Below are 72,089 nucleotides of genomic sequence, written 5' to 3'. Positions count from 1 at the left end.
GCTGTAACCTATTACAGTTGTCCGGTAAACTTATATTGTTGCATTCTCCTTTAGTGATCATCACCAAGAGTGTGTTCGTATCATCATACTCTTGTCTTGTATCCCTATCTTCATCTTCTTGATGTTATTTCTTGTTGGCATACACTCTCTTGCAAAATAACCAATTTTTTTTGTATAAATATAGCATGCGCGCTGCTTTTGTCAACTATTTTTTTCCTCCTCTTCCTCTAGCATTGTCAACTCTAGAGTTTTATGATCCACTAGCCCTGCCAATATTTTCACCCTTTTGGATATTGAATTTTTGGAATTTTGGGATTCTCTTCCACCAAAATTTGAAATCTCCCTCTATCTTTGTTCATGGATCACTTTCCCTTCGTTTTCTTGTCTCTGTATTTGAAACAGAAGCGATCTCCGCCTATGCCTTATCAAGATTCATTTCCTACATTCTATGCTCATGAGCTTTAAGAGAGCTTTGTAGCTCCTCCTTGCTCACTGTTACGAGGTCGTTCCATTCCTCAATCGCAACTACTACATTGTCAAATCTTAATGTTAAAGAACACAAGATTTTCGCGACAACATACTGCTATGTAATTGTTTCTTCACATGCATTTACTTGGTTCACCAATCTTGCAATTTCCGTTGTAAATTCACTAATGGTTTCGTTCTCCTTCATTTAAATTAATTCCAACTTTCTTTTATGAGTTTGTAACCTCACCAACTTTGCCTTATCAGCTCCTGCATAACTTTTCTCTAAGATTTTCCAAGCTTGCTTTGAGGTTATGCCATCACAAATATTCTCAAAATTATTCACACCAACACATTGATGAATCAAATACAACTCCTTGTAATCTTTCATCATTTCCTATTTATGTGTAGTCGTTTCACCTTCTATAAGTGAAATAACACCGTTCTTGATCACTTCAAGAACATCGTGATAACCAAACAACACTTTTATCTTTTTGCACCACTTATTGTAATTCTTCACATCATGAATTAGGAGATTTGAAGGGATTCGTTCATTGGAAATGAAAATTATTTTCGCACACTAAGTGTTTGATGGATGGAACGAAGCTCTTTATGTCAAATGTTGAAACAAGAGAACTATAAGAGTAGTGATTTCTAATGAGAGAGTGGGAGAGTGAGAGAATGAGGGATATAGACTATTGAGGGTGAAAATGATGGACCATTCATTAATAAGATACTCAAAGGGTATATTTACAAATACATTGAGTGAGGTACAAGTAACAAACAAAAAACATAAATAACTACTATTGAATTGATTACGTCCCTCTAGTAATTAATTATTGAACACTATTGTTTCTACTGTAACCAGTTATAACCAGAGCATAACGGATTACTTTAAATCTGTAATCGATTATACGCTGCTTCTATTTGATATTGTCAAAGGGGTCAAACCGAGTACAACTCCGCATCAATCGATTATATGCATCCGGCTTTTTCTACTCAAGATCTATAATGTACCATTAGTAATGAAATAATTAGTGCGATGAGAGAAATTTTAGAATAGAGATAGATAGAAAAATTAGAGTCACATTTATGTTCTGTTAAAACTCTTTCGAATTTAAATTTTTCTGATAAAGGTTGTGAAACACCCTTCATCAAATGCACTATCAATACAATAGTAAGTTACAATAATAAGACTGTCACTATAGCCCTAAAGTATAAAAAGATAATTCATTATAATTATTATTATTTAAATATTTTCTTTAAATTTGCAAGTCAAGAAAAAATAATTTGTGACAAAAAAAAGAAGATAAACATCATTTTAGTGACATAACAATTCAAGTATGCATGACTATGAGAAACAACAAATCGACACGTTTGCTTATACATAATTATTATATCTTTGCATTTGTATCATAAAGTATAAAGTTTGGAAAATAAAAATGGATAAACATTAAAACTGTCCCAAACACACCACAAAAGTTTCTATTTTCTATGAATTCCAATTCACTCTTTATTCATTGAAACAACCTACAAGAACATTACAAGTAAATGCTATGATCATTGTTAAATATAATAATATTATAATCAAAACAATCCATAGGCCCATGATTCTGAATCCATGACCACTCTTGGATACTGATTTTGAGGAGCATCAAATACTTGCTTTCTGTCACCATTATCATCATCATTAATCACAAAATCCCAATTACTAATAAAGTCATCATCCCATAATGCCATATTAATATCACTATTATAATTATCACTATTTTCAATATTATTATTATTATCATGTGACCAATCAAAATCAGGTAGTAGCAAGTCTTCAAGAAAGTTAGATGAATTTGAAGAAGAAGATGATGATGTTGTAGTAGTTATAGTTGTAGTTGAAGAAGATGAAGGGACACATGGAACTATAATTTCATCTGGTTTTACTATTGGAACATCTTCTGTTAAGAACTCGTTTATTAGTTCCAATGAGTCAAAAAGTGGTGTCATAATTTGGTCTTGTTCTTCAGTAATGGTTGATGAATCAAATGAAGTTTCTGGCTTTTGTGGTTCTTTGTTTTTGTCATTCTCGGATTCAACAACGTTTGTGTCATGTTCTTCAATAGGGGAAGATTCTTTTTGATGTTGTTGAGGTTGTTCTTCAATAGTGAATAATACCTTGTGTGTAACGGGATCAATTCCCATTTTCTTAAGCTTTTTCTTAATGTGTGTATTCCAATGATTCTTAATCTCATTATCAGTTCTTCCAGGTAAATGAGAAGCAATTTTTGACCATCTGCATAAGAAAAAAATATCTATCTTAGTTATAATCACATTATTAATAATCTACCGTTCTCTGATACAGACACCAGACACAACACTGACACATTTCAGACTAAATATTAAAATCTATTAGTCGGTAATGAATCTTCTGACACAGATATCAAACACAACATTGACACATTTCAGACTCAATACTGAAGTATCTAAATTATTAGTCGATTGACACATTTCAGACTCAATACTGAAGTATATAAATTATTTAGTCAATAATCAATGATTATCAATAAAATGATTATATTTAAAAAATATTAAATGATGAGTTCATGGTGATTAAGAAAGTTACTATCTTTTTCAAATGTCATAGAAGTTAAGAAAGAAGAAACATTAAACTATAAGACAAACATGGCTAACATTTCTTATTCAACATTACGTTTCCCATTTGGAGTCAACTTTATAAAACAGCAATCATGGATATTTTCTTTTCTTTTACTTTAAAAATAATTAAGATAACATAAAGATAAAAAATATATACTTGGTCTACAATTTTTTATATTATATATTATGGGACCATGCTTTCTTTTTGTGATGAATAAACAAAGTGCAATATGAAGAGCGTGTATTATAGAAATGATTAAATTTGATTAAGTTATTGTATTTGGCATGATTAAAAAATGTTTAAATGATTATCTTAGATAAAGATAGTCAAATATTTTAAAAGATTACTGTGTTGTCGTTTAGTTAATAAGTTAATTAAGGTTTTAAGATTTAATTACAAAGCATGCAAAACAGAAAAAGAAAAAAAACAGAGGAAACAGAGTAATAATGTATAGTGTGAAAGAAAAGAACCTGTTGCCAAGTTGAGCATGAAGATCAATGACCATTTTCTCCTCATATTCTGATAAAAGTCCTCTTTTTAGGTCAGGCCTTAAGTAATTTGTCCATCTAAGTCTGCAACTTTTTCCACACCTTAATAACCCTGCATGAATTTCATCATAAATTTTTTTAGCCAAGGTCAAAAATATTGAAAAAAATTTAAAAATGTAAATGAACTTGAAACTCATAAATCACATACTAAAAGAAATATTCAAGTCATGTTTAATATCTTGATCACATTAGTCATAAAGTTATTTTTTACTGTGACTGTGATTCGACTGTAACTGCAATTTAAAACTACGATTTTATAGAGAGGAGACCTGCTAACTTAGGGACAGCTCTCCAACAACATTGGCCATTAGTGAGGATGAAATTGATGAGCTTTTTATCTTCTTCAGCTGTCCAAGGACCTTTTTTCAAACCAACTTTGTCACAACAAGGTTGTCTTCCCATTTTTTGTTTTACCAAATGTTGAAAATGCCTATAGAGTCTACCTTAAAAATGGAGGAATCAAATTGATATTGAGAGAGAAAGAGATAGAGAGAGAGAAAGATGAAGAAACTTGAGATAGAGCAATACCACCTACTTATTTATATATGAAATTTCTATTCCTCTTGGCTCCTAAGTCTTTGAAGCCCACTATCTCAATTTACTTTTATTTTTTTGTCTTTTCTTTTTTATTATTTATTTTTTCAGCATACAATTTGGTTTTCTTTTTATCTATTTATTATATTTTCTCCGGCCATTGCAATTTTGACATAGAATTAATTTTTATGCATGGTCAAAATATTTAGACTGATAGAAAATCACAACCAACAACCCACTATTAGTATAATTTATTAAAATATTAGGATAAAAGTAAGAAGTTTTTAATAATTGAATAATTATAATTTATGGACATTGTAAAAATATTTTTTTATTGTTCATATGTATAAATTAAATATATTTTGACATATAAGAAATTATGTAAATATTATTTTTAATGTTTTCACTTATATATAGATATTTTAAAAATAATTACTTTTTTATTTGGAAATATTTATTATTATTTTATATAAGAAATTTAGTATTATTAATTTTGTAAATTTATAGAAAAACTATTATAGACACTCTTTCTACTTTTAATTATATAAAAAAATTTTTTTTTTTCATATTATATGAAAAATTTATATTTTTTCATTTTGTAGAATCTTTTTTTGATTCGTCTGAAATTATTATTATTTGATAAATTCATCTAAAATATTTGGAGGCGAATTGAATATTAATTCATAAATTTAATATATGTGATGAATTTTTTAATTAAATATGAAGAGATTAAAGATAGTGCACTCAGCTATGACATATTAATATTTTAAAATTAAAAACATGATTTAATGAGATACACTTTCGTAGTTCATTATTGTATATTCTTTCATTCTCAAATATAAATGTATTATATGTTATTTTTTCTACATTCTAAAAATGAAAACTCTGATATTTAGATTATTAGATTTTTTTGGGAAGTTTTGATAAAAATTTGGATGGATGAATGTGATCAATTTGTTCTCACCACAAATTCCAATAGTAACAGTTTTGTGAGCATTGACAAGTGTGATGAAGAAGGCGACACAGTCCACACGTGCTATGTCATTGTCAGATTACGCCACCTCATCAAACTACATTGCTTTGGTTTTAAGCGTGAGATATTCCACTAACTCAAACAAAACTCTCTTAAAATCCAAATAAATTAATTAATAATTGGAAAGCACATTAGTCTAGTTCACTATTTGAATTGATATTTGATTGATTAAAAAATTGACTTAATTTGAATTAACTCTTGAATATATAAATATATAAATTATAAATTATATTTTTTTAAATTAATATTATAAATATAACATATTAAAAATTGGTATTACGTACAAAATAATGATCGATTATAATTAAATAAATTAAATAAAAAAATTAAATAAAATTAATAAATAGTATTTTTATAAATTAAATTTATCAAATAATAAATTAACCTAACATGCATATTAATTAAAACTAAATAAATATTGAAAATATATATGCACTTCGGTTTGATTTGAATGATTTTGAAAAATAAATGTGAAAATTTAGCGAAAACAAATGATTTTTATAAAATAACTTCAAAATATATTCAATAATATTTAATATTTTTAATGATTTTTAGTTTTTTGAAAAAAAAATTTAAATAACAATGTTTAAAAAAAAATTACCAAAAAAACAAGTTTTTTAGAAAGTTTACCAAAGTGTCTAGGTTTTGCAGACCCCTAAAGTATGCGTCAAACCATTTGGCGCATTGATATAACATTTTCTTGAATTAGCCAATTCATTTGGCTCATTAGTGTAAAAAGTCAAAAAAAGAAGAAAAAAAACACCCACATAGGCGCCAAACCATTTGGCTAACCTAATGTGGATGACACATTGGCGCCAAATCATTTGGCGCATACACCTAATTTTTGTACCAATACACCAATTCATTTGGTGCATATTCTAGGGGTTCTGTGAAACCTAAACACTTTGGTAAATTTTCTGAAAAACTTGTTTTTTTTTAAATTTTTTTTTAAACTTTGTTATTTATTTATTTATTTTTTTTCAGTTTTTTGAAATGGTTTGCAATTTTTATTAAAATAGATTTTATATTTAAACATCCCTAGTTCACAAGGTCTTTTCTATCTTTCAATTTTTGTTGACTTTTTCGATAATATTGGTAAGTGCACTTTGTATTGTTTACCAAAACCAATACTTTCATTTATGTTCACATTGTGATACGAATGACGGAAAACGGGAACATTTTATACAAGTAATTAGCCACTTCAATAATTTGTTTCATACATTTCATACTGAGAATACTGTATCAAAGATAAATTTGAATTCAACCAGGCATTGTATTTAAAAATATTGATAAAAATATCACATCAACTAATATTTAGTTAGCTAAGAATATCTTACCTTTCCTCATGAAAAAAAATGTTACTACTAGTTTTAGTTTCATATGTGTTATTTCTAGTTTCACATATGGTTAGCACTATTAAAGTGTTATATTAATACTATTAAAATTATCTTTGTAAATTAAATATAGTTACTGTTTCATACGTGGTTACTTCTAATTTTACACGTGGTTACTATTAGTTACACATGTGGTCATTACTAGTTGTATAAGTGATTACTATCAATTATGTATGTGTTTATTAATTAGAGTATAAATTTGTTAGTATAAGTGATTACTGTCAATTATGTATGTGTTTATTAATTAGAGTATAAATTTGTTAGTAGTATGATTCTATATAAATAATGTAATACATGTTTTAAAAAAAACAAATAGATCAATTGAAAAATAAATTTTTCTTCACTCTAACCCTACCTAATTTCATCAATCCCCTTTATGTATGTTACCTTGTGTCCATAACTTTCATTAGTGACAAGTGGAAGCACAATCTCAAATCAACTTTCAACAAATCAAAAGAGATTCATGTAGTTATTTGAAAAACAAATTAAATATGACATCAAGGAGTTGAGAAATGACGAAGATGCATGATGACTATATACTTCAACTAAATTTGCATAATTCTATGAGAAGGAAGAAATTGAGCATGATAAAATAGCTTCTTAGACACATCGCAAAATGGAATTTATGTGAGAAAAAACAAAAGCATATTGAATATGGAAAGAAGCATACTCAAGGCACGATAATTGTCAAACCATTTCTAGGGGAGGAAATATCAAATGAAATTCACATCATCAATAAATGTTCAAACAAAGAAGCTGAGTAGTAAGACACATTATGAAGCATGCACTGGCCTAAAAGAAAATGATGAACACTTCATGATCTTTGGATCACTCTACTAGATGCATAAACATGAGTAACTCATGATAAATCTAGATGGTAGAAGTCAAGTTATGATTCTAATTGGCTAGCACTCAACAGGGACATACAAACTATTCTCACCAAATGATAATAAGTTGATGATAAGTAGGGATGTACAATATGAAATATGATGAGAGTGAATGATGCACCTTGTTGGAATATTCAAATAATCCAATACAAAAATTGTGAAAGCCCAAATCTCACCACCACTACATTACAAGATGCCCAAGTAAATGAAGTGGCACCAAACATGAGGTTAGAAGACCAACAAGGGCCAAAACATAATTAGTCATGTTTATAACTATGAAAGATTTTCTTACTAAGCCGATGAAAATGGTGATATGGTTAAAGAAGCCATGATAGCAGAATGTTAGCCAATTGACCTCAATCAAGCCCTAAAAGATGAAAATTAATAAGAAGCTATGAAGGGAGAATAACAAGAAAATTAAGAAGAATCACACATCGGAGTTGGTCAATCATTTAAGCAAGAGAGACATGGATGTAAAACGGGTCTATAAGCTGAAGCTTAAGTCAAATGGCGAGGTATTTAAGTATAAATAAATGCTAGTAGCAAAGATATTTCTTCAAAGGACTAGAACTGATTTTAATGAGGTTTATGAACTAGGTTCTAGACTTGAAACAATAAGAATCATGTTGGCCATTGCAACATACAGAGGGTGGAAGATGCATCAATTGAATATGAGGTCAACTTTTCTCAATGGATCACTAGAGGATATCTATTTCAAGCAACCACCAGATATTGAGATCAAAGGACAAGAAGAAAAGGCACTACTACAAAAAGTGCTTCTAAAGTCAGACGTGAAATGCATTTTACCTCATCAAAAGAATCGAGGTAGCGAAGGGTGTCATGAAAAGTAATGACTTAACACCTCGGTTTTTAAGACATTGAGGTAAGAGTTTATTATCGCATGGGTTCGAACTCCAGTTTCTGCACTTTTATTATTTACACATTAAAACTAGTTTTATCTCGGTTTAACATAAAAACCGAATGGTCATTAGTTTTTTTTAATAAATTTCATTACAGTGTTTATCATAATATTACATTTTCAAAAAAAATCTCATTACGGTGTTTAAAAAAATATTACAATGATTGCCCATGAAAATTATATGTTGGATCTTCAATTCCTTGATATTTTGGACAAGATCAATTACTGGGAAACTCTTTCATGTACAGATCTTGCATGAATTTGTTTCTGGTGAAAAAAAGGTAAGATAATTAAAATCTATAATCAAAAATATTTTTGATACAAATAAAAATTTAATATAGCAAACCTTGAACTCAGATGATTTTCTAATCTTGCAGTCCATTGTAGAGACTGTTCCAAGTTTCCTTAGGTTTCTTATGTTTCATTTAAATTTTCAATATCGTAAGAGAATTTATATAATGTATGCCCCTTAGGTTTCACGCGGATCACTAATGGTGGATTTTTTCTTGAGCATTAATAACTTTTAAATGGACGAAAAAGATTTATTTAAGGCCGTTGATTGAAAATAGTGAAGAAAAAACACTTAACTATCATCTCAGTTTTTAAAACAACCGACGAGTTAGAGTAAAATAATAATTATTTTACAAAAATGGGTACATTGTTTACCCATAATAGTAAAAATACATTGTATGAAACAAATCTTCGCAGAATATCTGCATGAACAGGTCCCATACAATGTATTTTTTAATATTATGGATAAACAATGTAGCCATTTGTGTAAAAAAAATTATTTTACTCTAACCCCATTGTTTGAGGAACAAATCATAGTTGTCCAAAACCTTCAACAACAAAAACAACATTAAGACCATTGTTTGAGATGAATTGCAAAAGCTGAAAAAATATTTTGGTCAAGGTAGAAGAACTTTTTTTTTTCTTTTCAGTTTTGCAATCCATCCTAAAAAAATGATGCGTTCGACGTTGGGGCGACTACAAATAAGATATCATTAGGGTAAAATCTATTCAGCGGGTGTTTTATAATAAAATCTAATTATTTTATCCATCGAATTATCAAAGAAACTGAAAGAATAAATCATTTATTTTTCAATTGTTATCAAATAAAAACATAAAGTGCATTATCTGAAATTCAAAACATGTTTTGAATGGTATATCCTCGATTTTTATAAAAATCGAAGAAACAAGTTGTTTTTTTTAATACATCTTTGTAAAAACAACCAATTAGATTAATTGAAAAATAAACTCTCTTTTTACTCTAGTTTCATTCTAACCCTCTCAAATTTTAATATATATGCTCATTACCTTGTATGAAAAGTTATCCCAACAATTTTGATCTCTAATTATTTTTCCTCTCTGATTTGGTAATTTCTCTATTAATTTTTTTATTAAACTTTTACTAAGGTGATTTCGTTTATTATTAATGTAAAAGAAGACCATATGAGTAGAATACTTTTCATTCAAATTAAAAAAAAATTAATAAACACAAAAAGTTGAAACTCTATTTAAGACTTTTAATCACTCTTATGTAAAGTTGATTTGTTTTGCGTTTTGTATACTTCCATCTTAAAGAAAATAAATGCTATTTATGAGTTTGGTACATTGTCCCTAAACAAAACCATTTCAATATAAATTTTATAATCAAAATTAAGAAGAAAAAAATCAAATTACAAATAAGGAAAATATAAAACACCAAAATCATTTTTATAAAACAAAATGTCAAAATCGTGTAATTGGGATATTTGGAGTATTTGCAGGAAAAAATGTAACTATTGTTCTAAAGACACTTTAAAATTCTAAATAATAAAATCATTTTAAACAAAATTCAAACATATCAATTTCCAACATATTGATTACACAAATATCTACAAAGAAACACAATTTTTGAGACGTTTACTTATGAAAGCAATGATAGAGTCAATATAGTTTTTCCGGTCAACGCTCAACAGCAGTTAGAAGAAAAATATGTATAAACAAAACGAGTGAAAGGCATCCTTACATTCATACACACTGTCTTTATCTTTGGGTCAACCTGATAGTTGCAGTTACAGAAAAGAAAATCATACGTTTAGGCATTGGCGATTTCATAGCAAAAACTACATAAAAACAATTTTGAGTTCGTAGTTGACTTGAACAATAATATGATATTTGTACAGTACAGCTTGAGTTTGGTTTGAGCTGTATACAGCTACAGGATACAAAGGAGAAATTTATTACTGCAACGTGACATCCATTGGCTAAGTACATATTTCATCATGTACCATACACTACTCATCATATAAAATTATAGAGCTTCATTGATATTAAGTTTACACAAAAATAATTACTACTTGTTAGTTTTAATCGACTAGCTAGTACTCGAGTTTACGGTCAACTTAATTTCTCTCGGATAAATAAATGTTACATGAGTACAAAAATTATTGGATATGAGTTAAGTCGAATATTTTTCAACTCTACTAAAATTCAAGAAAATTGTGGAGATGTTAGATTCAGTTAAAGTATGTTGAACCGAACAAATTGACATTACCCGTATTCCTTGTTTACAATGTTATTGGCCAAAATAATGTGTGAAGCCTCATTTAAAGGAGATAGCGCACACGTGGATCTGATAAATGAGAAATTCGGGCCGGATGTGGGTGCAACCTGTCATACCCCAAATTTGTCCTACCCTATTTATCTGGCTTACATTCATGCGCATATTTCATATAGATCATTCAACTCATGCATTCATATCATTGTTACCATTCAAAGACTAGCAAGAAAGAGCTTTTATGGCAAAAAATTCCTGATCAGAAAATAAGGGTCTGAGGTGTAATCTTGTGGCATTATTCATCTGAGGGTATTCTTGAATCAGGGCTTCCTCACTTTCAAGTCAGAGCATTGGTCAGGAAATATAAGCTTACTATTATCCTGAGTTAGTGTTTCTTGACCAAATTCAACGCAGTTGACTTTTCGGTCAACACACTCATCAATGGCTGATTTTTTGAAGAGAGATGGTATGATGACTATGTGGAGGTGCTCAGTTGATTGCCATTGGTCAGAAACCGATTAATCGGGAATTTCATTAAGATCGGAAAAAATCGAAACAGTTGACTTTTGGGTCAAAATCAGGTCGATCACTCAAATATTGACTTTTGATGGAAAATCGGTCGAGAAAAGTCAAAGGAATAATAAAATCAGGGAGAATTGGTCAAAGTTTCCATTTTGGGAAATATGGCTAACAATGGAGAGTTCTCATACTTAGAAAAATATTTGGCCCTTAAAAACATGAAGAGCAGTCCATTTCATCATCATTTTACACGTGGCAAACGGATTTTTTTGGAGAAATTTACAACATCAAAGTTGTTCCTCTCATGGAGGAGAACAACTTTGTAGTTGAACACTTTTCCATTTGAAGCTTGGTTGAAGAGTTATTAAGGTTTGGAGTTGAGAGTTTTCACTTGGATCAAGTCACAAAGCTGGGTAGAATTTTAGGTCATACGTGAAGCATTTCATCAAACATGTGATGTGCCATATTTGAAGCTAATTCTAGGTCAATTCAAGAATCGTACAAATGCAAACTTCGTATGCATACACTCTTTGCCATGTCCTTTACACAGTGAAACAAGATCCAAGTCAATTAAGTAGATATTGAATCAATCGTGAGTGCTCAAAGTCACACTCTGACCAAGCCATGCATTGACAAGAATCTGGGCCAGAGATCAGGGCACACGCAAGACATTTTCACAAACATGTGGCGTGTCACTTTTGAAGTTGATTTTAAAGAGTTCCAAGCATCTTCCAGAGCCAAATCCAATTACACGCTCCTATTTGCCACGCCCTCTTTCTAATGAGCCATGGATTATATCATTTGAACATGTAATGAGCCAATTATAAGGTTTCAAAGTCATGCCCTGGGAAAGTTACGTTTGAGGAGGCCCCAGGCCAGAGACAAGTCATCACGCGCGCAGGCCCCATGCAGCCATAATCCACCATGTTTCAAGCCATCTTTCTTCTCATTCCAAGAACTATTTTCAGACATCTCCCAACACCAAAATTTCTCCCTTCCATCTCCTCTTTCCATAGAGCACAAAATGGATACAAGGGGTGACTCAAGGGTGGAGATATGAGGGCACAAAGAGAGCGTCTTAGATGTTGTTTTGACATGAGTGCCATCATCTTACCACAAATGCCATGCAGAATCTTTGGATACAAGAAAGCATGAGGAAGAACTTACCATAACTACACAATCCTTGTTCATTAAGTCTTGAGAAAATAATACAATACCTCACCCTCACCATACAGTCCAATGCACACTCAACCTATAAATATCAAGACACTCTTCACAACTCACGGTTCACACTCTCATTTTTTTCTCCAAGCTCTCTCTCCTCACTCTCCTTTTTCTCTCGGTTCTCTCTCCCTCTCACCATTCTTCTCTCTACCTTCAACAAGTTTGTTACGAATCTATAACTAACTTTTCCAACGCTAACCTCTTCAACCTTCCCTTTCAACCTCCATAGCCAAAGCAAGATCAACCTTCACCATCACTCCCTTCTTGCGCTTCAATCTCCATCATCTACTACTTTCATCCATCGCCATTACTCACGTCATCGCCATCACCATGGATATAGCTGCGGCTTGAGGATTGATTCAGCATTTCAACTACTCAAAGACGCTGCGAGTTTGTTTCTCACAGATTCGGTTAAGCTCTTGTTTCACCAGCATTCTTCAAGTACGATCCTGCGAGGAGTAAAGCTTTCTCTTCCTTCTTGTTCAATAACCTCGTCAAGGTAAGTCTCTCAAATTATTTCAGCATCTTGAATGCCATGACATGAACTTGTATTTGTAGTGGTATAAATATGGTCTGAGCATGTGATTCCATTAGGTGAATGTGAGCTTTTTTGGAATATAGGTCTTGTTCTTGAGATGAGTATGTACACGAAAGTGAGTTTTGTTTGAATATTGTGTGCTGTTGATTTCAAAATGGGTTAGGGTTTCGTGAAAGCACTCTGTAGAATGATAGCGATAGAATCAACAAAAAACAACGCTGGACTCATGATCCGCATAAAATTTTGATGGGAAAGGTGTTATCTTTAGGCATTTCTGGGAAAAAAGAGTGACCTCCGCCGTGGAAGACCACCGGAGAAGAAGACCGGAAAAGTCTCCGGCGGTGCATGAATATTGGATGCCTTCTCTCTCCTATCCAACGTGGCACATCGCCATTGGTTCAGACTCCCATTCTCTGGCGGTTTTGTTTTAGCTAATTGATTGGGGGCGTGAGGTGTTGACGGCTGATTGGTTCCTTTTTTGTTTTGTCCTATTCACTTAAGTTCTATATTGTCCTATTGATACATGTTCATCACTTCACGTTATTAAAAAAAACCATATCCACACGCATAATAATAGAACTTTATTAATAAACCACATACTGAATAAATCAAATAAAAAATGGATTGATAAGTAGATAATACAAGTTGGGCCACGAAAACAATGGGCCTTGTCACTGTTCTGGATCACACCCGTATAATGCTATTGCACCACCATCCAATGACCTTGGGCCTGGGCGCTAATGCTCTCCACACCCCCTGAATCAGGCCCAGTTTCTATTCGTAACTAGCTTTAGTGCATGTTCTAACTACTGATGCACCCCCTGCAGTTTAGATTTTAGTTTTTTATTTTAATTTTTGTTTTCTTTCAATTTTTGTTTCATAAATCCTTTTTAACTCAAATAAAAATATATAAAAATTGTTTCTAGGTATTTTAGAATGTGTAAATAATTGTCTCGATTTTTGTTAATAGTTTTAATACCTTTAATAATCCATTTCTTTGACAATTTACTTGTATTTTATTTCTTGCTTTGATTCATTTTTGTAAATAATTTTGGATAGAATTTTAATTGAATCCCTTTTGTTTGCTTTATATGTTCCTTGATGAACCGTGTAGCTTTTGTCTATTATTTTTAGCGCTTTTATGCAACATAGTGATCTTTAGACTTAGATTAGAATAACAATTAGATTAGAAAATAGGTCTAGTTCCCTTTCTCATTTCTTTTTTCTTTTCAACTTTTAAAATATTTAATAAATACCGACAAGGATCATACCGCTATTATTTTTCATAGTAGGAAAGAAATGATTGGGGCGTAGGCCCCGATGTATGTTCTTTTCTACTTAGCGGAAAAGAAATGATTGAGGTGTGAGGCCTCGGTGTATTTCTTAACCGCTATTTAGAGAAACGATTGTGGCGTAGGCCTCGATGTGCATTCTCTAAATATTCACAAAAAACTTCTTTTTGTATTTCTTTTTTACTTGGCGGAAAAGAAATGATTGAGGTGTGAGGCCTCGGTGTATTTCTTAGTCGCTATTTAGAGAAACGATTAAGGTGTAGGCCTTGATGTGCATTCTCTAAATACTCAAAAAACAAAAACTCTTTTTTGTATGATCTAAGTCACAAACAAATCCCCATAAAAAACACCGACCAAAAACACTTAAAACACTAATAAATGGTCAGATTTAAAACAAAGTAAGGAAGTGATGCGAAGCCTTGTAGTGGGTTTTCGTCATCATGGAATTACCCTAAAAGACACAAACCAATCTCTCTTTCTTCTTCCTAAGGGCATTGTTATTTCCGCTCGAACGCATCGTAGGTCGATCCCTTATGCAAGAGCGCGAACGTTAACTACGCCCAACTAAAAAACACAAAAACAAACAGAAAATCGTGAGCCGAGCTACGGTAACTCTGATTCCTAAAAAGGATACGTAGGTAGCGGGGTAGGGCCCGTGCGAGTACAATTCTTTCTTTTCCCTACATTTTGCATTCATTTCGCATATAGACATAGATATAGTATACACCCTTTAGATAGAAACAAACATAGGTGGATACCATCGAGTACGATGGGCGTGAGGGGTGCTAATACCTTCCCCTCGCGTAACCGACTCCCGTACCTTGATTCTCTGGTCGCAAGACCCTGATCCTTCCTTTGTTAGGTTTTCTGATATTCCTTTCCCTTATGGGATAAATATATTAGTGGCGACTCTGTTCATTTTTTCGCGAGCGTGCGACAGCTGGCGACTCTGCTGGGGATGTTAGACCTATTGCGGGTCCGTACTTAGCGAGTCGATCCTAGCCTTTGTTTGTTTCTTTTATTGGGTGTTTCTTTGTTCTGTTTATATGTTTACATCTTGTATATATGCTTGCATATCATGTTTATTTCCTGCTTGCATATCATGTTTACTTTCCGCATTTAGGACTATATTATGGGTCCCCGTGGGGGCCACATATTTTCTCTGTTTGCAGGTTGGGTGGGATGTTTTCTATGAGGTAAAAGGCCCAATACCCAGGCCAGAGTTGACACATAGGATACCTAGGATAGAGTGGATAGTCATGACGCCGATGAGATGTCAGGTCTTGTCTAGTGCGATCATGAGACCCACGCCCAGTCGAGGTCCAAATGGGGTATCATTGTTGGCATGTAGATGCAACAACGGTGGTGCCTCAAGAGGACTGATAACGCTGGTTTCCATTTTGACCTTACCCTGGCCTAGATTCACCTGTGAGTGGGGAGGGATATACATGACAGGTACCATTGGTGACTCAGGTTCTGTTGGTGACTATTCAGTTCTATTGGTGACTATTGTTCCTATGGTCCTGAGATACATATGCCAGACCTTTGATCTCATGACATCTGGCCTATATCAGTTATTCAGAGGATTGTACAGTGGTCACTAAGATTATGTGGACCTTGATCCCATGCTTTTGCATTGCATAACATCATTGCTTTATCCACTTCATTTATGAGGGATCCTAAAGTCTATTTCCAAAAAAAAAGAGAAAAAAAGAATAAAAAAAGGAAATAGAAAAGCAGCAAAAAAGGGAAAGAAAGGATACTCTATGCAAAATAAAGCTTAGATTCCAAAAGAAAAAAGAAAAAAAGAAAATGGAAGTGTGTGAAAAGACTTTAGGATCTCTCATAAATGAAACATGCATTCATACTATCATGCATTTCATGGTTCTATCAGAAGCTTATGAAGCCCTTTTTATTCAGACTTTGACATCAACAACAAATTTGACTTCTCACCGTTATGTGCTTGAAAGTTAACAATAGAACAACTCTGTGGGGTTTTGACTGAGATAAGAACGGAAATGGGGGCTGACATGAATCCGTGTATGGAGGTTATTCAAGCCTTTTCTCTTTGACAAGAAGAGTTGAGACAAGTTCTTCAAAGGCAAAATGCAATGTTAATCTCACCTCAAAAGAAGGTCCTATGAATCAGAATGTCTGAAATAATGTTGAGATTCCTATTCTTGGTAAGGAGAATTCACATCATTGAAGTCTTCAAGTTTCCGAGTATTGAAATTGACAAAAGGTTCACCTCTTGGAGATATGTTTGGAAGCCATAAAAATTCGTGACTCCGCTGATTTAGATACTATTGGTTTGTACCTGATGTAAAAAAAAACTGCAAGAGTCATTTACTCTCACTCTGAATGGTTTGAATGTTGAAGCTAAATTGGTAATCATCTCTTTTACATGTGTGGAAGTTGCTTGGGGCTTCCGATCGAGGGATAAGCAAGACGTATTCTTATCTTGAGCTTTACATCATTTGTATTGCTCGAATCCCTAAAAGCATCACAAGTTCTTGAGTGACTTCACCATAATCTTCTGTCAGGTGGTAATCAAGAGTGTTCTACACAATGTTTCTCGCACAAGGTCCTGCTTCATATCTCAGTTGCCTCTTCTTGGAATTTCCTTCTCAGTGGCCTTCGTTTGTTAACAGAGACAAGAAGAATATGAGAAACTAATTGGTGTTATTCTATTGCTGTGTTCCCATTCGCTTCCATGTTTGCTAGAATTTCAATTGGTTAAGATTCGAGTATTGGGTCTTCTTCACTACAAATAGATCTCCTTAATTTGATGACCATACAAGGTTCTTTCCATTTATGATGGCAATTACTACTCTAGCAACTATACTTGGGGCTCCCGATTGAGGGATAAGCAAGACGTACTCTTATCTTGAGCATTGCATCACTCGCATTGCTCAAATCCCTAAAGTAAGACAAAAATTTACAACTCTTGGGTGACTTCGTTGGAATTTTCTTCTGAAGTAATCTGAAGCTTTTGGAAGGAACTTCAAAAAGTATTCAAGATCAACAAGTCCAGACGGAGTCAAGCCTCCTCAACAATGGCAATCATCAATTCATTTCTGCATTTTCATTCATAATTTTCCTTGTTTTGTTAAATGTTACTTCCATGTAAAACTTGTTTGTTTTTTTATGAAAATAAAAATGCATTGCATATGCTAGTTTCGAATCAATCCATTCGTGTTCACTCATATCTTTCTGTCTATCGATATCAAACTCTTGACTAAAGCAAAAAAACATCAAAAGGAGAATGATGAAAAAAAAATATAAAAACGCAAAATCTCTAAATTGTGTGCTTTTGAATAAAACCCCGCTGAGGATGTACAGGCATTGTTTCAAATCCCCAAACACTGGAGATATAAGGGAGTGCAACCCCGTTAACCCCTTTGAGCCTTGAAGTAGGAGTTTCTTTTCTATTAAAAAAAACCCTCACATTTAACCCAGAGGAAGGGTAGCGTTCAATTAACCTGATCGAGCAATCAAAATTCATCAGGAGTGTGCATCTAAGGATACAACAATGGTTATCCTTCAAAAGGTTAAGAAAGGTCAATACCACAATGGTAATCAAAGAATGAGGCAGTCATAATCACCTCCCACAAATCAAAGATTCAGGCTCACACGACTTGTTTAAAAAAAAAGAAAAAAAAGAATAGATTGAATAAAAGAAAAAAGCCCGCTAAGTCAGCAACTTGAAAACAAGTGACTTAGGCAAAAATTAGGGCATCCCGCTGGACTCCAAAATAAAATTCAAAAGAATTTGTCCAGGAAAAAGTTAGGGAAACAAAAAAGGAAAAAAGTAGAAGCGAAAAACAAGGATTACAAAATAAAGATCCTCATCAAAAGAACAAATTTGTGTGATAATGAATCAGAAGAATAAGAAAGTGAGTGACTGCCATGTCTGAAAAACCTCATTGATCCTTCAACCATTTCAAAATTCCTTGTGAGGGATGAACACTCGTGTCGAGTTAATTGAACCTAGGAATGGAGAACATCACGAAGGGGGTGGGTACCAAATAATTTGGAGCCTAAAAATCCTTTGTTTTCTGAAAACCGTGAACCTGGCCAAGTTACAACCCTTAAAAGTCCTAATTGAAGTAGGGTTTATTTTGAAAGCGCACTCTAATGAGATGGCGTTTACATGACTCCCAATGAAGCGAGACTCATTTCTATGTTGATATCGTATGCCTGCTTTATCTTCCATGTGCAAAAATCGAGGTTGTGTCAACTAGTGATTCGGTCACAAGAGGTCGCAACCTCATTTCATAAAAACTTTTAAAACTTCAAGACTAACATAGGCTTTGCATTAGAATCATCATTCTTAGAATTAACATTCTTTTGCATACAAAATATGTGCTTAACATCAAGGAAGTTATCATGGTGAGAATCAGTGAGTAACTTGATCATGTCAAAATACAAGAGACTTGAGAACTCCGAGGAGTAAAAGCTAATCATTTCAAATGTTGATCATCAAGGGGTAGGTTCTCTAAAAACTCCGTCGGGCATGAACAGTTAATGCTTCCTTTGATTACCCTGAGGGGAAAAGGTTGAAGACTCCATTGAGCGTGGTAAAGTTGTTTCCATGTTTGTTTGACTTCAAAACAATGAAAGCTTAAGGATTCTAATAAGATGTACCTAATCAGGGGCAATTAAATCGAGGTTTGACCTCTCAAATTCAGCATATCTGGGGCAATCATGTCGATAAATCTCTTCATGCTTTGATCAATCTGGGGCAATCACGTCGAGGAATCTCTCTTGAGTTCAACTAATCTAGGGCAGTTACGTCGAGATTCGACAAATCTCTCCAAGGATCCTTTAGGGCAAATTCCTTTATGGGTCATGAAACTTGGGGCACAATCTTATGAGTTATATCATTTCTCCCTTATCATAGGAGTTCGCTTCTCCTAGAAAAGTCTCTCCCCAAGCATAGGAGTTTATTTCTCCTAAGATTTTGTTCCATTCCTCAAGCATAGGAGTTTATTTCTCCTAGGAGCTGTTCTACTTCCCTAACCAAGGCTCCTTACTTGGATTTCTCATCCCTGACATGGTGAATCGAGGGAATCTCCTCAAGCTGAAAATCCTCCAAGCACTGGCATATGGTGAGAAGTCAGAAGTTATTCTTCAAGTAAAAAAAGGGGCATCTTGCAAGTCAAATTCCAATATCTATTGGCATTTCTACAGAATTCTTAATACTAAGGGGGTTCTCCCTGGTGTTTACCTCACTAATGCCTTTATTTGGCACTCTGCATATAGTATTCATTGCATACAACATTGCATCCTCGAAAGCGTAGCATATCCATCAAAATGGAGCATTACGCCATTGAAAAATTCAAATATGCATACAGAGCATAAGCCATGTAATCCAAATCAGCACTCAATCAAGACGATGATACTTCCCCATATAAAAAGTTGTCCTTACAAACTCCGATTGATATCTGCTACTACATTACAAATCTCCTCAACCCACGGTGCCGATACCTGGTATCCTCAATCCCCAGAAGAAGTCTCATATTCTCTCTCCAATATGGATCAGATACAATGTCTTTCTTCGTCAGAATCGTTGTCTCCGAGGTTATTTCTCGTATGCTGCGTGCAGATTAGAGTGTGAATGAGGGTGGGCATTCAACCCATCTCATTTTTCAATCGTTTGAATAACCATACTTGGTGTGTGGCAATTCGAACGATTGCCGCTCTTGAAGAGTTACACCCCGCCTTCTGGCCTGAGGGATTAATGTAATTCTTATGCTTCGCAAGCATCAATATCTCCGTAATCCCCAGTGGTTACTTTCATCTTCTTGTCGAGTCTAGTCGTCTCCAGTCTTGTCATGGTTATTTCCCGTATGTTGCGTGCAAATTAGAGTGCAATTGAGGATGAGCATTCAACCCATCTCATTTTTCAATCGTTTGGATAACCATACTTGGTGTGTGGCAATTCGAACGATTGCTGTAACAGCCCGAGCCTTCGGCGTTCCCGACACTGTCACCTCACGATCTTCTCTACCCCCCTCACTAGTAGAGTTTTTGCCTTTCGTGGGAATCGAACCCTGTACCCTGGGGTTCAAGTACATGTTCATTCCATTCCCACTACCACTTGACCATATGGTCAATTGGTAGTGGGAATGGAATGAACATGTACTTGAACCCCAGGGTACAGGGTTCGATTCCCACGAAAGGCAAAAACTCTACTAGTGAGGGGGGTAGAGAAGATCGTGAGGTGACAGTGTCGGGAACGCCGAAGGCTCGGGCTGTTACATTAAAAAGGCGCCTTTTTATGTAACAGCCCGAGCCTTCGGCGTTCCCGACACTGTCACCTCACGATCTTCTCTACCCCCCTCACTAGTAGAGTTTTTGCCTTTCGTGGGAATCGAACCCTGTACCCTGGGGTTCAAGTACATGTTCATTCCATTCCCACTACCAATTGACCATATGGTCAAGTGGTAGTGGGAATGGAATGAACATGTACTTGAACCCCAGGGTACAGGGTTCGATTCCCACGAAAGGCAAAAACTCTACTAGTGAGGGGGGTAGAGAAGATCGTGAGGTGACAGTGTCGGGAACGCCGAAGGCTCGGGCTGTTACAATTGCCACTTTTGAAGGATTACACCCCGCCTTTTCGCCTGAGGGATTAATGTAGTTCTTATGCGTCGCAAGCATCGATATCCCGTGATTCATCGGTATGTACTACTCTTTTGGGTCGAGTCTAGTCGTCACTAGTCTCCGTGGTCCCTCTCCCTCGTACGGGCAAACTCTTAGATCCAACCCCCGTGTTGTGTATCCTTTGCCTTCCGTCCTGGCAAATCATTTCAAGATCAATTCCCAATCCCCAGTAAGTCCGTCTACCAAGCTTCTCAAACACTCGTCTGTGTCATTCCTTTGGTACTCGTATGTATCTTCTTTCAATGCTCGTTTGTGTCATTCCTTTGGTACTCGTATGTATCTTCTTTCGATACTCGTCTGTGTCATTCCTTTGGTACTCGTATGTATCTTCTTTCGATACTCGTTTGTGTCATTCCTTTGGTACTCGCATGTATCTTCTTTCGATGCTCGTCTGTGTCATTCCTTTGGTACTCGTATGTATCTTCTTTCGATGCTCGTTTGTGTCGTTCCTTCGCTACTCGTATGTATCTTCTTTCGATGCTCGTCTGTGTCATTCCCTTGGTACTCGTCTGTAATTTCTTTCGATACTCGTCTGTGTCTCTCTTAAAACATTTGTCTATGTTACCTTACCTTTCTGTCAAACCTATTTCTCTTCCAATCACTTTCATGCATCAATCACTTCCTTTGAGAAACTTGTATTGGCATCTAGGCTACGTTACAAGCTATCACCATTCAAATCAATTATTCACTGTATATTTCTCCACCAGAAAAACCAAAAAAAAAATTTCTTTCCCCAGCAGATATCAAAACAAAAATAAGGATAAACACCTACACCATCTCCTCTTTAGGACAAATTTCTGGTCTTGATATTTAATCTTCTTCTACCTTGAATGTTCGAAAGGCTAGCGCCAATCTCACCTTCAGGTTTAAGACGATTAAATAGGGGCAGCTGTCATACCCCAAATTTGTCCTACCCTATTTATCTGGCTTACATTCATGCGCATATTTCATATAGGTCATTCAACTTATGCATTCATATCATTGTTACCATTCAAAGAGTAACAAGAAAGAGCTTTTATGGCAAAGAATTCCTGATCAGAAAATAAGGGTCTGAGGTGTAATCTTGTGGCATTATTCATCTGAGGGTATTCTTGAATCAGGGCTTCCTCACTTTCAAGTCAGAGCATTGGTCAAGAAATATAAGCTTACTATTATCCTGAATTAGTGTTTCTTGACCAAATTCAACGCAGTTGACTTTTCGGTCAACACACTCATCAATGGCTGATTTTTTGAAGAGAGATGGTATGATGACTATGTGGAGGTGCTCATTTGATTGCCATTGGTCAGAAACCGATTAATCGGGAATTTCATTAAGATCGGAAAAAATCGGAACAGTTGACTTTTGGGTCAAAATCAGGTCGATCACTCAAATATTGACTTTTGATGGAAAATCGGTCGAGAAAAGTCAAAGGAATAATAAAATCAGGGAGAATTGGTCAAAGTTTCCATTTTGGGAAATATGGCTAACAATGGAGAGTTCTCATACTTAGAAAAATATTTGGCCCTTAAAAACATGAAGAGCAGTCCATTTCATCATCATTTTACACGTGGCAAACGGATTTTTTTGGAGAAATTTACAACATCAAAGTTGTTCCTCTCATGGAGGAGAACAACTTTGTAGTTGAACACTTTTCCATTTGAAGCTTGGTTGAAGAGTTATTAAGGTTTGGAGTTGAGAGTTTTCACTTGGATCAAGTCACAAAGCTGGGTAGAATTTTAGGTCATACGTGAAGCATTTCATCAAACATGTGATGTGCCATATTTGAAGCTAATTCTAGGTCAATTCAAGAATCGTACAAATGCAAACTTCGTATGCATACACTCTTTGCCATGTCCTCTACACAGTGAAACAAGATCCAAGTCAATTAAGTAGATATTGAATCAATCGTGAGTGCTCAAAGTCACACTCTGACCAAGCCATGCATTGACAAGAATCTGGGCCAGAGATCAGGGCACACTCAAGACATTTTCACAAACATGTGGCGTGTCACTTTTGAAGTTGATTTTAAAGAGTTCCAAGCATCTTCCAGAGGCAAATCCAATTCCACGCTCCTATTTGCCACGCCCTCTTTCTAATGAGCCATGGATTATATCATTTGAACATGTAATGAGCCAATTATAAGGTTTCAAAGTCATGCCCTGGGAAAGTTACGTTTGAGGAGGCCCCAGGCCAGAGACAAGTCATCACGCGCGCAGGCCCCATGCAGCCATAATCCACCATGTTTCAAGCCATCTTTCTTCTCATTCCAAGAACTATTTTCAGACATCTCCCAACACCAAAATTTCTCCCTTCCATCTCCTTTTTCCATAGAGCACAAAATGGATACAAGGGGTGACTCAAGGGTGGAGATATGAGGGCACAAAGAGAGCGTCTTAGATGTTGTTTTGACATGAGTGCCGTCACCTTACCACAAATGCCATGCAGAATCTTTGGATACAAGAAAGCATGAGGAAGAACTTACCATAACTACACAATCCTTGTTCATTAAGTCTTGAGAAAATAATACAATACCTCACCCTCACCATACAGTCCAATGCACACTCAACATATAAATATCAAGACACTCTTCACAACTCACGGTTCACACTCTCATTTTTTTCTCCAAGCTCTCTCTCCTCACTCTCCTTTTTCTCTCGGTTCTCTCTCCCTCTCACCATTCTTCTCTCTACCTTCAACAAGTTTGTTACGAATCTATAACTAACTTTTCCAACTCCAACCTCTTCAACCTTCCCTTTCAACCTCCATAGCCAAAGCAAGATCAACCTTCACCATCACTCCCTTCTTGCGCTTCAATCTTCATCATCTACTACTTTCAGCCATCGCCATTACTCACGTCATCGCCATCACCATGGATATAGCTGCGGCTTGAGGATTGATTCAGCATTTCAACTACTCAAAGACGTTGCGAGTTTGTTTCTCACAGATTCGGTTAAGCTCCTATTTCACCAGCATTCTTCAAGTACGATCCTGCGAGGAGTAAAGCTTTCTCTTCCTTCTTGTTCAATAACCTCGTCAAGGTAAGTCTCTCAAATTATTTCAGCATCTTGAATGCCATGACATGAACTTGTATTTGTAGTGGTATAAATATGGTCTGAGCATGTGATTCCATTAGGTGAATGTGAGCTTTTTTGGAATATAGGTCTTGTTCTTGAGATGAGTATGTACAAGAAAGTGAGTTTTGTTTGAATATTGTGTGCTGTTGATTTCAAAATGGGTTAGGGTTTCGTGAAAGCACTCTGTAGAATGATAGCGATAGAATCAACAAAAAACAACGCTGGACTCATGATCCGCATAAAATTTTGATGGGAAAGGTGTTATCTTTAGGCATTTCTGGGAAAAAAGAGTGACCTCCGCCGTGGAAGACCACCGGAGAAGAAGACCGGAAAAGTCTCCGGCGGTGCATGAATATTGGATGCCTTCTCTCTCCTATCCAACGTGGCACATCGCCATTGGTTCAGACTCCCATTCTCTGGCGGTTTTGTTTTAGCTAATTGATTGGGGGCGTGAGGTGTTGACGGCTGATTGGTTCCTTTTTTGTTTTGTCCTATTCACTTAAGTTCTATATTTTCCTATTGATACATGTTCATCACTTCACGTTATTAAAAAAAACCATATCCACACGCATAATAATAGAACTTTATTAATAAACCACATACTGAATAAATCAAATAAAAAATGGATTGATAAGTAGATAATACAAGTTGGGCCACGAAAACAATGGGCCTTGTCACTGTTCTGGATCACACCCGTATAATGCTATTGCACCACCATCCAATGACCTTGGGCCTGGGCGCTAATGCTCTCCACACCCCCTGAATCAGGCCCAGTTTCTATTCGTAACTAGCTTTAGTGCATGTTCTAACTACTGATGCACCCCCTGCAGTTTAGATTTTAGTTTTTTATTTTAATTTTTGTTTTCTTTCAATTTTTGTTTCATAAATCCTTTTTAACTCAAATAAAAATATATAAAAATTGTTTCTAGGTATTTTAGAATGTGTAAATAATTGTCTCGATTTTTGTTAATAGTTTTAATACCTTTAATAATCCATTTCTTTGACAATTTACTTGTATTTTATTTCTTGCTTTGATTCATTTTTGTAAATAATTTTGGATAGAATTTTAATTGAATCCCTTTTGTTTGCTTTATATGTTCCTTGATGAACCGTGTAGCTTTTGTCTATTATTTTTAGCGCTTTTATGCAACATAGTGATCTTTAGACTTAGATTAGAATAACAATTAGATTAGAAAATAGGTCTAGTTCCCTTTCTCATTTCTTTTTTCTTTTCAACTTTTAAAATATTTAATAAATACCGACAAGGATCATACCGCTATTATTTTTCATAGTAGGAAAGAAATGATTGGGGCGTAGGCCCCGATGTATGTTCTTTTCTACTTAGCGGAAAAGAAATGATTGAGGTGTGAGGCCTCGGTGTATTTCTTAACCGCTATTTAGAGAAACGATTGTGGCGTAGGCCTCGATGTGCATTCTCTAAATATTCACAAAAAACTTCTTTTTGTATTTCTTTTTTACTTGGCGGAAAAGAAATGATTGAGGTGTGAGGCCTCGGTGTATTTCTTAGTCGCTATTTAGAGAAACGATTAAGGTGTAGGCCTTGATGTGCATTCTCTAAATACTCAAAAAACAAAAACTCTTTTTTGTATGATCTAAGTCACAAACAAATCCCCATAAAAAACACCGACCAAAAACACTTAAAACACTAATAAATGGTCAGATTTAAAACAAAGTAAGGAAGTGATGCGAAGCCTTGTAGTGGGTTTTCGTCATCATGGAATTACCCTAAAAGACACAAACCAATCTCTCTTTCTTCTTCCTAAGGGCATTGTTATTTCCGCTCGAACGCATCGTAGGTCGATCCCTTATGCAAGAGCGCGAACGTTAACTACGCCCAACTAAAAAACACAAAAACAAACAGAAAATCGTGAGCCGAGCTACGGTAACTCTGATTCCTAAAAAGGATACGTAGGTAGCGGGGTAGGGCCCGTGCGAGTACAATTCTTTCTTTTCCCTACATTTTGCATTCATTTCGCATATAGACATAGATATAGTATACACCCTTTAGATAGAAACAAACATATGTGGATACCATCGAGTACGATGGGCGTGAGGGGTGCTAATACCTTCCCCTCGCGTAACCGACTCATGTACCTTGATTCTCTGGTCGCAAGACCCTGTTCCTTCCTTTGTTAGGTTTTATGATATTCCTTTCCCTTATGGGATAAATATATTAGTGGCGACTCTGTTCATTTTTTCGCGAGCGTGCGACACAACCCACATTGGATCATCTCCTTCCATATATCCATCTCCTTCAATTAAACAAGTGTAATAATAATAAACATTAATAATATATATATATATATATATATATATATATATATATATATATATATATATATATATAAAAGAAGAGAGGGAAAATGTTAGTGAGAGATAGAGACAAATTTGTGAAGAAGAAAATTGGAGAGAAATAATAGAAGGAGGGGATCGAATCCCGGGTGCAACCTATTCTAGGTAGTGAGAAAAATCACACACTATTTGCATAGTTAGCTGAGTAAGGCTAAATTATATAGACCACATAATTTTGGCTAGAAAGACTAGTGTTTGCTAATTAATATTGTGTTTGTATATTTTTTCTAAACAGACGATCATTCAAATAAGATTTCTTTACGCATTTTATTGATTTATCGTTCTAATTTACTTTACTTTATGTATATATATTTTTGGTTTAATATCTCAAAACACTCACAAATCTGTACTTGACATTCATTGGAGTAGTTAAGTAGGCCATGGTTGAGGGACAAACTTCCTTCTTAAACAATAATTTTTTGAAGAAAAAGAAATGACAGTAAAGAATTATTAGCGGATACCTAGATACTTTCCAAGTTCAACAACAAATTTATCACATTTGGTAGGAACTCTACGACTAGAACCATTGAAAGTTTTAGTTATCTGAGTCACCACCATGCTTGATCTAAGCACTTGCACTTAGGAAGAAACCTAATAATATGGATCAAACCAAAAGTATAGAATGTAATGTAACGCCCCGAATTTAATTAAATTGGTTAATTAAATTATCGAAGGATTTAAAGATTGGATATGGTCGAATTTGGATTGTCGGTGTTATTTTAAGAAGCGTATTTGAATTTATTAAGTTAAAAGTCGGATTTTAGTCGGATGGTCGAAGAATAATATTAAGAATAATATTATTTACAAGTCGGAATATATTATATTGTTGGAATATTATTAAAAGTGATATATTGGTTATTTTGAGTTATTAGACTTATTGGGCCTAAATTGGTTGTGAAGAGGAAGTGTTAAATACTAAGCCCAAATTGGAATGATAAAAATTAGGTTTTTAGAGATATGAAGAGTAGTGTTGTCATTTGGGAGAAAATAAAATTTGAAGAGAAGGAGGCAAGCCTTGGAGAAGAGGAATGAGCTTGGAGATTTCCATCCATGGTGCCAAATCGGAAGTGCAATCGGAGACTTCACATTGAATAAGGTAAGGGTGGAGTTCTCTTCCCATAATGGGACTCATGAACGATTGTATGTGCACTACTAGAAATACACGTATTTCCTGCGGAATTACCTGCGGATTTTTGTTAAATTTTCGCAGGAAACGTGTTTCCTGCGGATTTTCCTGTGAATTTATGTCCCCAGCTAAAACCTTCGTGGGTAATATTTTTCGCAGGTAATTCCGCAGGTATCTCCGCAGCTAAATCCGCAGGAAACATTTCGCAGATAAATCCGCTGGTAAATCCGCAGCTAATTCCGCAGGTGAATTTGCAGGAAATGTCTATCCGCAGGTAAATCCGCAGGAAATTTCTTTCTAAAATTAAATAATTTTTTTATTTTAATAATCTTTTGAACCATTATATATATTTAAATAACTATAACATAAAATAAAACTATAATTTTCAATAAATTAAACTTGAATTCATATAACATAATTGGTAAGAAGTACTTACATAGTTATTACTAATCATTTGTTTGACAAGTTAAAAAGATAATACAATCCAAAAACTAAGTCAAAATGAAAAAAAGTACAAATCAAAATTCATTACTAAGGTCTTCTTCATCTGTTTCATCGACGACATCTTCATTTGTGTGATCATTTTCATTAGTGGGTTGTGGTGGATGAGAAGAAGACCCAACAAATCCTAAATGATTCATTAAAAATGAAATTTTATTATTCGCTTCGGCCATCTTTTCTTCTTGTCGATGCAATTGTTGCCTCATCACCATCTTTTCTTGTTCTTGTCTTTGCAACGATGCATTTAAGGCATGGCCTTGACTTCTCAAAACATCAACCTCTTGAGAGTCACTTGAAAGACTTGAGGGTTTCTTTGATACAGAAACCAAAGTCTTAGATGCGGTTCCAAGACCAAATACCCTATTCCCTTTCTTCTTTCCAACCGACTCTACCCATATATCCAAATCCGGTGGCATTTCATTAGTTGGTTGACTATCAGCTTCGTCCTCTCCTGGAATAGTTGGATTCTGAGAAGAAATCTCCAACTTTTTCTGTTCAAATTTATCCTAAAAGAAAATTGAAAAAATAGTAAGGAATTAAATTCAAAAGAAATGATATTTTCCAAAAGACTTGTGTGCATATTTGAAATTCAATCAAATTAACACTTCCCGAAATACTTACATATAACACTTCCCGAAATACTTACATATGCAGATTCAGCATGAACTCCAACCCAACTTTGATCCTTTTTCCGATGTGTGCGAAAATAGAACTCGGTCAATGATGGATCTGCACCCTTTTCCTTTCTCTACAAATTACAAAAGAAACAGAACTCAATAATTTTATCTATCAAAGTATATGATATTGGTATAGTGAGACTTAACATGTGAAACTATGATGATGTCAAATTAAGGAAGTCAACAAACAATATTGGCCTTCAAACTATTCTGACAACAGTAGTGTTTAATCAATGAATTGAAGTAAATTAAAATAACACCACTCTAAAATAGTGATGCTATATGGTGAACCAAAGAAATAATAGCCTATATCTACATACTAGGTTTCTATTTATATATGCATTTTTTAATTAAAATCCTTCTTGGTAGAAAGAAAAAAGACTTTATAAAGCATAAAGACAGTCATTGGATGTTTAGGCATGAATGGGTTGCAAGCAGGGGCAAATTGTTGGTAAGGAAAATATGCTCATAATGACAGAATAAACTCTTAATTAGATTACCTGAAATAAGTCAAAGAAAGAATCTCTTTGATTAGATGATAAATGGGTACCTGGATTCTCTGGCAGGTTATGAATTCTGTATCTTGTAGATCCCTCTTTTCCTTTGGAATAATCCTCCCAATCAGAAGGACCAATAAGAATCTGTAAACAATTTTTAACATCAGCAACCAATATATATCAAATTCGGCTTGCAGTCAACAGTTCCACTTCCACATATTTATGCATTTAACAATCGTGGATCGATATCAGACGGTTTATATTTCAAGTTTCACATTTTAGGTTTTACTAAAATAATCAAACATACAATGAAATCTTTGATGTATCATCAAACCCTTCATGAAATATGCATTTAGAAAAGCATCTATAGTACTTTGCCAATCATTGATAGTTGTCCTCCACTAACACAGCTAAACTTGTCTTAGCTTAGAGACATTCTCATGTTCAAATGGAGCCTTACATTACATGTTCACAGAAACTGTCAAAAACACACATAACTATCCATCAATTATTACCAATATACTGAATATTTATCCTTGTGGAAGCTTCATTTGAACCATCTCACTTTCTTAAGCACACTACAAAACTAGTAAAAACAGCCCTTATAAGTGAGTGCCAATACTCACTAATTCACAATATATAAAAATTTAAAATAAAAGCCTATAAATTTTCACGAGAACATCTCCAACTTGTGATTACATTCTTTTATACCATTTTCACAAATTGTTATCAGCTTAGATACGAATCACTGTTATGTCTAGTATATTACAAAGAACATAGAATCTACAATTTTAATGTATGTCTCAAGATCTCAAACAAAGACATCGTATCATGACATGTTGGATAGACAACAGTAGTAACCCTCATATCAGGGCAGCAACATTCAGTCAGACATGACATAGTTGTCACTCCTTCCTTATGTTCACTAGAGGACACACTAAATGGCTTGAGTATTCTTCAATGAAGCACTATAATGCAACTGATGTAGAATGTGATTCTAAGGCTGTTAATTAAGGGAATGCATTATGAGTAAAGTGAAGGAAACCTATTTGGAATAATTCAAGACAACAAAACAAACAGGTTCCATGTTTTGAGAACATAACGGTATATAGAAACATTACTTCTTCTGTCACCAACATAGGAATACATCATACATCATACATACATAGAAATAAACCAAGAAGAAATTATAAAATAAAATTCTAAGAGACACACTAATATAATCTCAAATATATTTTTTAATAATCAAACGAGTCGATCAACCTGAAGTTATTGTTAGTGGCAAAGTACCTAATGAAGTTCAATTGATAAAGCATTCTCTTATTGAAAATCATTAATGAATGCGGGCATGCATGAATAGACGATTAGAGAAACATTGCCCCTGTCATTGCAACTATTAATGACCTAAACCTAATGGCCATACCATGCAAACCAGATCCAAAGATGGATTATTTTGTCTTAGAGTTAATCCCACACTCTTACTTGCTCGTGTCGAACCTAAAATCACAAAACCAGCCTTGTACACCCTACATTGATAGATGCTGTAAACACAATATAATTCTCTCTTTAACAATGACACTTGGTCTCTTGTTCCTTTCTCACTTGGTAGAGTCCTTATTGGTTACAAGTGGATGTTGACAGTGAAAGAGAAACGTAATTGATCTATCAACAAATAATAGGCTATACTCATAGCTAAAGGCTTTAACCAAAGGTGGAATGTTCTGCAACATGCCTACACCCTCACAGACAAGATTTCTCCTCTAAACAAATTATGTTACACACTATAATTAAGTCTGGTGTGTGTGATGTAGTTAACTATATTCAGTTGTAACAGTAAAGAGACTCCATGCTTGTTAAAGTTGAAATTGAAGAAAAGAGACTATGATCAATATTTTGTCACTGTATATAGATATTACTTTTTTTCTCTTCACAAATAGGATGACTTCTAGACGAGTATTACTACGGGTATTTCATGAGTGAATTGAAGCTTCATATTATGAGAAGAGTTTAGGTTGAGGACTCTCTGACCAGAAATTGTTTCCGTCAGCATTTGAACTCAGGTAGCCAAATTCTTCGCGACAAGAACTCGCTAATCAATTGAGTTTAACCACTTGGTTAAGGAATAACTAAAAAAAATGAGTGTAATTGTATTGAAAACCCTTATGTAACTAAAAACCCAACTCAACAAGAGAACTATATAGCTAGTTTAATTGAATTGCAAACTGAAATATCACCTTAAAACATAAACCCTTAGCAGACATGTAAAGTACTAACATCACCAACAGAATTATCAAACAAGAAGTAAAATTAGAGCAAAATAAACAGAGCTAAGAAATTAAAAAAAAATAGAAATCAAACCTTACCGTAGTAGAAGAGGTGAGTTGCAACAACAATGGTGGTGAGTGAGAAGAGGATAGGGAGAGAAAAAGAGAGATCTGAGAGAGAAAGGGTAAAATATAATAGCTTATATTATAAGTGCTTATATTGATTAAGATGTTTATCCAAACATGATAGTGTTCATCAAATAAAGATGCGTAACTTACGATATTGGAGGGAGATGACCAGCAATGCAATGCCGCACCAGTATCAACAACTTCAACCGAATTTGATGCAAAGGTTAGTGACCGCGTCTTCCCAAAAGTTCCTGGCAACAACCCCATAAATCGACATATATTATCATCTTAAAACAGTACCAGTGTACCACTATGATTTTACCCACAATTATCATCAGAACAAGCAACATGAGCAAGAAAGTCGAATGGAAAAGCAAGCAAAACGACATTAGTAGGAACACAGATGAATACCTGAGTTGAAGTGTGAAGATGAAGAAGACGACGGCGCTAGGGTTCGCGAAATCGTGCTCCGGTGAGGTTGCGGCAACAGAAATCGTGCTCCGGTGAGGTTACGGTATCAGCGCTAGGGTTTAACAAGTATCAGGCTTGTTAGGTTTTCCAATTTTGTTTGAAGGCGTTGATGATACTATAGACGTTGTAGGAAGAGGTTTAACACTATCGGCTAAGTGGTTTGTTTAAAATATAACATTGCTGAACTATAGATAACGTCTCTTTCAACAGAATCGAAATTAAATTTAGTGTCTTAGTGATAAAGATTAATGGCTACTAAAAAAGTTAAAGATTAATGGCCAAACCAATTTTAACTTTTTTAGTAGCCATTAATCTTTATCAGATTTTTTTTATAATTTTATTTTTTAAAACTTTTATAGCTACTATTAAAATATAAATTGAAAAATTAAATAAATATATACATATATATATATATATATATATATATATCAAAATTTCATACAATTTATTTTATTAAAAACTAAGATTAAAATTAATTAAAATACATCATAAAAATAATTAATAATATAGATAAAATAAGAATTAAAAATTAAAATTAAACTAAATAAAAAACATAAAAATAATTAATAAAATAGAAAAACAATGATTAATTTTTTTTGTTAAATTTAAACAAAAATTAAATTATGCTTAGAAAAAAATATGAATATGTCTAATCTGCAGCAAAATCCGCAGGAAACGTTCCTGCGGAATTACCTGCGGATTTTGTATTGTGTTTTAATTTTATAAAAATAGATTTCCGCAGCAAAATCCGCAGAAAAGTTTCCTGCGAAATTACCTGCGGATTTTCTCTTGTAGTTAGTTGTTTTGGAGGAAATATATTTTCCGCAGCAATATCCGCAGGTATTCCTGCGGAATTTTCTGCAAAATCCTTATCCGCAGCAAAATTTATTTTATTTAATAAAGTGGCAGGAAAATCCGCAGGTATATCTGCGGAAAAATTTCCGCAGGAAATTCCGCAGGTAATCCGTGTATTTCTAGTAGTGGTGGGTTATTTAAACATATATATTTTTTAACATCTAAACACTAACATTAAATTACAATAACATCAACATGCACATTGTCTTAGATTCTAAGAAACCTAATAACAAATTTGAGAGTGAGTTAATGAGTAGAGAAAACTTACACAATTTTTTGAACTTTGAGGATAAGTTGGAATGAATAGGAATGCTTCTAGAGAACTTTTGGAGCTTTAGAATCTGCAATGGAGCTTTTCAATGTCAATGTTGTATTTGGAGAGAATGGATTTTTTTTTTTTTTGGTTTGGGGTGTGTTTGAAGAGAATGAAAAGAGTGGGAGAAGTCTATTCACGCACAAACTATGTTGAATAACTTTGGATATGCATATTCGTAGTCACCCTTTTTTCAAAAAAAAATTAGGTGACTTCGTATATGTACATGCGAAATCACATTTTTTTTTTCTGAAAAAAAATGTATTTTGGGATTTTTCGAATATGCACATCCGAAATCTAAGAGTATTTTAGAGTTTTCACCATAGATCCGTAAGAAGGTGTATGTGTGTTAAGAGATTCCGGAATTGTTATCTTATTTAATAAATAGGTTAGCCTCATTTTCCATCACATTGAAATACACTTGTTTGAAGTTTTCTCCATTGAGAAGCCCAAATGCTGAAGCACGTGATCAAATATTGGAAGGCCCAATTTAATACTATGATCATTCACTAGGATTTTTTATGATATCTTCCATAAATATCTTCTAATATCATATAATATCTATTTGATCTAGTATCTTCTAAGTATCTTCGAATGAAAATCCACAGGAAACTTACAAATTTTAAATTTGAGAATTAAAACTAAAAAATTTACATTCAGAAACTATTTAAAAAGAAAACAGATTAAACAAACTAATTACAAAAACACTTACTAATAGGGACGAATAGACCACTTAAGCATTTATTTTAAGCATTTATGTTATACGCAGAATTTTCTTTGAACCATGAAGAAACTTTTTCAAGAAATATCAAATATGCATAGAATGTGATTCAATTAAAGTGTGGCTTCCAGTCTTTTGAAGGGCATCAAGGACACATGTTTTTACTTTAACTTATGATTTTGCATTCATCAGTATGTTATTTTGATCATCATGGAAATCCATGGAATTCTACTGGTTTGTTATATATGAGGTATATTTTTCTTCATATGATTTGGCTAATGACAATGCTTTGACAACAGAGATAAGTTTATGAATCATCACATCTAAACACTCAGGCTACTTATAACCACAGCTATCAAAATGAGTTCGTCCCATTGGACCGGCCCACAAGCCCTATATTTTATCGTGGACCGAGGCGCAAAAAACCTTTAAAAATATAATTCTATCTGTTTTAGCCAGTCTACCGGGTTTATGTTTTTCATGGGTTGGGCCGGTCTAGCGGGCTTCGGGCTGGCCTATTAAAAATAAATTTTAAAATAATTTTAGTTAATTTTAGAGAAAAAATATTGAGCTAAGGTATAATTGAATAAGAATATTTCAATTGAAAAAGAAAAGTTAAAGAGCATTAAGATATGTTTCAAGATGATACGATTAAAGAAATAGTTGTGAGATAAAGAGAAATTTTGATAAGTATTATAAATAATATTCAGTTTCTCTCTACTAATACATAGATATATTCGTGGGATTCGTATATATGGATGTTAATTTGATGAATATTTTAAATAACACTTAACTAAGTTTATCATTATTCTTCACTTATGTTATGTAGCTTTTATCCATTAGATCATTTTTATAAATTTAAAATTATAATTTTGAAATAAAGAACTGACTGGTCCACCGGGCCTATTAGTAACTGGGTCACGCTTATTTTTTACAGTCCACAAAGTAATCAGGCCGACCCAATTCAGCCCATTTATATGTTTTGGTCCCCCGGACTAAAGCGGGCTGGGTCGGACCAACCTATTTGACAGCTCTACTTATAACACACTCTATAACACCACCAGGGAAATATACCTTATAACATATTATTCTCTCTATGCCTCTCGTTCACTTATTTGATATGTTCTCTATACCTTTCTTTTCGAAAATTTCTTTGTAGATCCCATATGGAGAGAACCCCTATTGAAAACTCAAAAATACCCCTACTTCGCAGATGCATCTCAGAAGTATTTTTTTTCTAGATTTTGGAGATGCATCTTCGAAAACACTCATTTTATGGTGTTTTCCGAGATGCATCTCCGAAAGCACTGAAAATTCAAAATAAATGTTGGATTTTAACTGTCAAGTATTTTTTCGAATATGCATATCCGAAAAAATTAAAATTTTTGGGATATTGATTAATTCAGTTATCATAAAATTGATATAATTTATAAGTTATGAATAGTAATAATGATAATTATACAGTTGATATTTCTTTTCTAATTTCAATTATAAATTAAAAAAAACTCATAAAAAATTAATTATTTTTTGATAAATTTCATATTAATAATTACTAAAATTATAACTAATACAATATAATTATAATTATATAAAAAATAAATATATTAATAATTATTCAACAAAAATTTAAATTAAAAGAGATCAAGTAAGAATAAAATTATTTACTACTTTATACTTCTTTTAATATAAATTTCGAATTACATTAGTTTTTCAAAAAGTAAATAAGCTGTTAATTTAAATATTTATTAGGCTAATATTATTATTATATCTTGATTATAATAATATATGTTTATTAATATATTTTAATTAATACAATTAAGTATACTACTAATTGTATTGATTCACCTTGATTTTAATTTTTTAATAATTATTAAATTTTTTTGGATATGCATATCCGAAACATTCAAGACCGAAAATTAGAATATTTTGGATATGCATCTCCGAAGACACCCCTTCTCTAAAAAAAAGTGATTTCGGAAATGCATCTCCGAAAATTTTTTTTTTATGTTTTCGGAAATCCACTTCCAAAATGATTTTGAAGATGCATTTCCGAAATATAGGGGCATTTTGATATTTTCACCGGAGGTGTCCAAAAAATTAAGGGGTCCCTAAAGAAATTCTCTTCTTTTATTATTATTTTTCAATCTTTTCTTTATTTTTAGTCTTCATAGTTAGAGGGAGTTTATGTTGCAACAATAAGAAAATGTGTAACAATGAGGCTCAGGCAACTGTTATGCCAAATGGGCTTTCGATTGGAATGATTTAAGAAAACTAGTAACAAACCCGTGCATACGCACGGGTTCTGGTTTGGTACGACCATTTGTTTAAATAATATATTTATTTTAAATCAAAATCAAAATTTGAATCAAAAATTTTGGATCATAAATAGCATTTTTTGAATATTAAAATATTTTGGTCAATAATAGATTTTTTTCTGTGTACAAATATTATTTATGTTTAGGTATCATTTAGAAAAATATTTGGATCAATAGTAAATTTTTATATATAAAAATATTTAAATTAATAATAGATTTTTTCCCGTATATCATTTTTTAATCAAAAATTTTTGGATCACAAATACAATTTTTCATATATAAAAATATTTAGATCATTAATAGATTTTTTCAATTTACAAATATTATTTATGTTTAGGTATCATCTACAAAAATATCTTAATCAATTGTAAATTTTTATATATAAAAATATTTAGATCGATAATAAATACTTTTTCCGTATACCTTTTTTGAATATAATTTTTTTATCATAAATACAATTTTTCATATATAAAAATATTTATATCATTAATAGATTTTTCTCATATACAAATATTATTTATGTTTAGGTATCGTTTACAAAATATCAATTGTAAATTTCCGTATATAAAAATATTTTGATCAATAATAGTTTTGTTCCCGTATAGTCGTATATATTTTTTGAATAAATTTTTTTATGGATCATAAATAGTATTTTTCATATATAATAATATTTAGATCATTAATGACATATATTAATATAATAATATTTTAAATCATATAAATTAAAGTTAATGATAACTGACACACACTTTTGTATTTTATCCAATAACACATATTTTCAAGTATATTTTTAAATTCATTTTAATTGAAATATTTTTTTAAAACTAAAATTACTATTATTTTCTTTAAAAGTATTGTATCTTAAAATAAAAATTATTTCAAATTATATTTCTTCTTTATTAATATTTAATTACTAAAGTTAATTTTTAAAAATTAAATACTATTTTAAATGTAATAGATTTTGGAACAAAATGCAACCAAAATTTTAATAAAGAAAAAAAAGGAAATAGTATTTTAAAAAATCAAAAAAAGACTTTGTATAAACAATTTCTTCAATGCTTAAAAAATTTCTTATAGTTTCTGAAATGAAGAAATTCATGTTGCTCACTATATATGAAGAAATTCATTTTAAATTGAAATATATATTATATATTATATATTATATATAATAATAAGCACAAGACAAATTAGATTGATGAAAAAAAAAAGCTTTGAATACACCATAGTTGATGATCTTAAGCTTCAAATTTGGGGTACAATAAAGTCAAAAAGTAAATTTTAAGGCCTTTTTTTTTTCTTTCAATTTGATCTTATCTAACACTTAAAAGGAGTGATGATTTGATCTTCTCTTAGGATATTTTGAGTGTTTTGACTTCTCATTAAATTGAACAAAAAAATTTCGATAAATTTTACACGATACAGACTTAGGGAAAAATAAAACAACATTTCAAAATTGATTGGTAAACTCAGTCTAATATCCTTGAATATTTGCAAACTTTTCACTTTACTTATCTAATTGTCCAAACAGTGATCACAGTACACTTTTATATTTGTGATCATTTTTTATTCGCTTTCATTTTCAAATTTCCCAACAATTGTAAGTTAACAAATGCTTGACATCCTAACCATAAATTATTTGATTAAATTTACATCCAGACTACATGAGTGTTTGAAGAATGCAAAAAAAAAATAGGTACATACAATACAATGGAGATGGACTTAAGGGAGTGACACTTAAGTGTACTAACCTGACATATATTACAAGTTACAAAACCTAATTATGACTCAAGGACAGCTCCTTCAACAATTTCCCTCCCTGAAATTGAATAAGACATTTCATATCTTGTTGTGTAGACTCTGCTGTTAGAAGCATCATGTTGTGGATGGCCTACGACAGTGAGGTGTATAGATTCTTTGAGAGTTGTTTCCACCATTGTGCATTGTCCATTTTGTGATATAGTCACAATGTCTATGTTGAGATCTTCCAAGTCATAATCATAGGACCAACCAAGTTCTACAATCTCAGTAGAACAAAAGCTATATAACAATATGCACAATCTAAGTTATATTGGTACCACACAAGATAGAACATAAAGTATGATCAATCACATTTAATCAATGGTGTACTAACTCACAAGTACTAATATAAAATAACAATAATTAATAATATACTTTCTTTGGTTACATTGAACTAACAACTATAATACTAATAACAAACCACCCAAAAAAAGAAAAAAATTAACAATTTTGGTTTACAAAGTTTAAGTACTAACAGAAACAGAAACAGACATACTAACAGGATCCTTATCAACACAATCATCCCAAGGATTACCCCGCCAATCTCCGACCACCGGCAAATCGCGCACCGCCTTCCACACCACTGTTACATTTAAAACCCAACCCGAATGCAATGATGTTATATGTACACAAATATACAACAGAAGGTACTTTTGACTACCTCATCAAAAGTTTCAAATATATCGATGCTTGGATGATGTATGGTTCGAACTGTGGTCCGACCGGTGCCAATAACAGTCTTCAATGCATGCATAACTACACCACGCAGTCCAATATTAGCTTATAGATACAACGGTGTACACATAGTATTCAATCCATCTAAATCACAACCCTTCATCTTAAATTTCCTTTATTAAGCTCTTGTTTTCTTGGATCCGGATTTGCTTCCTTTGGATTTTTTGTGTTATTCACTGTCCTTAGATCTTTTGTTCTTTTCACTACCATCTATCACACTTTCTTTATTTCTAGAAGATTTTTTTCTTTTCAAATGTGTTGCTTCAATTTCCTCCCTATCTGTGATCTCTTTCATAGTTTATTCTTTGCTTGGTAGCGAATCCGCTTCTTTAGAGTCATCCCAGAAACCTCAACACCATTGTCACTCTGCAAAGTGCAAAGAACATAATTGTACATGCATGGAAACTATTGTAGAGGCACAGAGTGAAGAAGAAAAGTTCTAGAACACCTCCGGTACAAAAAAACTTCCATTAGTGTTCTGTGCAGCACATTCAATCAGCAAAGAATAGACGATAGTAGATAACTGTGATTTATCGTTAGGAGATATAATCTTCTTCCCACCAACACATGCCTCAACAACACTCACCTGTCTCAAGAAAATAAGTAAATAGCGGCAATAACGTTATAGCCTAAAGAATTTGAATGAGTCGATATTGTTCTAGTTTAAATACTGCATCACAAACCTGATTCATTGTCAATGTTCCGGTCTTATCGCTGCAAATAGTTGTGGTTGATCCCATTGTCTCACAGGAAGAAAGCCTCCTCACCTGCATTCAATGTGTTATATTAAGCTGAGCTTCATAACCAAAATTCAGTGAAAGTGCAAACAAAACGAACATACCAAAGCTTTATCTTCCATCATTTTTTTCATCGAGTACGCCAAATAAACACCAAAATCATTTGTCCAACCAGAAAGCTAAAACATTAGAATACTATTCCACTGGTATTTTAAGCGGTTCGATATAAATGCGTATCATATGCAGTCAAACATCAACAAAAAAATGCACATGAAAGGCTGCCCTGAATGCTGCAACATTGATTCAAAGCAGGCTCGAAATATCAATAGAAACATTCAGCCTCAGGCTACAGATTACTTGATGCGATAGAAATCAAATGCAAAGCTATGCTATGTGATGAGCGAAGGAGCTGCGACCAACTGATAATCCCCTCAATTAATCAATCAAACAGATCCTCAGTCGAATTGAACCTCCTCTGGACCCGATCAATGACACCTAACTTAGAATTAACCTGATGATTTGAACTTTGCATATAGATACTTTGACCCAGACTTTGGTTTCTCACAATTAACAGCCGCACACGCCAGGACATGCCCGCTGATTCAAACAAGCAATGAGCAATGAGCAATGGGCATAACTTCTAATTAGTGTTTGAATTAGTTATAAACATGTTGCACATAAGGTGTATAGTTCAATCAGCAAGTCATAATTTTGTAGCATTTAGATAAAGTTCTTATGTACCATTGAAATGTGAACATTCTTTGAGAATGAAGAACTCACACAACAATCATGCTAAAGATAAGCACAAAATAAAAATCTAAAGATAAGCACTTCCACACAACGATATTCAATCACTTACATGCAAGCTGCAAATTCTCCTTGTTAAGCTCATCTTTCAACTGACCATAACAATAAACCATAAAATCGTTAAAATACAAGATACAAAACTTCCACCATCAGAGACATAAGCCTTAAAATACTATTGCAGGCAGATACAAGAGTGAATTTGGCGGATACAAGCAATGTAGCACCTAATGTATGCCATTCAAGACCTGCTAAATAACAGAAAAATGCTCACATTAAAAGCAGTCCAGTTCAACTACGAACATGTGGAAGTTTGAAAAAAAAGTCTAAAACTTAAAATCGACAACCCAACATCAACGACAAAACCATTATCCGCAACTTTTTAAAATAACCCTAAATCTAACAATTGTCATCCCAAAGATTCAAGTCAAAAAACCCTAAAACCATAAACTCACCTCTTTATCCACCACTATCATCTAAAAGTTCTATTTACTCTTGAATACAAGTGTCCATTGTGATGGACTCTGACGGCTATCTTTCAGAGCTCCTTCCTTTCATTGATGTCTTTCACTTTCTTAAAAGGTCTTGCCATGTTGAAGTGGAAAACTAATTCAAAGTTTGGAAGAGTTGTGGGTTATGCCTTGGTTCAGCAAAGAAGAAACAGAGGTTGAAGAATGAGTAGAGAGAGTTTATGTTGCAACAATAAGAGGTCCCCCAAAAAATTAAGGGGTCCCTAAAGAAATTCTCTTCTTTTATTATTATTTTTCAATCTTTTCTTTATTTTTAGTCTTCATAGTTAGAGGGAGTTTATGTTGCAACAATAAGAAAATGTGTAACAATGAGGCTCAGGCAACTGTTATGCCAAATGGGCTTTCGATTGGAATGATTTAAGAAAATTTCTTTGTGCTCCTATATAGGATGAAAAATACCTTTCAAAATTTTAAAGATTTAAATGTTGTATTTAAAATGTCAGGTCTTTTTTCGAAGATGCATATCCGAAAAAACTCTTCTCAAAAGAAATGTGGGATATTGGTTAATTCCGATATGCATATCCGAAGTATTCCAATATTCCAATTTTTTAATTTTATTTTTAAAAAATATTTATTTAGAATATAGTTATAATATAATTAGAGTCAATTATTATTAATAAGGGATAATTTAAATACAAATTATTATAAATAAGAAACAAAGAGATTAAATAAAATTTTAATTTTGTAATAATTTATTTGTCAATTTTTTTAAAATTATAGAAGTAATTATTTTTTAAATGGTATATATTTAATATGCGATTAAATTATAAAATTAATTACCTTTTTTAAATTATAAAATTAATTTGTCACAACATTATGTAGTTAAATATTTAATTAATTATATATATTGATAAAAATAATATAAATTTAAATATATATATTTTGATTAAAATAGTATATATATTTAATTATGTATTTTGATTAATACAATTAATTATACTATTATTATAATTAATTCACTTTGATTTTAATTTTTTAATAAATATTCGGTTTTTTCGGATATGCATATCCGAAAAATCCTAAGATAAAAAATTGAGTTATTTCGGATGTGCATCTTCGAAGATATTTTTTTTTTCTTAAAAAAATGTCTTCGGATGTGCACATCTGAAATCATTTTTTTTTAAGAAAAAAATGTTTTCAGAGATGCACATCTGAAATATAAGAGTATTTTAGAAATTTCCCCACAGGTTTATAAGAACTTATATGGGTGTAAAATAAATTTCATGGTATAATCATGCATTGATTGCTGTGGAAATTTTTTATTATTAACTAACTAATAATGTCGATTTAAAAATATAAAAAAACTTTAGAATTGTCTTGTTACCATTTAATAAAAACTAATGTTAACTTACTAAAATGAAGTTTCGTGTTTCTATTTAATATAGCCTCATGTTAAATGTATTAGGACTGACAATAAATCGAATCAACTCGAAAATAGTTTAAAATTTGATTCGAAAATAAAATTGTTGAACTAGATTTATGAACCAAATGAGTTGAATATGAGTTAAAAACTAAGTTCATTAATTAAATGAGCTGAACTTGAATTATACATAGTTCGACTCGTTAGATTCACAAGTCTAGGGCCGATCCTTTGAATTTTGGTGCCTTGGACGAATCAAAAGAGTGGTGCCCCAATTTTTTTAAATAACAAATACATAAGGATAAAAGAAATAATTGGATAAAACACATTTTAATTTGATATTGTGCAAAAAAAAAAAAAAATACAAGTATGGATCTTTGAATCAATGTTTATACTACATCAAAACATAAACCACTATAAAGAGAGTTCTTGATCCGATCTTTTTTCCTATAAAAAAATTGACCAAACCTTTAAAATTATTTAAATATCATCCTCTTAGTATTTTTTTGTTGCAAAATCATTAATAATTTGTACTTAATCAAGGTTCTTCAAAAAAATTATTTTTAATTGAAATCAACGCAAGACTATTTAATATATCTTGTGACATAGTAGATCTCAAATAAGGTTTTAATACTTTTAATTTAGAAAAACTTTTTTCAGCAGATGCAACACTGATAGGAATAGTCAATATTATTCTATAAGTTATGCATGCATTAGGAAAATAATTAAAAGTATTTAAAGAACTAAATATCATATAGCTTGATTTTGATTCAAATGTTAAAACTTCTCTAATAACTTTCAATTCTTTTAACAAAATTTCACCATCAAGATCAAAAGAATCGTCATGTTTTAAACAAGTTTAAAGATGTTTACAACATGATTTCAAGTCCTTATCAGATAATGATCTAAGTCTTTCAATACTAAACAAGAATCCAAAAATATTTTCATATGTGCTATATTGCTCAAATCTTCTATCAGGTGAGTCAATTATTTAATCTACAATATATAAGAAATAGCGGTTTCAAGACTCTTCAGCAGACTCAAGATTCAGTTGTGTGGGATGAGATGAATTTTCATCATAATGTTGTTTTCTACGAATTTTACATTTTTGAATAAACACATGTTCAATCTGCATTTCATTTCCAATCTTTTTAGACTAGCCTTAGCATTTACAAATCCAGATTCTCTATATTTTTTCAAATACTTAATCAAACATTTTACTAATTCTCTAGCCACATCAATACGCATGTCCTTTTTTTTTGCAAACTTTTGCAAATTTCATTAACAACACTTAACAATTCAAACCAAATAATCATAGCTACTAAAATTCAAAGTTTCTAATTTCATGAGTGGCTAAAGATTCGGCTAATTGCTACGAAGACCTACAAAATAAAAAATTATGAAATAGTCTGAAAGAACGAGGATTTTCCGCTAATTATGCCAATTCTCCAAGATTTAATAGACTCTTCTCGAACCTCTCAAAAAAAAATAGACTCTTCTCGAAAGAACAAAGATACAGAAGTCCTAATTTTTTTTCCCAATATTCTCCAACTCTCTCATAAAACCTTTATAAAATTCATTGATATTGAAATCAATACCGTTGGATAATTCAATTGATAGTCACAAAATTCATAAACAATAGATATTAAAATTAATACCATTGAATTTATCCTTGCAGAAAATTTGTTTCACTTATAGAGATGGACTTGTGCGTGTGTTTTGTTTTAATGGAAATATATTATTGGCTTTTAAAAAAGAAAAAAACCATTGAATAATTTAATTGATGGTCACAAAATTCAATTGATATAAATTAATAACTTTGGGTATATGTTTATAGCTTTCATACCGTTGGGTACATATACGTTGCATATATAATTTAATCATATCTCACTTAATAAAAGTTTTTCAAAATTTATTAATACAACTTGAATTCAAAATTGACACGGTTAGAAATTTCTAATAACATTTTCAATAATATAAAATAAATAATATAAAATATTCTCGATATGATTATTTTAATTTTAGTGTCTCAATTAAACTTTTTAATTGCTAAAATTATGAATATATTAATTGATTTTATTTTACTCTATATTTTATTTACTGGAAATTACATTCTTTTATTAAATTTTGACTTTGTAGTGTCCCTATAATTTTATTAGCAAATATTTTTTGAAAAAAAATTCTAACAATTTTTTTATATTAACTTTTTTAATATACATAGGAGGTACAAAAATATTTTTGGTGCCCCTAAAATTATGAGGCCCTGGGCTCCCGTCTCGCGAGGCAGTGCTCAGGGTCATCCCTGCATGAGTCAACTCGATTATATATGAGACAGATTATATTATCTTTAAGAGTATGTTCAAAAATTTGTTCTAAATCTTATAAGTCTCATATTTTCTTTTAGTCTAACGGTTTTAATTGATAATTTATATCTCAAGCGAGCAAAATATTTCTATAAATAATTATACAAATAAAATCAACATATTGTGTAATTCCAATGTAATAACTTTTATTTTATTTTTATTTAAAAAATATTAATTTAAAATGTCAAATATATATAAAAAATAGACTTTAAAAATTATTTTTAAGTCCGTGAAACAAACGAGTTGAACATAACAAGATAAACCTAACGAGTTGAACTAAGTTGTTCGTGAACTTTTAACGAATCGAGTTTGAGCTGAAAAAAGTTCGTGATGAACTCGAATTCGACCAATTCATAACGAGTCGAATTTGAGCTGAAAAAAAGTTTGTGATAAACTCGAACTCGACCAATTGTTAACGAGTCAAACTGAGCTGAGGTAAGTTCGACTCGAATCGACTCATTTCCAATCCTAAATGTTATGTTTTAACGACTCTTCGTCTCTTGGATTTTTTCCACTCTTTTGTATTTAATGAAATCAAACAATCTGTGCTGAGAATTTTATAGGTACATCTCTATATTGAAGCATCTTATGTATTAGCCAAATCTTCATTTTTAAGTTTCAAACTTAAATCCAGGCTCTCAACAAGTTCTTGTTTGATCTTCATCTTCTAATGAATACTATTGGATTAGGCTTTTCAATAGAGTTTTATAATGGTTATACAATTGGGCTGAATACAATAACACTCTTAGATTAAGATATCATTCAATCTTTTATTGCTCTCACCACTTTGATATTGATGAAGTTGGTTGATCTTTGTTGTTGAGATTTTTTCTTGAAACCTAGTCTTGACCAGACAAACTAAATTTCTCAATGGTTCTAATCATGGATGTGATAAATTTCTCAATGATTGAATGCGTATATTGAAAAGCTTACCAATTTAGTTTTTATGGATATGATAAACACTAGTCTTATTAGTAAAATTAAGGTGACCTAAAAATATTAACCTAGTTAATTAAACTATTCACTACAAAAAATGTGTTCTCCTGCGACATATATTAGCGACGTGTTTTACACGTCACAGGTTGCGACGTGTTTCTCACGTCACAACAAACTTTTATAATAAAAAAATCAATCCAACGTTATAATCAGACTTGTCAGAGTTTTTTTTTTTAAAATAACAGTTGCGACGTGTGTGTCACGTCGCTACTACAAAGTAAAAAATAAAAAAAAATACAAACTTTAAGTTGTAGCTGGAGGGAGATTTGAAAATTTTTTAAATTTTGTAGCGACGTTAGCCCCACGTCGCAACCTTTTACTTGGGAAAATAACTCTGCCACTTGTACAGATGTGGCAGAGCATGTAATAATTGTTATGACCGTTTGAAGGTGGCGACGTGTAACCCACGTGGCAAAGTTGCGACGTGATGTTAACGTCGCTGATGTGTTAATTATTACACACATTTTTCCTTCTTCCCCTTTACCATTTCAAACAGATTTTCGTTTTTGTTCATCTTCTCTGCAACTCAAAATCCCCCATTTCCTACACAAACCCAAATTTTCTCCTCTCCCAAAATCCCCAAACTTTCAATCTCATTCAATTGCACTACAAGGTATTCTATAATTTTGTGTTCATACTGTTTTATGCTGTCAATATATAGTTTAATTTTTTTTCATTTAATTTGAAGGAAGAAGAAGGTGAAGGAGGAGAAGAAGGTAAAGGAAGAAGAAGGTGAAGGAAGAAGAAGGAGGAGTATATTGAAGAAGAGGTGAGTTTTTAAACATTTTTTTAGGTTTTTTTTTAATTAAGTTATTTTTTAATTAGGTTATTATAAAACGAAATTATAGATTAAATATTATGTTGTTGTTTAAATTTAATTAGGATATTAATTTAGGGTGTAATATATTTTCTAATGTTGTTTAAATATTAATAGAAAAATGTTTAGATTTATTATGTTAGAAAAATGTTTAGAATAATATATAGAAAAATGTTTAACTATTATATATGTATTTTAGAATTTTAAAAATTAAAAGAAAAATCTTTAGATTTATTTTTAAAATATGTTTTTTATTTTCTAAATAAAATATATGTATTTTATGATATTAATCTTAAAAACTGAATATTAATAAAAAAGAATATATGTTAAATAGAAAAATAATATATGTTATGTTATTGTTATTATATTAAAAATACATTTTTTTAAAATTAAAATATATATTAAAAGTAGAATATATGTTATATGGTATATTTAAAATAAAATAAAATAAAATATAATTATATGGTATATTTCTAAAATTGAAATATATATGTTATGGTTATTAAATTGAAAATACATTTTTTTAAAATTAAAATATATATTAAAAGTATAATATATATTATATATGTATATTTAAAATAAAAAAATATAAGTAATCACATGCATCATAAATAATGTTTAGATTTATTTTTAAAATTTGTTTTTTATTTTCTAAATAAAATATATGTATTTTATGATATTAATCTTAAAAACTGAATATTACTAAAAAAGAATATATGTTAAATAGAAAAAGAATATATGTTATGTTATTGTTATTATATTAAAAATACGTTTTTTTAAAATTAAAATATATATTAAAAGTAGAATATATTTTATATGGTATATTTAAAATAAAATAAAATAAAATATGATTATATGGTATATTTCTAAAATTGAAATATATGTTATTGTTATTAAATTGAAAATATATTTTTTAAATTAAAATATATATTAAAAGTATAATATATATTATATATGTATATTTAAAATAAAAAAAATATAGCATGTGTAGTTAAAAATATAACATGTGTAGTTAAAAATATTTAATAGTAGTATTTTCAATATAACATGTGTAGTTAAAAATATAACATGTGTAGTTAAAAATATTTAATAGTAGTATTTTTAATATAACATGTGTAGTTAAAAATATTAGTAGTATTTTTATTAAATAATATTTTCAATATGTGTAGTTTTAATATTCTCAAAATGACAAAGATTGTATAAATATGCAGTATGGAATATTATCGGTATTATCGTAGTTGGATGTACGATAGAACATTTCCAGGAAGAATGAGACTTAAACCTAATTTTATAGTAGGAGTTGAAGGGTTTATCAGTTGGGCGTTTGCTTAGGAATTATGTCGAAGCGAAGGAGGAGTTAGGTGTCCCTGTCTTAAATGTGAATGTAGACAAATAATTAGTGACCCACAGGAAATAACAGCTCATTTGCATAGAAGGGGTTTCATTGCAAATTATTGGGTTTGGACGTTTAACGGTGAAGAACTGCCTAGTAACGTACCAGAGACTAGCAACTCGCATGCTTCAAGTAGTCGGCCGCCTGTGGAATATGAGGAAAACTTTAATCTGATTGGTGACATGGTTGAGGATGCTTTTGGTGTGAACGTGACCTATGATGAACCTGAAGATTTTGGTGGGGAAGAGTTGTCGAATGAGGAAGCGCAGAAATTTTATCAGTTGTTGAATGAGATGAATACGCCGTTGTTTGATGGATCGTCTGACTCAAAGTTATCAATGTGTGTGAGATTGTTGGCCGCCAAGGCAAATTGGAATGTTCCTGATCAGTGTTTGGAATTCTTCGTAAAGATGATGTTGGACTCAACTGCAATGAAAGACAACTTGCCTACAACATTTTATGAAGCAAAGAAGTTGGTGTCGAAGTTGGGCTTAAGAGTAAGAAAGATTGATTGTTGCATTAATGGTTGTATGTTGTTTTACGACAATGAGTTTGGTACTCAAGATGGGTTGTTGGAGGAATGTAAGTTTTGTATGAGTCAAAGATATAAAGTTCCCAGTAGAGCCGTTAACACTAATCAAGACCGTGTAGCAGTAAAGTCCATGTTTTATCTTCCGATAATACCAAGGTTAAAAAGAATGTTTGCTTCAATGCACAGTGCAAGTTAAATGACATGGCATCACACCTATAACACAAGTCCAGGCACTATGCGACATCCATCTGATGGCGAGGCATGGAAGCATTTTGATCGAATACATCCTGATTTTGCCGCAGAACCTAGAAATGTCAGGCTTGGATTATGCTCAGATGGTTTTACTCCTTATGTTCAAGCGTCGGGAAGTATGTATTCTTGTTGGCCAGTTATTGTAACCCCTTACAACCTCCCTCCTGAGATGTGCATGACAAAAACATACATGTTTTTGACGTGCGTCATTCCAAGACCTTCGAGTCCAAAAGCAGGAATTGATGTGTATTTACAACCTTTAATTGATGATTTGAAGAGATTGTGGATTGGAGAATGGACTTATGATATATCACGTAAAGAAAACTTTACAATGCGAGCTTCATTGATGTGGACCATCAACGACTTTCCAGCATATGGCATGTTGTCTGGTTGGGGTACGCATGGCAAAATGGGTTGTCCGCATTGCATGGGTAACAACAAAGGGTTCACGTTGGATAAAGGTGGGAAAAGCTCGTGGTTTGACTGTCACCGCAGATTCCTACCACGAAATCACTCCTATAGAAGAAACATGTCAAACTTTAAAAAAGATGTACGAGTGAAAGATTCGCCTCCGCCTTGATTGTCACCATGGGCTATATGGGAATAAGTTAGTGAGCTACCAAAATTTACAGATACTGGCAAAGAATGCCGAATTGAAGGATACGGAGTCACGCACAATTGGACAAAAAGAAGTATATTTTGGGACCTCCCATATTGGAAAGATAACTTGTTGCGCCATAATCTAGATGTTATGCATATTGAGAAGAATTTTTTTGATAATGTATTTAACACAGTGATGGATGTGAAAGGCAAAACAAAAGATAATGAAAAGGTCAGACAAGACATGGAAAAATGGTGTAACAGAAGAGAGTTGGAGTTGAAGCCTCTACCGAATGGAAAGTTATTAAAACCCAAGGCTTGTTTCACTCTGACTTCCCAAGAAGCTAAAGCTGTTTGTCGATGGCTAAAAGATTTGAGAATGCCCGATGGGTATTCATCAAATTTATCAAGGTGTGCTTACCCTAACGCTGAGAAGTTGCATGAAATGAAAAGTCACGATTGTCACATTTTTATGGAACAATTGTTACCAATTGCATTTGGCTCGCTACCCAAACATGTTCTTGATCCACTAACTGAAATTAGTCAGTTTTTTAGAGATATTTGTGCGTCAGCTTTAAAAGTGGAAGACATCATGAAGTTGGACCAAAACATTGCAATCATTCTTTGTAAGTTGGAACAAGTATTTCCGCCTGGTTTCTTTGACTCCATGGAACATTTACCTCTGCATCTTGCATATGAAGCTTTTCTTGGTGGACCAGTTCAATATAGGTGGATGTATCCGTTTGAAAGGTTCATGGGTGATTCAAAGCGATCAGTGAAGAATAAAGCAAGAGTTGAAGGTTCTATATGTGCACATTACCTGCATCGAGAAACATCACATTTTTGCAGTCATTATTTCAATCACTTGATGTTAACTCCTAGAACCATACGGAATCCGGTAAATGTCAACCAGAGGAGTCAATTCACCTTATCAGTATTCGGTCTTCCAGGTCGACCTTCTGGAAAGAAGAGTGTGCATTGGTTGACCCAGAAAGAAATGCAATCCGCACATGTCCATGTCTTGATCAACTGCGTTGAAGTTAAACAATACCTTGAGTAAGTTTACCCAAATTTTTTTACCTTTGTTGACAATGTCTGTATACCAAACTTATTTAACTTATGGTGTATATTTTGTAGGGAATTTAACAATGCCTATTTTCATAGTACCGGTGTACAGTCTGTTAGAACAAGATTTGTTCTGATCAATTATCTTAGTTTTGATGATAACAATAATATGAATTTTGCTTAAGATAATATGGTACTCTAATCCAATGCAATTTCCTTTTCAGGAAATATATAAAGAGTATGCATAAATCAGCGCTCAGAAGCTTTGACTCAGAAGGTTCAGCATGCAACATCAGAACATGGTCTGGCAAGACATCAGAAGATGGTCGAAGCAGAATCAGAACATGGGTCTATGGAAGCATCAGAAGAACATGAGATCAGAAGCACTGAAGTTCTGATGGTATCACGCTCAGAAGCACTTCAAGGTCAGAAGATCAGAAGATGCTTTGCACCAAGCTGTTTGACTCTGATGATATTCAAACGTTGTATTTACAAACATCAGATCAGAAGAAAGTACAAGTGGCAGGCTACGCTGACTGACAAAAGGAACGTTAGAAGCTATTAAAGGCAACGTCAGTAGACACAGCGTGAACAAGGCTCGAGGTAGTTGACAAAAGCGTATAACATTAAATGCAAAGCTGTACGGAACACGCAAAGCATTAAATGCGCTCAACGGTCATCTTCTCAAACGCCTATAAATATGAAGTTCTTATGAGAAGCAAGGTTAACAACGCTGAACAAAATTATTCTGAAAGACTTGCTGAAACGCTGTTCAATTCAAAGCTCGGAATCTTCATCTTCATCAAAGCTCACTACATTGCTTTTGTAATATCTTAGTGAGATTAAGCTTAAACTTTAAGAGAAATATCACTGTTGTGATTATAGCTTTTTAGAAGCATTGTAAAACTCTTATTTGATTACATTAAGTTGTAAGTAACTAGAGTGATCAAGTGTTGATCAGAATACTCTAGGAAGTCTTAGCTTGTGTCTAAGCAGTTGTAATTAGAGTGATCACGTGGTGGTCAGGATACTCTAAGAAAGTCTTAGCTTGTGTCTAAGCAGTTGTTCCTGGAGTGATCAGGTTGTGATCAGGATACTCTAGAAGACTTAGTTGCGGACTAAGTGGAAAACCATTGTAATCCGTGCGATTAGTGGATTAAATCCTCGGTTGAGGTAAATCATCTCTGCGGGGGTGGACTGGAGTAGTTTAGTTAACAACGAACCAGGATAAAAATAACTGTGCAATTTATTTTTATCTGTCAAGTTTTTAAAGCTACACTTATTCAAACCCCCCCTTTCTAAGTGTTTTTTCTATCCTTCAATTGGCATCAGAGCGCCGGTTCTAAGGTGCAAGCACTTAACCGTGTTTAGAAAAGATTCAGGAAGAGAAAAACGCTTCAGTTAAAGATGGCTGGTGAATCTCAAGCAAATCCAACTCCATCTACATCTGGCTCTGCTGAGAAATACAATGGTTATACTAGACCACCAGTATTTGATGGTGAAAACTTTGAATACTGGAAAGATAAACTGGAAAGTTACTTTCTTGGTCTAGATGGTGATCTATGGGATCTTCTGTTGGATGGTTACAAACATCCTGTTAAAGCTACTGGTGTAAGGCTCACGAGAAGCGAAATGAGTGATGATCAAAAGAAAGATTTCAAGAATCATCACAAATGCAGGACTGTTTTGCTGAATGCTATCTCTCATGCTGAGTATGAGAAGATATCTAACAGGGAAACGGCCCATGACATATATGAGTCCTTGAAGATGAATCATGAAGGAAATGCTCAAGTCAAGGAGACCAAAGCTCTTGCATTAATCCAGAAGTATGAAGCCTTCAAGATGGAGGATGATGAAGACATTGAAAGGATGTTTTCAAGATTTCAAACTCTTACTGCTGGATTGAGAGTTTTGGATAAAGGCTACACCAAGGCTGATCATGTAAAGAAGATTATCAGAAGCTTACCCAGAAGATGGGGTCCAATGGTAACTGCATTCAAGATTGCAAAGAATCTGAATGAAGTTTCTTTGGAAGAGCTTATCAGTGCCTTGAGAAGCCATGAAATTGAGCTGGACGCAAACGAGCCTCAGAAGAAAGGTAAGTCTATTGCATTAAAATCTAATGTTAAAAAATGCACTAACGCTTTTCAGGCAAGAGAAGAAGATTCTAAAGAATCAGAATCTGAAGAAGAAGATGAACTGTCCATGATCTCCAGAAGGGTAAACCAACTCTGGAAGAGCAAGCAAAGGAAGTTCAGAGGCTTCAGAAGTTCAAAGAGATTTGAACGTGGAGAATCTTCTGATGACAGAAGATCTGACAAGAAGAAGGTCATGTGCTATGAATGCAATGAGCCTGGACACTATAAGAATGAATGTCCGAAACTTCAGAAGGAGAATCCCAAGAAGAAGTTTCATAAGAAGAAAGGCCTTATGGCAACCTGGGATGAATCATAAGATGAATCTGACTCTGAAGATGAGCAAGCCAACTTTGCGCTGATGGCTACAGAAGATGATGGATCAGAATCTACATCAGAATCAGATTCTAAAGAGGTATTTTCTGAACTATCTAGAAAAGAGTTAGTTTCCAGTCTAACAGAACTTCTGGAACTCAAAGCTCATCTTAGTATCAAATACAAAAAGCTGAAGAAGCAATTTGAATTTGAAACTAAGAAGCTGGAATTGGAAAATTCTGAATTAAAGGAAAAAGTTTTAAATTTATCCAAAAACAGTGGATCTTCTGAAACAGAAAAAGCCGTTCCTAGCATGAATCATATTCTGAAAGAATATGACTTGAGCTTCAGAAATTTTTTATCTAGAAGCATAGGCAGAAGTCAACTTGCTTCTATGATATATGCTGTGTTTGGAAATAATAGAGTAGGCATTGGTTATGAGGGTGAAATCCCATACAAGCTTGAATCTGTGAATGATATGAAAATATCATACAAGCCCCTGTATAACCAATTTAAATTTGGCCACTCCCATGATATTAGGCACACATCACATGCACAAAGCTTTCACATTACACACACCAAAAAGCATGTGACACAACCTAGGAAATATCATGAAACTCAGAATAAGAAGTATCATTCTGTTCCTCCTGTTAAATATTTTGCTAAACCCAAGTTCAATCAGAACTTGAGGAGAACTAACAAGAAAGGACCCAAGAAGATGTGGGTACCAAAGAAACAGACTATTTCTTTTGCAGATTCTCTTGGTGACAAAAAAGATAACATTCAACATGTTATGTCACCTGGACTCAAGATGTTCTCAACACTTGAAGGGAAGAAGGACTGTTTTCCAAGTCCTGATACTTAAATCTGCTGGAGAAGTTAAGTGTGAAGGAGATCAGAAGAGCAAGTTTATTAGATCTGGAACCATCTGTTTTGTTTGTTTCTAAAGCAATGGTGTTTCGTTCTTGATTATTCTGAATGCTCTAAATGCTACAGAATATACAATATTGAAACATTGATTGTGGACGAATCAATAAAAATCTGGTTTGATGATAAACTTGTTTCTGATGAAACAAAGCAACTTAAGAATTTCTGCAGATACAGTTTTGTCTTATCAGAAGCTGCAGAACAAAGAAGTGAATCTTCAGAAGCTGTGTATATCAGAAGGAATGGATCAGAAGATCATTCAGATTTACATCAGCACACTTCAGAAAAAGTGTTTCCAGAAGAGAAACTTGATCAATCAGAAGCAGTGATCAGAATCAAAAGGCGTAAAGTCTATTCATATTCTACAACTGACATCCATTATCTGATGATGAACACGTGTCTGTGCGGTTAGTACAAAGCGTGCAGTTGAAAAGACGCCGACCTAGGTAACTGTTTTTAAATCATTTCATTTACCATGTTCTCTCTCCTAATGTCATTTCTCATTAAATGTATAATGATTTCTTTATTTTCAAATCTTTTAAATAACCCGCTTCATCTTCATTCTCTCTTTCTCTCTCTCTTGTGCATCCCCCTCGTTGCATTTTTTTTAAAACCCTAGTTTTTGATTTTGATCTCAAAGCATAATCATCATGAACTCATCTTCTTGTTCATCAAACTCAAAAGAAAACCTCACCTCTACACAGATCCTTCTAAGCAAATATGAGTATGCTCCATTGAAAACTTGCTTAATACCCACGAAAGAACTGGAAGTTTTATGTGAAACTGCTGTGGACTTAAACAATCTTAAAGCGAATGGCTTTAAGTGTGATGCAAGAATATTTGAGCAAGGATGGTCTAAGTATCTTGATAGATTGGTTGGTCCAATTTATCCTGAACTTGTGAAGGATTTCTGGGTACATGCAACGGTTACCCCAACTGCCATCATTTCATTCGTGCTAGGGCATGAAGTGGTTATCAATGAAAAGCTCATCAGGAAGCTGTACAATCTGAATGATGAAGAAGGCTGGACTGGTTTTCGACATGCATCAGTTGATTGGTCTAAAGTTGAACAACAAATCTCTCAGACTTGTGGAATTGACTCTAATAACACAGGCACCTTAAGGCCATTTTATAGAGTATGGGCTGAGATTATTCTGGGTTCTCTTCATCACAGAAAAAGGATGCTCTCCTCCTCCTACATCAGTCCGGATCACAAGTATACTCTTTTCTGCATTGGCAAAAAGACTGAAATCAACATCTCCCATATTTTGTTTGAGAATCTGAAGACTTCTATCTTTGAGTCAAGAGAAGACGAAAGGGCAAAGTACCCTCATATTTCAAGAACGACTATTCCTTTTGGAAGAATGATTTCAGACATTCTGATTGAAAGCAAAGTGTTGGACTCCATCAGAAAACTCAATGCATCCCATTTGCTTGGAGTAGTTCAAGGTCCCATTTTCAATGGTGTGGATTTGTTCAGATTAGAACTCATTCAAAGTGTACCTTCCGTATGCTCAAGCTTTCCTGACATTCTCTCAAGAAGAGTTGCTGTTGAAGGTTTTGCCCCCTTGTTTCAAGAAGAACTGCATCAGACTGTCAAGCTATACCTGGAAGATTGTGTTAGGAAGCAATCAGATATTGATCCTGCTTGGATCCGTGGCAGAATACTTCCGTCCAAGGTTGACCTTCTAAAGAAGGATCAGAAGGAACAAAAGGCTAGGTCTAAAAGAAAAGCCCGAGAAGATGAGGCTAAGGAAGCCAAGAAGTTGAGAGTCACCTTTGATCCTGACAAGGTGAACTCTGAAGAAAGAAGAGATAAAAGGATCAGAGATTCCTTTCGCAGAACCAGATCCTCTTCTTCTGTACAAACCTCCAGGCAGGTTTTTACTCCACCTCCTTCTGTCCCTAAACCATCCTTCCAATCACCTCCATCTGAACCAAAAATAAACTTCACCTTACCAAATCCTTCTCCATCATCCTTCTCCTCTCCTATTTTAAATCCCACACCTTTAAGTATTCTTCCCCCAACCCCTTCTGATAAATCCTTCTCACCTATTCCCTTTACAAATACTCCATCCTCTTCTCAATCTATCATCTCTGATATTCCATCATCATCAATCATTCTCTCAGATATCCCTTCTTCCTTATCCACCGCACCTTCACCTTCTATATCCCATCCCTTACCTACCAGAAAATCCAAACCTTACTGTCTTCTCTATCCTGACTACAAATTCACCTTCAATCCGCCTGAACCTGAACCCTATACCTACCTGGAACTTTTTAGACATGAGGTGATTAGCAGTCTAGACCTTCTGAAGGATGCATTTCTAAATGGTCTGGATGATGTTTCTACAAGAAATCTCTGGAGAAGATTTCGCAAGGATTTTCAAGTAGAAGCAATGGGAGTACAGAAAAGACTAGTGATTGCTGCTCCTGGTTACCCTGGCTACCTTCTGGAGAATGATAATGGTATATACTACCATCCTCTCAGAAATTGTGTTGCAGCTGAGGAGAAACCCTTTGTGGATGAGATGGAACAATTAAGACTGGATGCTGCAATGGAAGCTAATCCATGCAGGGATATTGTTATCTTTATTCCTGATCATCCTGTTCTGCTTGGAGACTTCAAGACTCTCTTTAACTATCTGAGGGAAAACCCTTCTAAGAAAGACCCAAGCTTGGTCATTCCGGAAGTTGTTGACCCACCAGAAGTTGAAGGTCCTTCTGTTCCCAGGAATCTAGCTGCCATTCTTCAGGCACTTGAGAATGGAGACTCGGAAATTCCTGCTGCAGAATATGGAGATGCTTCTATGCAAGAAGCAGATGTTGAAGATCATGTTGCTGAATCAGATCCTGTTGAGGAAATCCCTGCAAATGATCTATCCATGGAAGCTACAGATCAAGTCGCTCTTCCTGTGGTTGAAAGCGGTGAAACTTCTTCTGATCAATCTTCTCGTCTTGCAAGGACTCTGGAAGAAATTCAGAAGAGACAGGATGAGCAAAGCTCACTCAATGCTGAGTTTAGAACTTTCATGGTGAGGCAAGATGGACACAACAATGAGATTCAAGAGATGCTGGCCAAGATCCTGTCAAAGCTAGGGCCATCTTAGATTGAGTCTGTGTAGTTTCTTTTTTTGCTGCATCTGTTTTTTGTGCATCTTGTCTTTCTTCTCTGTGTGTACTTCTGTACCTGTTGTTTGAACTTAAATGAAATCATCCTTTTCCTCCGTGTGTTTCTTTTTGTTTGTCTCTGAATCTTTTCTGTTTTTTTGATGATATGACAAAAAAGGGGGAGAAATATGTGATAAATGATTTGATTTAATCAGTTGCTTTTACTAACAAGAACTGCAAGTTCTATATGGTTTAAGTGTTTTGCAGGTATAAAGAAGTGAAGAAAATCTTCAAAGCAAACACAAGAAGCAAAACCATCAGAAGCGTTATTCTGTAAAAAGAATAAGCTTATGGAAACTGAAGCAAGCTGAGTGCTGTCAAGCTTCAGAATCAGAAGCACTGATAATAGAATTTGATCCAAAATTTGTCTATTTGCTTTGACAAAATTCTATTTGCTCTGATACATTATTTTAGCCTATATGGCTCTGATACATATCATGTGTTCTAATATACATTTTATGTTCTGACTCGTTCATGCTGACTTTTGTCGTTTAGTTTTTGTTCTGTAACATTTCAGGATGTAGAGATGCTCTGATGATGCTCTGGTACATTCAACAATGTTCTGATACAAATCTAGCATGAAGTGATGTTGGTAGAAATTCAAAGCTTTGAAGCTATCCGAGGGAAGCAGAAATCAGAAGCTGTGAATGTTCTAAAGATCCAGAAAACTCAAGTTCTGAAGCTGTCCTAAATGGAAGCAGAAATCAGAAGCTGTGAATGTTCTGAAGATCAAAGAAATTCAAGTTCTGAAGCTGTCCTAGATGGAAGCAGGAATCAGAAGCTGGGAATGTTCTGAAGATCAAAGAAATTCAAGTTCTGAAGCTGTCCTGAATGGAAGCAGGAATCAGAAGCTGTGAGTGTTCTAGGGATCTAAAGAAATTCAAGTTCTGAAGCTGTCCAATGGAAGCAGAAGTCAGAAGCTATGAATTCTCTGAAGACAAAAGCTTATGTGATCGTCTCTACCGAAATAATCAGGGAAGTCTTTTATTAAAGTTCTTCGAGTATTTATTTCAGGGGGAGATTATTTATCTCAGGGGGAGATTGTTAATCTCAGGGGGAGACATATTCACATGCTTATGCTATAGCTGTGTAATTTGTTTTTTGCCGTCTGCTCTTTCTGATTGCAAATTCATATCATTTATATATGTTTTTGTCATCATCAAAAAGGGGGAGATTGTTAGAACAAGATTTGTTCTGATCAATTATCTTAGTTTTGATGATAACAATAATATGAATTTTGCTTAAGATAATATGGTACTCTAATCCAATGCAATTTCCTTTTCAGGAAATATATAAAGAGTATGCATAAATCAGCGCTCAGAAGCTTTGACTCAGAAGGTTCAGCATGCAACATCAGAACATGGTCTGGCAAGACATCAGAAGATGGTCGAAGCAGAATCAGAACATGGGTCTATGGAAGCATCAGAAGAACATGAGATCAGAAGCACTGAAGTTCTGATGGTATCACGCTCAGAAGCACTTCAAGGTCAGAAGATCAGAAGATGCTTTGCACCAAGCTGTTTGACTCTGATGATATTCAAACGTTGTATTTACAAACATCAGATCAGAAGAAAGTACAAGTGGCAGGCTACGCTGACTGACAAAAGGAACGTTAGAAGCTATTAAAGGCAACGTCAGTAGACACAGCGTGAACAAGGCTCGAGGTAGTTGACAAAAGCGTATAACATTAAATGCAAAGCTGTACGGAACACGCAAAGCATTAAATGCGCTCAACGGTCATCTTCTCAAACGCCTATAAATATGAAGTTCTGATGAGAAGCAAGGTTAACAACGCTGAACAAAATTATTCTGAAAGACTTGCTGAAACGCTGTTCAATTCAAAGCTCAGAATCTTCATCTTCATCAAAGCTCACTACATTGCTTTTGTAATATCTTAGTGAGATTAAGCTTAAACTTTAAGAGAAATATCACTGTTGTGATTATAGCTTTTTAGAAGCATTGTAAAACTCTTATTTGATTACATTAAGTTGTAAGTAACTAGAGTGATCAAGTGTTGATCAGAATACTCTAGGAAGTCTTAGCTTGTGTCTAAGCAGTTGTAATTAGAGTGATCACGTGGGGGTCAGGATACTCTAAGAAAGTCTTAGCTTGTGTCTAAGCAGTTGTTCCTGGAGTGATCAGGTTGTGATCAGGATACTCTAGAAGACTTAGTTGCGGACTAAGTGGAAAACCATTGTAATCCGTGCGATTAGTGGATTAAATCCTCGGTTGAGGTAAATCATCTCTGCGGGGGTGGACTGGAGTAGTTTAGTTAACAACGAACCAGGATAAAAATAACTGTGCAATTTATTTTTATCTGTCAAGTTTTTAAAGCTACACTTATTCAAACCCCCCCTTTCTAAGTGTTTTTTCTATCCTTCACAGTCAACATCCGGCGTCATTCATGCTCAATTTCCCTTATGGTTCAAGCAAAGATTGTCTACCGTGTTTCCACCAACTCCAGAAATACTCCATTTGAGAAACTTGGCAGAAGGCCATATCCAAAGCGCAAATGATTGGCACACATACTTCGTGAACGGATATAAGTTTCACACTGAGGCATGGACCGAAGGAAAAAAAACCATAAACAGTGGTGTATTTGTAAAAGGAGTTACAGATGGTGGTGAAGATGACTTTTATGGAGTTATTAAACATATCTACGAGTTGGTATACCATTACTTAGATTCAGAAAATAAAGTTGTCTTGTTTTATTGTGAATGGTATGATCCAAGTAGAGGCACAAAAATAGACAGGTCATACGGTACTGTTGAGATTCAAATGAACTGGAAATACAAAGAGTACGATCCTTTCATAATGTCAAATATTGTTAGGCAAGTTTATTATGTACCTTATCCTTCATTTGTGACACGTAAAAAAGGATGGTGTTAGACGCTGGCCTTAGGATCTAGAGGGGGGGTGAATAGATCGTTCACAGTTTTTCAGAATTAAACAACTTTTCAGCGGAAGTGATTCTGAATCGAATCGCGTCTATTCCGAACCACTATCGAAATGATTATATATGTGTTTAAAACCAGTCGAAGACTTGAGATAAGCGATAAGAGTATATGTTGCAGAATCAAAGCGTTGCTCTTATTGAAAATCAGATTAACTTCTTGTATGATGGACAATGTTTGCAATGCAGTAAAAGTGATAGAAACAAATATACAAACACTTGGTGATAATGATCAAATTGACGGTGATTCAATATGTGATGGATTGTGATGTTTATATAAGTTCTTAATTCACAATCTTAACACTCGAATCGTTGATCAATTTGCTATTATAACCAAATATGAACAGAACGTAAATGAGAAAGTAAAAGCGACAAGAACACGATATTTGTTTAGGCAGTTCGTCGATCGTCCTCGCTACGACTACGTCTGCCCCCAATTCCAAATTGAAATTGGGTAATCTTTCATTAATGTTGAAAGTAGTATATACAAAGAAGATAACAAAGCGATAAACGATAAACCAATTATGTCGATCCTTTGAATCTTCTTCCCCCTTAATCTTGAGTCAGATCAAGGTTATCCAAGAGCTTCACTTTGATTCCCTTCTGCAGTGTCTTGATTCCTTGAACTCCCCGTTCCTCAATCGTTACACTCAGCCGAATCCTCAATGAACGCCTCTTGATAAAAACCCCCAAGAACCACCCGTCTTGGAGGACAAAACCCGCAGATTTTATTCACCAACAAACCCCACAAACCTTCACCCACTAGGAATCTTCAATTCCATTCCATGGACGTTATCGAACTCATCACTAACCCGCAACGCAAGAATGATTATGTGTAATTGTGTTGGAGATGATGAAGAACGAAGATGAGAAGCGTTTGTGTATCTTTCAGTCGTTGGTGTTGCTGTAATAATGAACCTTGGACAATATATATGATAGCTTAACAGTTGGAGATGAGAGAAACAGAATTTCTGACTTTCTTGATCAGTTAGGTCGACCTCTTTTAGTGCTTAGGTCGACCTAGCAAAACATGCAGCATTTTGCTCCCAGTTAGGTCGACCTGTTAAAGGAGTAGGTCGACCAGAATCCTCTTCAAATGCATTCTGGGGACATTTTCTCAGATTAGGTCGACCTAGTTGTTGTGTAGGTCGACCTAGCAGACTGGTATGTAATTTTCATCAATTTAGGTCGACCTAGATGGTGTGTGAGTCGACCTAGCAGAAGTATATGGATTTTTCTCCATTTTAGGTCGACCTGGGTTGATGGTAGGTCGACCTAACTGCTGCTTTTCTGCATTTTTCTTGTTTTGCTTGTGTTGAGTCGACCTATATGCATAGTAGATCAACTTGTTTTGTCATGAGTGATCAATGCTTGCTTTTCTTTGAGTTTTCTGCTTCCACCTTGTTGCTTGTATGCTTATTGAGTTTGCCATGAATCAAAAACATCTTTGTGATTGTAATCTTGTATTCACATACTCCCCCTTTTTGATGATGGCAAACCATTAGTCGAAGCTTTGGTAGTAGGTAATAGAGACTCAACAAAGCTCCCCCGTACATTCAGCATCTATCTCTCAACAAGGCAATCTCTCAACAAAGCTCCCCCGTACACTCAGCATCCATCTCCCCCTTTGACAACATCAAAAAGAGATACAACGAAAATGGAAGAGTAACGAGAGAAACATATATAAAATAATAAAACAGGAAACACTAACATTCATAGTGTAATAGATAAAATGTAGATGGTAAAACTATAAGAACCAAAAATGTTTTAAAGAGCACTACAACATTCATAATCGTTAACAGAAGCAAGTAGAGGTAACATCATAACCAAAAAAAAACTGAATGTTACGATCAAGCACACATAATATTCAGACAAATTTAAAAGAAACTAAACTAAGTACTTAGAAACTTTAGTAAATATTCATGACAATGATGGAATGAGATGTAATGATATGATGGAATGAAAAGATATGCATCCTAACGTCTTCCCCGTCTTCCTCTTCCTCTTTGAAATGTTTGAGGACGGTCTTCTTCAACTTGTTCCAACAGATCAAGCACGGAGTGGTTTAAAGTATTGAAGCTTTGACTTATGTTGGCATGACGATGCAATGCCGTTTCCTCAAACTGATTTTGTCTTAGAGTCGAGTTGGAGGCAAAGGTCTCAAAATCACTCTTGTAGTCTTGAACTAAGTTGTACAACGATTGATATTGTCGTTGTTGTTCATCATAGCGATCTTGTTGGAGCTGTTGCATTTGTTGGAGTTGAAGCTGTTGTGTGTTGAAGTGTTGTTGTTGTAGGAGCTGCATAATTTCTAACATGGAAATGATGTTGGTTTGATCTGGCGGAGGTGGAGCAGTGTATCCCCAAGGAATATCCTCTTGTTGTGGAGGAACATATCTCCAATTTGCATCCATATCTTGTGCAACATCTTCCATGTGTTGATCATCATCATTTGCATTGTCTTGATCAAGTCTTTCTTCTTCATTTCCTGTATTGTTTCCAAACTCTGTGGGATCATCATAATTGTAGATAACCTTCCCTGTTCCCTTTTGAATGAGATAGTAGGTTTTCCTGACTGGATTCCAATGGTATCCCATAAGAGTCAAGGTGGTTTGTGAGAATTCTTGAGATTGATGTATGCGAGTGTAGTGTAAGTGATCAAGTCGCATGCCGAAGTGATTGACAATTGTTTGAATGATTGATCCATAGCACAGGGCTGTAGTTTTCTGTTGGACCTCATGAAACTTAGCAGCTAGGAAGTGAGGCCAATGTATACGCGTTTTATTTTGCAGCAGATACACGAGCACAACTTCATTTCTTTCAATTCTTGAATATCCTCCTGCCCTTGGTCGAATGATTCTTGAGATGACCCAATTTAGGAGCCTAGGATCTCGCTTCAGATGACCGGCTGTTATTGTTTCATTAGGTCTATCAACTACGGAAGGATCTTTGAGGATAGACTTCATGTAGGCCTCATGGTCATAGTTTCCTGGTACATCCCCGTCTACCATACAGAATTCATCACCTAAAATATTCAGACCAAAGATACTAATCCAAGCCCGTTTGTCAACAACATGCGACCTAGAACCCATTTTGAAACGGAAATTACAACCGTCCCCTTTTGTAAATCCTGCATAGAAAGCCCTGACGGTATTTTCACAGTACGGAGTATCACATTGCACTAAGGAATGAATATTTTGATGTTCAATCAAAGCAGCGACATCGGGGATATGCATATTTTCGACAAGATTTGGATCATAGGTATATTGCTTAACAATTTTTCTTTTCATCTGCCATTTCTCAAAATTTTCCCTACAATCAGGATGAACAAGAGCACTTACCGATTGAGATGATGAACCAGAAGCAATTTCCTTTCCCTTTCTTGATTTTGGAGGCATGGTTTGTTGATGATTTGTGTGAGAGGGAAGATTTTTGACACTTTTGAACTTTGAGGAGTTAGGGTTAGCCGTACCAAATGTGATGAGAATGAGAGGGATTGAAAACAATGGAATGTTTTGAATGAATGATAGTGGGTCGGGTCGACCTAACATACCCAATTCTGGAAAAATGACAGCAGTAGGTCGACCTAAAGTGAGGCTGGGTCGACCTAACAGAAGTAACATGAAAAATGACCAATTTAGGTCGACCTAAATTATGAGTAGGTCGATGCAACTGGACCCTTTTAGTTTCTGTAAAGAAAATTCTTCTGTAGGTCGACTCAAATACAGAGTAGGTCGACCTAAGTTCCCTTAAATGATGAAAATGCCTTAGAAATGTTTCTATATGATGTATTTTTGCTTTGTCATTTGCTTGAATGCTCAAACATTGTATGTTATGAATGAAAATGATGAACACATATACATATGTAATTGAGAAGAGTAGATAAGAACACATGAAGTCACTATAAGCATGTTAATTGATAGCATATTATAGCATCAATAGAATTTTTGGAAGTGAACAATAGGCATGTTACCGCTTTCTCAATATGTAGGTGTTTTGTCATCATTGTGTGGAATCCTCTTGTCAGTGTGCCATACTCCTAGATTTGATGATGCTTTGTCTTAATAGAATGTTTCATAACTTGATTGCTTGATTTTGCGAAAAACCCATCTAGTCTCGATTACTTGATGTTCTCCCGGATGCGGGACAGGGTCCCAAACATTATTCTGCTTAGAATAGGTTTAAATCTTCTTGTGATGCAATTTGCCAATTGCACATCGAGTAATGAGTCTTTTGTGTTTTTCGGGTTAACTTGTATTTGTGATGTATCTTATACATTTGTGATGGCCAGGTCACCTACATCTCCTTTGCCAAGTATGGTTCTTCAGTCTGTCTTTATAGATGACATACCAATAGTGGTATGTCTTCCTTTATGTGTCTTGAGCACCAGCTGTCAAGGAACCACCACCTTTCGGCGATGTCAAGACACTTTTCCTGCAAAATTAATTTAGAATGGAAGGTCCCCAATCTTCATTGGGTCCTAGGTGGTGAGTACACAATTTGTTGCACTTAGGCAACCATTGAAATACTCCTTTAGGAACTAAAATTCTCCTAAATTTGCATTTTTCAATGGTATGTCCCTTTTTGCAACAATAATGACAGGTAATATGATGAGAATATGGTGTTTTGCTAGTTGATACTTTTGGTACAAAAGTGTATTTGCTATATAAAGGAGTATACGATCTTTTGAACTTATTTGGATCAACCGCAAAAGTCACTTTTGGTTGTAGAGCCTTGTCTAACTTGGCTTTTAGATCTCTTACTTCTTTTTGCCAAATGTGACATGTCTCACAACCAAACCATGATGTAGGATCTATTTCAACTTTATCCTTTTGAATGTCTAGCATAGATTGTTTTAAAGCTTCCATATCCTTTTCGGTTTTCTCAACTTTTGATTCAAGATATGAAAATATTTTCTTATTTGAGGCCAAAAGTTTGAAAGCTTTAATTGCATCTCTATGTAATTCTTCAAAAGCAAGTTTTAGTTGAGAATGAGATACCTTATCTACGAGTTCAGGTTTAAGATGACTTACAGCTTTCTTTTTCTTGTGTTGATGAGCCATGAAACATAGGTTTGCTGATTCTTCCTCATTGCTTGATGAGCTTTCACTAGATGAATCACTTTCCCATGCTATGTAGGCTCTTTTAGATTTGTTATGACCTTTGCTTTGGTTCTTCTCCTTTTCTTTCTTAAGGTATGGACAATCCGGTTTGTAGTGACCGGTTTTCCCACAATTGAAGCAAATACCTTTGATTTTTCCTTTGTTGTCGTCATCTTGTTTGAACTTATTTGATTGCTTTCTATAGTTGATCAAGCCTTTGTCAGAGTGTTTTGCTCCATTTTTCTTTAGATATTTGTTGTATCTTCGCACAAACAGTCCCATTTCCTCATCATCGGAGTCTTCGTCATCATTTGTGTCACTATCCTTTGGCTCTTGTCTTGAGGTCTTGGAGCTTGAAGCTTTTAGAGCTATTGACTTCTTCTCTACCTCTTTCTCCATGTTCTTTTCTTTCTTTGCCCTTTTCTCATGCATGTCAAGGCATTTAAGATGTTGTTCATGTTCCTCTAATTTACCAAAAAGAGTGGTAATGTCTAAGGTGTTTAGATCATTTGCTTCCTTTATTGCTGTAACCTTGGGTTGCCATTCCCTGTTCAAGCATCTTAAGATTTTGTTAGTAGCAACTGCATTAGAAACAGGTCTATCAAGAGAATTTAACCGATTTTTCAGGTGAACGAATCTCTTCTGCAAGTTTTCGATGGATTCACCATCTTCCATGTGGAAGAGTTCGAACTCTTGAGTTAACGTATTGATCCTAGCTAGTTTGACATCATCCGTTCCCTCGTGGGCAACTTGCAATGTGTCCCACATAGCTTTAGCTGATCTACAATGGGAAACGCGATAGTATTCATCAACTCCTAGAGCTGAGATTAGAATGTTTCTCGCTTTCCAATCGTATCCATATCTCTTTTCATCTTCGGCATCCCAAGTATTTTCTGGTTTTGGAACAACTGCACCAGCTGCATTTGTCATGGTGATTTGAAAGGGACCATTGACAATAGCTGTCCAGATGTTCCTATCAATTGCATTGATGTGGACACACATACAATCCTTCCAATAGCCATAGTTTTCACCGTTGAAAACTGGAGCTCTATTGTGAGCCCCTTTAGGTCCGGAAGCCATCTTTCCAATAAGTGTTTCACGTAGCACGGAATAAACCAGAGCTCTTGATGCCACTTGTTAGACGCTGGCCTTAGGATCTAGAGGGGGGTGAATAGATCGTTCACAGTTTTTCGGAATTAAACAACTTTTCAGCGGAAGTGATTCTGAATCGACTCGCGTCTATTCCGAACCACTATCGAAATGATTGTATATGTGTTTAAAACCAGTCGAAGACTTGAGATAAGCGATAAGAGTATATGTTGCAGAATCAAAGCGTTGCTCTTATTGAAAATCAGATTAACTTCTTGTATGATGGACAATGTTTGCAATGCAGTAAAAGTGATAGAAACAAATATACAAACACTTGGTGATAATGATCAAATTGACGGTGATTCAATATGTGATGGATTGTGATGTTTATATAAGTTCTTAATTCACAATCTTAACACTCGAATTGTTGATCAATTTGCTATTATAACCAAATATGAACAGAACGTAAATGAGAAAGTAAAAGCGACAAGAACACGATATTTGTTTAGGCAGTTTGTCGATCGTCCTCGCTACGACTACGTCTGCCCCCAATTCCAAATTGAAATTGGGTAATCTTTCATTAATGTTGAAAGTAGTATATACAAAGAAGATAACAAAGCGATAAACGATAAACCAATTATGTCGATCCTTTGAATCTTCTTCCCCCTTAATCTTGAGTCAGATCAAGGTTATCCAAGAGCTTCACTTTGATTCCCTTCTGCAGTGTCTTGATTCCTTGAACTCCCCGTTCCTCAATCGTTACACTCAGCCGAATCCTCAATGAACGCCTCTTGATAAAAACCCCCAAGAACCACCCGTCTTGGAGGACAAAACCCGCAGATTTTATTCACCAACAAACCCCACAAACCTTCACCCACTAGGAATCTTCAATTCCGTTCCATGGACGTTATCGAACTCATCACTAACCCGCAACGCAAGAATGATTATGTGTAATTGTGTTGGAGATGATGAAGAACGAAGATGAGAAGCGTTTGTGTATCTTTCAGTCGTTGGTGTTGCTGTAATAATGAACCTTGGACAATATATATGATAGCTTAACAGTTGGAGATGAGAGAAACAGAATTTCTGACTTTCTTGATCAGTTAGGTCGACCTCTTTTAGTGCTTAGGTCGACCTAGCAGAACATGCAGCATTTTGCTCCCAGTTAGGTCGACCTGTTAAAGGAGTAGGTCGACCAGAATCCTCTTCAAATGCATTCTGGGGACATTTTCTCAGATTAGGTCGACCTAGTTGTTGTGTAGGTCGACCTAGCAGACTGGTATGTAATTTTCATCAATTTAGGTCGACCTAGATGGTGTGTGAGTCGACCTAGCAGAAGTATATGGATTTTTATCCATTTTAGGTCGACCTGGGTTGATGGTAGGTCGACCTAACTGCTGCTTTTCTGCATTTTTCTTGTTTTGCTTGTGTTGAGTCGACCTATATGCATAGTAGATCAACTTGTTTTGTCATGAGTGATCAATGCTTGCTTTTCTTTGAGTTTTCTGCTTCCACCTTGTTGCTTGTATGCTTATTGAGTTTGCCATGAATCAAAAACATCTTTGTGATTGTAATCTTGTATTCACATACTCCCCCTTTTTGATGATGGCAAACCATTAGTCGAAGCTTTGGTAGTAGGTAATAGAGACTCAACAAAGCTCCCCCGTACATTCAGCATCTATCTCTCAACAAGGCAATCTCTCAACAAAGCTCCCCCGTACACTCAGCATCCATCTCCCCCTTTGACAACATCAAAAAGAGATACAACGAAAATGGAAGAGTAACGAGAGAAACATATATAAAATAATAAAACAGGAAACACTAACATTCATAGTGTAATAGATAAAATGTAGATGGTAAAACTATAAGAACCAAAAATGTTTTAAAGAGCACTACAACATTCATAATCGTTAACAGAAGCAAGTAGAGGTAACATCATAACCAAAAAAAAACTGAATGTTACGATCAAGCACACATAATATTCAGACAAATTTAAAAGAAACTAAACTAAGTACTTAGAAACTTTAGTAAATATTCATGACAATGATGGAATGAGATGTAATGATATGATGGAATGAAAAGATATGCATCCTAACGTCTTCCCCGTCTTCCTCTTCCTCTTTGAAATGTTTGAGGACGGTCTTCTTCAACTTGTTCCAACAGATCAAGCACGGAGTGGTTTAAAGTATTGAAGCTTTGACTTATGTTGGCATGACGATGCAATGCCGTTTCCTCAAACTGATTTTGTCTTAGAGTCGAGTTGGAGGCAAAGGTCTCAAAATCACTCTTGTAGTCTTGAACTAAGTTGTACAACGATTGATATTGTCGTTGTTGTTCATCATAGCGATCTTGTTGGAGCTGTTGCATTTGTTGGAGTTGAAGCTGTTGTGTGTTGAAGTGTTGTTGTTGTAGGAGCTGCATAATTTCTAACATGGAAATGATGTTGGTTTGATCTGGCGGAGGTGGAGCAGTGTATCCCCAAGGAATATCCTCTTGTTGTGGAGGAACATATCTCCAATTTGCATCCATATCTTGTGCAACATCTTCCATGTGTTGATCATCATCATTTGCATTGTCTTGATCAAGTCTTTCTTCTTCATTTCCTGTATTGTTTCCAAACTCTGTGGGATCATCATAATTGTAGATAACCTTCCCTGTTCCCTTTTGAATGAGATAGTAGGTTTTCCTGACTGGATTCCAATGGTATCCCATAAGAGTCAAGGTGGTTTGTGAGAATTCTTGAGATTGATGTATGCGAGTGTAGTGTAAGTGATCAAGTCGCATGCCGAAGTGATTGACAATTGTTTGAATGATTGATCCATAGCACAGGGCTGTAGTTTTCTGTTGGACCTCATGAAACTTAGCAGCTAGGAAGTGAGGCCAATGTATACGCGTTTTATTTTGCAGCAGATACACGAGCACAACTTCATTTCTTTCAATTCTTGAATATCCTCCTGCCCTTGGTCGAATGATTCTTGAGATGACCCAATTTAGGAGCCTAGGATCTCGCTTCAGATGACCGGCTGTTATTGTTTCATTAGGTCTATCAACTACGGAAGGATCTTTGAGGATAGACTTCATGTAGGCCTCATGGTCATAGTTTCCTGGTACATCCCCGTCTACCATACAGAATTCATCACCTAAAATATTCAGACCAAAGATACTAATCCAAGCCCGTTTGTCAACAACATGCGACCTAGAACCCATTTTGAAACGGAAATTACAACCGTCCCCTTTTGTAAATCCTGCATAGAAAGCCCTGACGGTATTTTCACAGTACGGAGTATCACATTGCACTAAGGAATGAATATTTTGATGTTCAATCAAAGCAGCGACATCGGGGATATGCATATTTTCGACAAGATTTGGATCATAGGTATATTGCTTAACAATTTTTCTTTTCATCTGCCATTTCTCAAAATTTTCCCTACAATCAGGATGAACAAGAGCACTTACCGATTGAGATGATGAACCAGAAGCAATTTCCTTTCCCTTTCTTGATTTTGGAGGCATGGTTTGTTGATGATTTGTGTGAGAGGGAAGATTTTTGACACTTTTGAACTTTGAGGAGTTAGGGTTAGCCGTACCAAATGTGATGAGAATGAGAGGGATTGAAAACAATGGAATGTTTTGAATGAATGATAGTGGGTCGGGTCGACCTAACATACCCAATTCTGGAAAAATGACAGCAGTAGGTCGACCTAAAGTGAGGCTGGGTCGACCTAACAGAAGTAACATGAAAAATGACCAATTTAGGTCGACCTAAATTATGAGTAGGTCGACGCAACTGGACCCTTTTAGTTTCTGTAAAGAAAATTCTTCTGTAGGTCGACTCAAATACAGAGTAGGTCGACCTAAGTTCCCTTAAATGATGAAAATGCCTTAGAAATGTTTCTATATGATGTATTTTTGCTTTGTCATTTGCTTGAATGCTCAAACATTGTATGTTATGAATGAAAATGATGAACACATATACATATGTAATTGAGAAGAGTAGATAAGAACACATGAAGTCACTATAAGCATGTTAATTGATAGCATATTATAGCATCAATAGAATTTTTGGAAGTGAACAATAGGCATGTTACCGCTTTCTCAATATGTAGGTGTTTTGTCATCATTGTGTGGAATCCTCTTGTCAGTGTGCCATACTCCTAGATTTGATGATGCTTTGTCTTAATAGAATGTTTCATAACTTGATTGCTTAATTTTGCGAAAAACTCATCTAGTCTCGATTACTTGATGTTCTCCCGGATGCGGGACAGGGTCCCAAACATTATTCTGCTTAGAATAGGTTTAAATCTTCTTGTGATGCAATTTGCCAATTGCACATCGAGTAATGAGTCTTTTGTGTTTTTCGGGTTAACTTGTATTTGTGATGTATCTTATACATTTGTGATGGTCAGGTCACCTACATCTCCTTTGCCAAGTATGGTTCTTCAGTCTGTCTTTATAGATGACATACCAATAGTGGTATGTCTTCCTTTATGTGTCTTGAGCACCAGCTGTCAAGGAACCACCACCTTTCGGCGATGTCAAGACACTTTTCCTGCAAAATTAATTTAGAATGGAAGGTCCCCAATCTTCATTGGGTCCTAGGTGGTGAGTACACAATTTGTTGCACTTAGGCAACCATTGAAATACTCCTTTAGGAACTAAAATTCTCCTAAATTTGCATTTTTCAATGGTATGTCCCTTTTTGCAACAATAATGACAGGTAATATGATGAGAATATGGTGTTTTGCTAGTTGATACTTTTGGTACAAAAGTGTATTTGCTATATAAAGGAGTATACGATCTTTTGAACTTATTTGGATCAACCGCAAAAGTCACTTTTGGTTGTAGAGCCTTGTCTAACTTGGCTTTTAGATCTCTTACTTCTTTTTGCCAAATGTGACATGTCTCACAACCAAACCATGATGTAGGATCTATTTCAACTTTATCCTTTTGAATGTCTAGCATAGATTGTTTTAAAGCTTCCATATCCTTTTCGGTTTTCTCAACTTTTGATTCAAGATATGAAAATATTTTCTTATTTGAGGCCAAAAGTTTGAAAGCTTTAATTGCATCTCTATGTAATTCTTCAAAAGCAAGTTTTAGTTGAGAATGAGATACCTTATCTACGAGTTCAGGTTTAAGATGACTTACAGCTTTCTTTTTCTTGTGTTGATGAGCCATGAAACATAGGTTTGCTGATTCTTCCTCATTGCTTGATGAGCTTTCACTAGATGAATCACTTTCCCATGCTATGTAGGCTCTTTTAGATTTGTTATGACCTTTGCTTTGGTTCTTCTCCTTTTCTTTCTTAAGGTATGGACAATCCGGTTTGTAGTGACCGGTTTTCCCACAATTGAAGCAAATACCTTTGATTTTTCCTTTGTTGTCGTCATCTTGTTTGAACTTATTTGATTGCTTTCTATAGTTGATCAAGCCTTTGTCAGAGTGTTTTGCTCCATTTTTCTTTAGATATTTGTTGTATCTTCGCACAAACAGTCCCATTTCCTCATCATCGGAGTCTTCGTCATCATTTGTGTCACTATCCTTTGGCTCTTGTCTTGAGGTCTTGGAGCTTGAAGCTTTTAGAGCTATTGACTTCTTCTCTACCTCTTTCTCCATGTTCTTTTCTTTCTTTGCCCTTTTCTCATGCATGTCAAGGCATTTAAGATGTTGTTCATGTTCCTCTAATTTACCAAAAAGAGTGGTAATGTCTAAGGTGTTTAGATCATTTGCTTCCTTTATTGCTGTAACCTTGGGTTGCCATTCCCTGTTCAAGCATCTTAAGATTTTGTTAGTAGCAACTGCATTAGAAACAGGTCTATCAAGAGAATTTAACCGATTTTTCAGGTGAACGAATCTCTTCTGCAAGTTTTCGATGGATTCACCATCTTCCATGTGGAAGAGTTCGAACT

At 34.2% G+C, this 72,089-nt stretch overlaps 3 protein-coding genes across 6 annotated transcripts; all 3 read right to left on the bottom strand.

Moving 5' to 3' along the window:
• Positions 1-1,876: 1,876 nt before the first annotated feature.
• On the bottom strand, positions 1,877-4,171 carry LOC131656087 (transcription factor MYB20-like). The gene is made up of 3 exons (XM_058925866.1): positions 3,930-4,171; positions 3,583-3,712; positions 1,877-2,749 (listed from the first exon to the last, which is right to left on the bottom strand). Exons 1-3 carry the CDS (start codon positions 4,060-4,062, stop codon positions 2,053-2,055), a joined length of 960 nt encoding a protein of 319 aa, XP_058781849.1. The 5' UTR covers positions 4,063-4,171; the 3' UTR covers positions 1,877-2,052.
• Positions 4,172-28,173: 24,002 nt separating this feature from the next.
• LOC131658310 (uncharacterized) lies at positions 28,174-38,262 on the bottom strand. Its single transcript, XM_058927618.1, has 7 exons — positions 38,256-38,262; positions 32,244-32,330; positions 31,983-32,083; positions 31,803-31,874; positions 29,443-29,583; positions 28,912-29,013; positions 28,174-28,771 (listed from the first exon to the last, which is right to left on the bottom strand). Exons 1-7 carry the CDS (start codon positions 38,260-38,262, stop codon positions 28,283-28,285), a joined length of 999 nt encoding a protein of 332 aa, XP_058783601.1. The 3' UTR covers positions 28,174-28,282.
• Positions 38,263-38,745: 483 nt separating this feature from the next.
• On the bottom strand, positions 38,746-41,264 carry LOC131656086 (calcium-transporting ATPase 5, plasma membrane-type-like). Of its 4 annotated transcripts, XM_058925864.1 has the most exons (6): positions 41,036-41,264; positions 40,636-40,828; positions 39,881-40,373; positions 39,723-39,806; positions 39,488-39,625; positions 38,748-39,405 (listed from the first exon to the last, which is right to left on the bottom strand). In XM_058925864.1, exons 3-6 carry the CDS (start codon positions 39,908-39,910, stop codon positions 39,331-39,333), a joined length of 327 nt encoding a protein of 108 aa, XP_058781847.1. In that variant the 5' UTR covers positions 39,911-40,373; positions 40,636-40,828; positions 41,036-41,264; the 3' UTR covers positions 38,748-39,330. The 4 variants fall into 4 exon arrangements, with proteins under 4 accessions (XP_058781846.1, XP_058781845.1, XP_058781847.1 ...); XM_058925863.1 differs by lacking the exon at positions 39,881-40,373 and having other exon boundaries at positions 38,746-39,405; positions 40,636-40,831; XM_058925862.1 differs by lacking the exon at positions 39,881-40,373 and having other exon boundaries at positions 38,746-39,405.
• Between the last annotated feature and the right edge of the window lie 30,825 nt (positions 41,265-72,089).

This window comes from Vicia villosa, linkage group LG3, assembly GCF_029867415.1.
Source record: "Vicia villosa cultivar HV-30 ecotype Madison, WI linkage group LG3, Vvil1.0, whole genome shotgun sequence".
Taxonomy (NCBI): Eukaryota; Viridiplantae; Streptophyta; class Magnoliopsida; order Fabales; family Fabaceae; genus Vicia; species Vicia villosa.
The sequence above is the reverse complement of the archived record's forward strand: the minus strand, read 5'-3'. Positions and strand labels throughout refer to the sequence as shown.

Bases quoted from the DNA above. Each gene is read 5' to 3' on its own strand.
- LOC131656087 (XM_058925866.1), bottom strand. From the start codon at position 4,062: ATGGGAAGACAACCTTGTTGTGACAAAGTTGGTTTGAAAAAAGGTCCT. The intron at 3,713-3,929 runs GTCTCCTCTCTA...AAATTCATGCAG, and splicing joins AGCTGTCCCTAAGTTAGCAG to GGTTATTAAGGTGTGGAAAA. The intron at 2,750-3,582 runs GTTCTTTTCTTT...TTTCTTATGCAG, and splicing joins CATGCTCAACTTGGCAACAG to ATGGTCAAAAATTGCTTCTC.
- LOC131658310 (XM_058927618.1), bottom strand. The intron at 29,584-31,802 runs GTAAGGTTTGAT...AATTGTTTACAG, and splicing joins AACTCACCTCTTCTACTACG to ATTCTTATTGGTCCTTCTGA. The intron at 29,014-29,442 runs GTAATCTAATTA...TGTAATTTGTAG, and splicing joins CTTTCTTTGACTTATTTCAG to AGAAAGGAAAAGGGTGCAGA.
- LOC131656086 (XM_058925863.1), bottom strand. From the start codon at position 40,668: ATGAGCTTAACAAGGAGAATTTGCAGCTTGCAT. The intron at 39,807-40,635 runs GTAAGTGATTGA...CATTGAATGCAG, and splicing joins GGAGAATTTGCAGCTTGCAT to GTGAGGAGGCTTTCTTCCTG. The intron at 39,406-39,487 runs GTGTTCTAGAAC...TGCACTTTGCAG, and splicing joins GAAGTTTTTTTGTACCGGAG to AGTGACAATGGTGTTGAGGT.